Consider the following 70,738-nt stretch of genomic DNA (forward strand, 5'->3'; position numbering starts at 1 on the left):
TTTACACCAACTCACCCTTTATTTTTTTACTTTACACAATCACCTCATCGTTTCACTTCACCGCTGGCTCCCCGAATAAAGTAGAAGTTTGTGGAATATAAAAATATCCATTTGCCGCGTCTCATGAATTCAACTTGTTCTGCAAATCTACTAATTTAATGTCGTTTTATGAATAAATTAATTTGTTTCTGTTTATAGCTCATCAAAAATAGGTAAAATTCTTCATTCGTCTACATTGATTCCTCGTCCATGTGTTTTGTTTGTACCATTTGTGCATGTGCTTACTTGTTTGAATTGCACTCTTATGTTTTCTGCATTTAGGACGTATCGTCTTCCGATCCTTTCTGGGATCCACTTCCATATGATGACAAGTTATCATTTGCAAGGTCATCGGACTCGAGTTACTATATCCAACAATCTTATTCCGGGCACATACTTAAGGAATCATCAAGTAATGATGAGAACCCTGCAAGCTGTTTATGATTAAAGAAAAGCCAGCATATTATGAACATCGATCTTGAGGCTCCTGCATGCGAAGAGTAGGATTTGACAATGTCGGTTAGTTGTCGATGGAGTGGTCAGTGGAGAATGTCCGGATGATGACTGAGGGCACGGTGATATCTGGCATCTACTTGCTTTGTTATTTAAGAATTCAATGATCACTATATTATCTCTTGTTTTTTTTGTGCTGAACTATGTTTCTAAGAGATGGTATCTTACTTTAGCTTGACAAGATAAATATATACGGGGGTGGTGCATAGATGTACTTTGGAGTTTGGACAAATGCTGTAAAACATATATACTCTTAAACAGGTGTTTAGAGGAATAATAATTTTACGACATCCTTTTCCCTTATTTGATACTACCTGCTTATTCATTCATCTATTATTATGAACATTCCATGATTGTTCTCTAAGAGAAGATGTTTCCATAAGTTTGGTGCGCCCCGTAAAGGGTTAATTATCAAGTTGGTCACTGAAGTGGGCTTAATATATCAAGTTGGTCACTGAACTCAAAACGGTATCAAGATGGTCACTAAAGTGGCCATAAATATCAAACAAGTATCTGGAAATATAAGTTCAAGCAGTAAAAATATTATTTATAAAATTTTACACATTATTTTTGAATGTTACGAAAACCAAGTAAAAGGTTATGCTTTCTAATATTTATGATAATATATTTAGATTCATAAATATGTAAAACTTTATAAATAATATTTTTATTGCTTGAAGTCATAACCTTTTACTTGGTTTTTGTAACATTCAAAAATAATGTGTAAAACTTTATAAATAATATTTTTATTGCTTGAACTCATATTTCCAGATACTTGTTTGATATTTATGGTGACTTCAGTGACCATCTTGATACCGTTTTGAGTTCAATGACCAACTTGATACATTAAGCCCACTTCAGTGACCAATTTGATAATTAACCCAGCCCCGTAAATCCGTCATAGCACTTGTACTATAAGGATATTCATGAAACAAGTATAATGAGAAAATACTAAATAGTAGCTGTAGTTAAATTTAGTATAATAAAATTTTACTATTAAAGGTGACTATAGGCAAGTATCGGTTATAATTAATTTTTATATCATAAAATTTTTCTATTATAGGAAATTTAGAAATGAAAAAAATTAGATGAACATCCCAAAAAGGAAGCATAAAGAAATGAAATGCTTTGGACAGCGGGAATATTGTGTTTGGAACAGTAGAACTATTCATGCGACGAAATTATTTAGTTACTCCAAAATTTTTGAATTTTCTACATTCATTGGATAAAAAGATAAATTTTTTAGAAATTTTGAAGGAAAAAAAAAAGGAATAAACTAGAGGCACATGCCTTCCGTGAAGATATACAACAAATAAGAGAGAGTATAGTTAGGAAGAAACTGAATTGTCTTGTAATGGTAAACTAATAGCATCACATGTTGATCAAATGGCATTCCATGGCCATACTAGTAAACAATGAGAGCAACTCTTTCGCTGCCCTCAGACAAAATTTAAACAAGATTGTTGAGGATTTTACTTTAAAGTAAATACATTATTGGGAAGAGAATTTAGAAAAGTATGCCGCTGCACCCCAAACTCTAGTTCGCTGCCTCGACCAATTTCTGCAATTAGAAAACAAAACGTGAAGACCAGGCGAAGAAAGTTTCTCTATGGTAATGGTACAGCGATCCGCCCGCCCCCACACAGCAACTTTTAGGAAGCTAGCATATTATATCAACCATAGTAAAAAAGATTATCCTAGCTTCTACTCATTAATGTCCATCAACCTCAAAGTATGTCGAACAATTAAAAGTGACAGCAAATATAAAAGAAACATCAAAAGAAAGACTGCTTCTGCTCATTTAGGTAGATAGACATGCAGATTCTCGCAAGTCAAGAGTAAAAAAACAGAAGAAGCTTCCGACAACTTCTATTAATAAAGGTCAATTACTTCTACGCTGAAGAGGAAAAAGGGGCTGAGGGTGACCTCATGTAGATATTCTGAGTTTATAACAATTTTAGAACAAAATCTGAATGGCATTTCTGTAATAATTAATAATAAAATAGACCTGCAGTTGTACACTAATTTCTTTTAAACTCAGGTCACCCTCGGGGCCAGCACATAGTTACCCGGTTCGCGGTACGGTCTATGGATCTGCGAACTGGTTCGCTCGTACCGGAACACGGGTCGAAGTCGACCCGGATCGGCCGGGATCGCGTTCCAGTTCGTCATTTCCGGCGAACCGCAGATGCTTACTTCGACGACCGTAAAATGAGGAAGAAAGATAGAAAATCGATTTGGGCTGTATTGTTTTGATGATCTGTGATGTGTATATGTTTGTGTATATTTGTTTGCTTAAACTCATGAAGAAGATGAAGTGTGAAGAAGATGAGAGACGTGCATGTGAAACTGTGCAAGTGTGTATGTGTGCAGCTGTACAAGTGAATAAGTGATAGACTGCTGTATCTTTTTCTCTACTTTATTCATTTTTCATTTTCTTTTATTTTTTGATACTAGTCACGTGACGTTCAAAATTCAAAAGATGTGCAAAGCTCAACATCTGTTCACATTTAATTTTATCATTTTTTTCTAGTTTCAAAAACAAATATTGTAATTATTTCAATTTTAATATAATATAATATTGAAAATCCAAAAACTAAACTTTTATACTAATTAGTAATTAACATAAAAAGTAAAGCAAATTTACATATGTATAATTTTTTTCCTTTATTATATATATACATTAACGGATCCTTATATCGACCCGCGTACCCGATTCAGTACTCAGCGTACCCAATTCACTCAAACTAACGTTCCACGTACCCGAACTCGTACCGCGTACCGGATCGATCCACGATCCGTGCAACACTGGGCCAGCAAGCCCTATGCTCAATTAGTTCTTCCGAATTGTTACTTACTAATTGCCAACAACATATAAAGTTGCTCAGAAATCAACAACTTAAAAATTCAGGGGGCAAACAAGACAGTACCTCTTCCTTCTTGCCTCCAGAGAAAGCTTTGAACCCACCATAGATAAGCAGGCCCCATCCAGATAAAGAGACGATCACAAACTGCACAATTGAAAGAAGCAGTTGGCCTGTAAGTTCTGGATAAATGTGTAAACAAATAACCCATCCATGAATTACAACAGAAGAGCTTCTCAAACTAGATTTCTCATATGTGCCTATGCTATCCAGCTACAAATTTCTATGCCCGTCTATACAAATCTTATTCTGACAAGTCAATGTATAACACTGCATATTATTTCTTTGTTTGATCCACTATTACAGTCCACTAATAATCAAAAACTTCTCAACTTACTAGTGTTGCAACAGCGTCAGTGCACAGTAAAAAATTGAAGCTCTTTGGCTGTTACAGTGTTAGAATCTGGTGACAAGAAAGTGTTTTAAACACTTAAAAGACATAAACAGGACACAAGTGGTGATGACTTATATCTAAGGGCTAAGACACTAAGCCAGCAAAAAAATTAAAAGGGTTCAGACGATAACTTTGAAGTTGTAGTCCTCACTTGGATGGAAGAAATTAATAATACGCATTCAGTATCAAAGAGTATGCTCATTTAAGAGATCATTTTCTTTTCTTTCTGTGTAAGCAGAATATGAAATTATTTGTAGTCAAGTTTATACGTAATGATCACTTATCCTAAACTTAGAAATGCTCTGTTGTGTTTGGTTGGGTTGAATAAAAATGTAGGGAATGGAATGAAATTTGAACTACAATTTAGTTAAATGTTTAATAATTTCATTCCCTCCACTATTCCGTTCCTATCACCCTTAACTAGAGCTCAGGCCCTCCACTTTATGAAGGAATGCTCCATTCCTAATCATATCTATTTTCTACCCAAATCTCATCATATAAAATTTGCATTCACTCAATTTTTTTCAAGTCCTCCCTTCTACCCTCTATTATTTTCTTTTATTTTCACTCATTACATTACATTCCGTTCCATTCACCCCAACCAAACACAACTTTAACTTTCTACATACCCTCAAGGCTCTGATCCACAAAGTCTTATCAACTGTTCATAAAATTCCCTTTGACACAAATAAATTTTCTAATCACTAATTATAAGGTCAACAATCTTTACTGTGAAGTCCCTATATGTATTAAGGCTACCGATGTTAAGCCACAAGTGCACCTTAACTCCACATTAATGTGAAATTGTCCATTTTGTCCCAAATCCTGCACGGACTCTTCATCTTTTTACCCTTAAAAATTGCCTTAATATATCAACCTGGTCCTGCGATCGGCCTCCGTAATAGATTTATAACCAAATTCGTAACTAGGCAAGCTTATGCAACCTTTTACTTATTATAACCCTAATGTGATTTTGTTCACATGTAAACATGAATATCTGACACATTCAGAACTATACAACCATCCGAACATCAATTAGTTGGTATAATTCACTATTTAATTTTATTACTCGTATAAATTTGTCAGCCAACTAACTAACAAATTTAAATGCAAGAAGCCAGGCACTTGGCGTGTATGCTAACAAACTGGAACCCCCTAACAGTGTCCTATGCCAAACAATGCCTTGCTCAATTCCTTCAATCCAGCATATAAACATTAAGTCATTAACACATAATTGAGCCATAAATAAGTACAATAATTAACCAAAACAAAAAAGCATAAAAATGAATTAAAAAAAAAGACTGACATGCTCTTCCTTCCAAGTAGAAGGACTCATGGGGGCTTTCCAACAGTCAACCTTTGCAGGTCCATGGTGATCTGATCATACCAAAACAAATAAATACATACACTATATTAATATTCAAGAATATAAATAATAAATCCTGACTAATTACTCATCTAAAGAGATATAGAATTTTTTTTGAAATAAAATGCAAGAGAAAAGGGGGTGATTACCGGCGGCGCCAGAGAAGGCGCGGCGCTGAAGAAGGGAAGCAGCTGATCTAGAAGCTGAGAGTCGGGCTAGATTTAGAGCACCCAATGATGAAGCCATTTTGCCTTGGTATAGATACAGCAGCCCAGGAATTTCGTTAATGTCTATCAACGCAACTGGACCCGATTTGTAATTGAACCGTCTGAGATAAGCGCACGACGCCGTATAGTGATGATAATATTTTGTGAGAGTTTTTTTGTTCCCCGTTATTTTTTATTTGTTTTTTTTTTTGAAAAAGGAAAATAATTCTGAAAAATCATGCGGCATCTACAGATATAATCGAAATTGAACAAAGGCATAATCATATCGCCGTTGAATCATTTCTTCTTCGGTAGACAACCAAACGATTTTTTTGAGAGATATGTAGCGTCCGAAAGGGTTCTAATCGTCATAATTCATATTTCTTACAGTTTTGTCGCGGGTGATTTTAGAGATATTATATGAAATATCAACTCCTATTACAAGTATTATATTTATAAATTTTAGGGAAAAGAAAATATCAACTCACGAACGGCTCAGTGTTCGGAGTGAAAGTTCGGCTCGGTTCAATTCGACTTAATAATAAGTCAAGTTTTAACATAATATTATATATCGATTTATTAACAAGCCGAATATGATCACAATATAATTCAAATAAATAGTCCGCGAATAAATTTATTCATGAACTCACTCGCGAAAACTTGACTTTTGTTGAAGCTCCTAGCGTGTAGCAGCACTGCACCAACAAAATATTCGTTGCATTCTTCCCTAAAAAATTCTATCAAGGACTTTCTTATCGGTCAGAGGACTTTATCATCGCCGGCTAGCTTGCTGCTATTTCATATGCACTAGAGGTACGAGGCCCGAGTTCTTTCTTTCTCGCCTCCACCTTCTGTACCTCGATCAAGTTTTTAAAATCTGACCTGACCTCCTCACAACCAACAAGTATCTCACAGCCACGCCGGAGAGTCAGGTGTCAACTGTCAACACACCCTAGACAATCATCCGCTTCCAGCCTTCCACCATGTGTCATTTTTCGACAAGGGTTTTCACTACTATCACTGCAAATACTCCTTAACACTAGCTAGTTGTGCTCTCCTCATCATTCCTTAAACTTCTTCTCCATCATTATATTTTAAAAAACAAACAAACATTATAATCATCTTCGAAATTATTTTATTCTGTACAACACAACTTTGAACTATCAACATACAACAAAGTACGTGGACATAGTCCAAAAGTAATGAATGAATTTTAGCATGAGGGGTACGTATAGTGTGATTAATAGCAAGCAAGTTGGTGATTTATTCTTCCTTGTACCTTCAGAAGTCAGAACTCAGGAAAAAAGGTAATAAACAATGCAATCCTAGTTGAAACAGCTATTACATATCTATTGGAATCATAAATTTCAAATTAGGTTTTAAATTTCCAAACATACTTCAAACAAAAAAACAATGGAAAACCTACTTAAACTACTATTAATACAATAGCACATATTCTTCGAAGAGACACAAGAAATCAATGTCGTAGTGATGCAGATCCCAGATCAACAACTTCCTAATGTGTCAGTTGTGTAGAACTCCGGGGCACTGTATTTTCCAGTTCCAGAAAATTGGAAACAAAAACAGCATCACTTCTTTTTACTTAACTCTTGAATCAGCTTCGTTGACCAAATAGGGTAAAGAACAACTATAATGAGAACAATTGCGAGGATGACTGCATAACATGTCCACTTCCTTGAGTCTTTCTGATACTCTCGAGCTTCCACTAGGTTATCTGTCCCCCTTTTAACGAATGAACTCGCATGTGCAACATGTGACTCAATGTCATTCAGTTGTTGCCCTTGTGCCTCAACTAATGCTGCCATGTCCAAGAATATCTGGTGAAGTTCCATCAAATTCTTCTCAATATCCTTCACAGCATCGTGTCGTTCTTGAATTTCTGAAATAGTGTCCATTATTTGGCCACGCCCTTGTTCCTGAATTGCTTTTTGAAGGAAATTTTCACTTTCTCCGCTTGATATCAAGTCCTCTATCAGCTCATCATTAGCCTGCTCCCCTGTTATTGTGAAATATCTTCTCCCAACTGTTTCTTTGTACTCATCATTCATTCTTGTCCTCAGGCTTTGAAAGTCATCCATCAATGTCTTCAGTTTCTTCCCGAGTCCACCAACTACCGATGTCCGGGTCCTGTCAGCCGATGATCCAGGCCCACACCCGGGAAGCTTCCTGTTCTCTACATTGGACCTGTCAAGAGCTTCAAGCTTTCCCTTTATAACTTTAACACGTTTGAGAACATTCGAAACATCTGCATCCATTTTGGACCTAAGTTCTTTCATAGTCTTGGCATTATGAACTGTTTTGCTCTGCGCATTAGATTCTTGCAATCTTTTGTAGATTATTCCCACAGCGTTCATGTCTTCTTTCACTTTCTCAACATCCTCAAAGAATTTATCGAGATCGCCATTATCCCTCCCAGTCCCAGCCTCCATGTCATTCGCAAAGGCCGGCTCCTTTTTAAACGAACTGGAAAATAAATCATTCATCTTGCCTAGCCTAACCTGTCAAATTGTAAATTTGTTTTTTTTTTTTAATAAAATCTCTCGTAACACCTTCCTTCTTCGCTCCCCTGGCCGAAAATAACAATGCCGCTGTCAGAAGCTTAAGGTTGTCATCAGAAAATAACGTTTTGGAGGAAGAAGGAAGGTTAAATTTGAAGCCTGCTTAAAAAAATTAACCTCGTTTGATTTGTTGCCAGTAAGCTAGGTTGCGAAAGTAAGAAAATAATTATTAGAGGCTTGTGATTTGTATATCATTATGGCCAAACAAACCAACATCCGGACCATCGTTAAAGCAGGAGAAATTTATGGAATATATAGTTGTGCACCAGTACGTATAAAATGGCCTATATATGCTGAATATAGAAGATGCAGTGTGAAGATCAAGTCGTGCAGCAGCTAAGCCTTTAGGGATGGAACAAATAGGTTAAAAAGGAAAAAAAACGCCGTTGCCGGGGATCGAACCCGGGTCATCCGCGTGACAGGCGGATATACTTACCACTATACTACAACGACCTGTTGTTGTGTGTGAAATCAATATTTTTATATAATAATTAATTCAGAAAAAAAAACACATTCTCCATATCATACACCAGCAAGTCTCTTCAAAGTTGGAACACTAAAACACCACGCGAAATAACGAAATGAATGTAGATTTCTTTTCCTAATTAAACCAAATCATTGCATTGTACAAATCTTCAACAGAGTGAGAGCAGATAATATCTCTAGATTGAACTTCATAAACAGCGAAAACAAATGAAAATACACCCAAGTTACCATGATCAATGCTTATAATAGTTGCACTGTTCATATTTAAGGCTATGGTTCTTTTATAGTTGGCCAAAGCATATGTATCTGGTAAACTGTGATACCAGTATTACACAGTAACACAAGTCCAAAAACAGGCAGAGAACATTGGAGGACTCTATACAACATTGAGAAGCCCATCATATGTAAAATATATATAGGAAAACGGAAAATATTGACACTTAATCTCGGGTTCTTTTCGTATCAGACTTCATCTGATACCAAATGGATATTCAAGATGCCATTGAAGAAGAATCACCAACTTCCTCCACAAAACTAGATCATGGCAAATTCAATTCCAGATGCCTCTAAGCCTGGTGAAAGAATGTTTACAATATGTACAGTACACAATACCACCTTTCTAATGACGGCGCAGAACATTCTTTCTCCCCCACTGTTTCTAACTATTTCCTCATGTTTACTCTTTTGTGATCCACCTTTGGCCTCGAACCTGATACCCCCCAAACGTTTGATCACTGCTACTCTCCCCACCACTTTCAGCACTTGTATAGCCTGCTTTACGACGGTGTTTCTTTTTCTTAAATCCTCCACTATCACTAAAGCTTCCATTAAGAAGGGGGTCATCGATTCCACGAATGACTTTCCGAGCTGGAGGTGACAAATTGATACAACTATCATCTCTTGTTTTCTTGTTCTTGTCATGCCTCTTTATATTTTCCGATATGTTATGTAACTTCTTATTGAATTTGTTGATTCCCTTTTCCATGGGCTCCACAGCTTGGTTTACTGTGAACTTAAGATCATTCACAATCTACATTAAAACATATGAGACAGAATCATTATCAGCAATAAGAATGACTGCAAAGAAATATAAGAAAAGCGACAGGAAAAAAAATGAAAAGTCATGAAGCACATATAAGATAAGATGATGGAGCCTTGTACAGGTGGAAAGACAGATGAGAAAATTATGAGTAGTCAATAGCTTTAATAAGTAGGTATTTGTTGTACGTATTGCTTAATGAAAAAAAAAGTGGCTCATTCTCTGCCCACTAAGATTCTCAGCTAGAGTCTCTCAGATTACTTCTGGTGGAATTTCATTTCAGCTATAAAACAGGCGAAGTGTAATGAATTGCATCTTGCATTCATCCATTATCGGGTTTTTGCTAAGTTTTTCAATTTTTGAAATCGATATCATATGGACAACAATGTAACTTTACCCAAAAATTGTTTTAGCAAAACTAGATCCCCGGAAAAATAGAGCAAAAAAGTAATATCACATACCGATTCCATTGCTACTTTTGTAATAGTTTCATAATTTCAGCAAGCAAATAGTCTGAGTTATCAGAACAAGGCACAATTTTACCTAGTTTAGTATTTACTAAGTAGGCAGCTTAAAATATAGACAAGCTAAAATACAGGATCCCTTACATATTCACCACCACCGAGGAAGACATCCCTAACACTTTCTCTGATGGTCATTCCACTTTTGACACCCATGTCAGGTTGGGGAAGTCGTAATTTTGTGGGCCTCTCACTGTCCCTCACTTCATCAGGGTCTAGAGGACAGTCAACGGATGCATAATCTCCAAGGACTGAAACACTTCCCTGAAAGAGGTCTCCCATTAACTCGTATGGCTTTGCAGGAAACACATATAGGTGAACGACAGATGCAATGCCCATCTGCTCTGGACGAAGAGAGAGAACTGTTAACCTTGATTATTTTACAACGATGACCACATAATCTTTATGCTGCATATTTATTAGAAGGGCACAGAAGAGTAATGAAACTTTTAAACATAATATGGCCAAATGAAAACTGCATCCTCTGCTTGACACAAACTAGTCAGCAATGTTGCAGAAGCATTATATGCCTTAAAAAGGGAGAGGGGGATTGGGGGGGTACAGGATGCATAATATCCGGTCGTCTTTCCAGAATAAATTATAATTTAGATCACATGTCTTTTTTTAATTCATTGTACATGAGAATCCTTACTTTACACAGGTTTTCATGATTTAGGCTATATATACATATATAATTATATAAGTAGGCTGTATAGTGCATAAGTTTTATTTAGAACATTGCATACCTTGTTTTAATCATAAACAAGCCAAGGTCATTATCATCATTCATCACCCTAATCTGCCAGTATTTTGAAGTAGCAACATTTATATAGAAAGCACTACATTTCCTATCACAGTTAACAGTGAACCAAGGCAGTTGAGACATCTATATTATCCTTGTGTTAATAATTACTCCAAAAATTTGCCCTCCATCATGCAGGAGCCTATGTATACTATTCACTACCAGTCTACCAAGCAACAATTTGTTAGGATCCCTGCATGACTTTCAAATATTACATATCCATATTTTCCACAGGCAATTACATTTACTATCAACTTTGCATTTCGGCTAATTGTAGTGACAAACAAGTGCATGCAGTAACTAACTATTATTGAGTGTGATGGGATAACCTAATGGTAGCCAATTCTCTGTCATCCCAGGTCCTGGTTTCAAATTTCATTCATCCCAAGATTTATCAAGGAATAGGTACTACTTATCAGCTATAATCTATACGCAAAAAAAGAGACTACTATCAAATAACTGGAATAATGTAATGTTTCACTGATAATGACATGGATAATAACATATCTTTAATGCGATAAGTGAAATTCGCATGAACGAGAGTATACGTTGAAACAAATTAATTACCTCAATACAAATGATGAAGTCTTGAACACTTGTTTTAAACTGCAGCTGCTGAGCTATTGGACTTTTAAATAAACCCAGTGTAGAAAGAAGCGAGATAGCCACACCTTGCCACCATGTCAAAAACACAATTGACTTGAATGTCAGAAACTTTGCCAGTGGTTTGATGTGTGCCAATTCGTCCTTTGTAATACCATAAAATTGAACTAAACAATACAAAGCCCATGACTGACTGAAATTTAAAACCAGAGCCGTGTAAGGATACCTGCAAAATGGTAAATGGTATATGAGAAAGCAATTAAGAGAAACATAAAACCCTCTAAGATGGACTCCTCAATTTAACTCCTATACCCGTGTCAACATGACACAATATAACTGTGGGTATGGATCTGAGTCTGATCCATGATACTCAAACAAGACTCTTAACCTTACAACAGTCCGGTTCCAATCTAGAACTCTTCGGACTACTTGCTTTTATATTATCATATCAATTTGATGTGATGGATTGCATATGTTTCATAATGTTCATTTAATCTAATGATAAATAGACACAATATCAAACGTACAAAACAACTAAGAACATATATATTCTAGAAATATCACGAGCTAACCTACCCTGTCCACGTCCCTGCACCCATGTCCAATATTAGAACCGTATTCAAAAGTATTACTATTTACATATTTGCAATTCCAAATCTTGGATCCAAACCCTTGTTTGTTTCACCAACCCAAGTCTGGGTGAAGTAACTGCGCCTTGAAAGGGACTAAAATATACAAAAAGCATGAGAGTACCTATTTTGTGTCAACTGGAGTGCATTTAGCTCTAAAATATCACAAAAAAATACCAGGACTGATAGCCAGGCCCGGCGCATAGTACAGGCCATTTAGGCAACCGCCTAAGGCCCCCAGTTTTGAGAGGCCCCCAGTTTTATACTAGTATATATATATGTATAAGTATAAGTATGAATTTTTTTTATTAGTTTCGTAAAATAAATATTTCAAAAATAAGATAAGAATTAATATTCAAATTTTGTAGAAAAATTAAAAAGGTCTGTGTAATCAACTTTTTCAAAAAAATAATTGAAATACTAATATTAGTATTATTAATCATGTTTTATTTTTTGTGCTAACTTAATAAATACTTGACTTGAATCTATAACCTAATAAATATGTAAATGATTATTTTATGTGGATGTAAGTATGTAACCTCATTTTTGTGAATATAAATTTATGTTGTCAAAAAAAAACATTATAGATTTTATAGTTAATTAGTTTTCCCTTCAGTTTATTTAATATTGAAATTTAGATTTAATAACACAATTACTTTCATTATTAGAACTTATCAAAATATTTAATCAAATTATCTCCAAAATTTAATATTTTTTAAATTTATACATCTTATTTATTAATTCCAAATATATTTAATATTTTACGTCAAAACCTGATGTAGAAATAAAATTAATAAAATATTATACACATTCTAGTTGAATAATATATTAGAATTAGGCTAGTGAAACCTGATGTAGAAATACTATTTTGTAGCAAGTAAATTTTGTGTTATTGTTTCATTTTAATTTTGTAGTAGTGTGTTTAGGGTGATTTTATGTTTGTAAACTTTAAATTTTGTAGGATTTTGTATTTATATAATTAATATAATATTAGATTATTTTTTTAAATTAGGCCTCATTTTTTAGATTCGCCTAGAGCCCCAAAGTTTCTTGAGCCGGCCCTGCTGATAGCCATGTGCTACTTTAAGATGCATACTCATGTAAGCCCCACTTCAGACTTGCAGCAGTAATTTAGAAGGAATGCTTTAAAAGAACTCACCAACAACACAATACCTTCTGAGGTAAGCATAAAATGTGTGTTTTCCTAAAGTATATATATAACAGATGAACACAAATCAAAAGTACTCTAGTCTCTAGGTGGCAATTCAAAAACCTTACCCACAATTCAGCTTGAAGTCACCTTCACAATATAGATCAAAAGCTTCAAGAACTACAGCTGAAATAGCAGTGAGAGCCTTTATAATCATCTGCACAGAATTTATGGTATCACGACAAACAAATACATAATTCGATAAACCAGGTCAGAGAATATAAACAAGAAATCTGTCTAAATGAGGGAGCACATACATATTGAACAATTCCAAACTTGATGACTTGGTAAACCCATTTGCCCAATTTCCATGGCTTCAGAAACAAATTCATAGGAAAAACATGCTTCAAAATTCCCTTTTCTGAGCCGTGTTCTAACAAGGGGGCTTTCAAACTTGCACGTCCTTCCCTCTCCATGAACTCAATCGTTCTCTCCTCCCCACCTACTCAATTACAAAAAACAATATAAAACAACCATAAATCATTGATCAGAGAGAAAAGTGCCGATGAATTAGCTTGAGTGCATGTTCAGGTGATAACATTATACCCATTGTCCTACACGAAATGCTTCTTAGACATTGCCATCTTAATTCTCACAAAAAAAAATAAAAAAAATCTGATCAAGTGCTATATATTAAATTCATCAGTCACACTGGCACACATATATCACCATAGCAACCTTAAGAACATAAGTACATAACAGTAGTGAAACTGACAAAAACTTTAAAATTTATACGACGAGGAAGAGATCACCAGAAGTCATACCCAAACAAGCAACAAGATATCTCCCAAAACAATACATAGCAAATGATTCGTAGCAATCCCGCAGTATCCCAATGTCAACACTAATTGATGGCTTCACCAACGAAATAAACTGTGCAAACAAACAATAAAAAAGTCACAAACTCTTCATATAGAAAACAACTAAAGTGTGTGCAATTCACAGTATAACATATATCCTATTAACAAACAAACTCACTGATTCAACTGCATAGCATGGCACCATTAATATAACACAAATCAAAAACTTCTGCTCCTGTTATTCAATTTAAACCAAAAATAAAATAAAAATTAGCCATCAGAAGCTTTAAAAAAAATCAAAAATATTCTATATTCTCACACACACACACACACAATCAGTACATACCTCAGGGTTTTTGTAAGTAGAGAGGTGTTCCAATATAAGGTAAAAGGAGAGTGTGAGAGTGAGAAGCACAAAGGCACCAGCAATAGTACTTGCCCATGTAGGTGGTGAGTATGATGAAGTCAACAGATCAATATAATACCCAATAATCTTCTGCATCAGCTTCTTTTCTATTAGGGTTTGCTTCAAATTCGCTGAATCATAACATCAACCTTTCAATTGCAGATACAAATTGACCCAAGACTCTAACTTTAATTCAAAAGATTGAAACTTTCAGCTTCTTATCGGATTTGATGGAAGCATTGACCTGGTTAGTTTGGTGGTAGAGAAAGATCAAATTGTGTTGTGGATATTTTAGATCATCAGTTGGAAAGGGAATTTGAGAAACCCCCACTAAAGATTGTATCTTTGTTTGTTAATCAAGAAGGAAGAGGAGAAAATAAATTTGTCTATTTGAAAAAAAACACATGTACATATTGAGCTCTTGGTAGATACATCATACATGGCTAGTCTTCAACGTACGACACTATATATGTCAGTATCACTGAAACCATTCCACGAACCAAAGTAGCATCTATACGTAATATTCGAAAATTCATACACTAATATTTTTATGTGTAAAAGGAAAAATACAGGCTAAATGCAAATATGTCTTCTTTTTTCTCCTTTTCTTATGATATAGTTCGCTGATTGCTTGAAATTTAAAATTTAATATTTATTCTGTCAAAATTGAATTTTAATTGAAAATACTCACATGTAAACTTGTGAATTTGTATTTGAAAAAAAATAAAGGGAATTTGATTTCCAGGTTCTCAGACATAAATTTATAATTTTGTCGCGAAAGATAAGAGAAATAGCGAGTTTGCTAAAAGGATATCTCTGTTGTATTTCTGAGAGTAAATATGAGTATAGGCGTGTAGCTAATAATTAAAATGAATTATAACAATTCAAATTTATTTTTTTTGAAACGCATAATCATTCAAATTCTTAGTTGTAGAAATTGAAAGTCTGGATTGATCGGTTAACCTATCAGTTCACGATTTATTTGAAATTTATGAAAATTTTGAGAAATCAAAAACTTTTTAGTCAAATTATAAAATAATTTATAAATATTAATATATAATTTCAAATTATATACTGTAGTTATTATTCTTGACAAAAGCATGATACAGTAAATATTAATATGAGGTTAAGAATGATACATGTGTTTCTATTAAAAGTTAAAACACATTTGACATGAAAAATGGGCTTCACCGTTGGGTATCCTCTGAGGACTAAATGGGCCATGTTGCTCACGGACCGAACAATCAGTCTCCCGCCCAGCCTGCATACTAACATCACAATTCACAATCAGCTTAATTCTAGGGTTTCAAACACACCCCCTTTCTCCCAATTCCCGTGTTATATAAGCATAAACCCTCCAACCCTTTCTCTTGCTCTTGCAAGCATACACAAATCACAATTCACTGCCTTTTTTTGTGTCAAATCCATGGCCATGTCTCCTAGATTACTGCCTTATTATTTATAATGTTCATGTTTGCGAACTCATATTTTTAGGCTATGATTTTATATTATCCGCGCTTCTGAGAGTAATCATTGAAGTATAAAGGATAAATATGGTTGAATTTCTTGATATGAGCCTCTTCTTTTATATTTTGTATGTTAGTTACATCGTTTTGTTTCTATGATGTTTGCAGTGATGATTAATTATACAGCTTTATTGCCAGTTCTGCTTCAGAAAATTCTTGATTGATAAGCTGAAATGGTCTGAGCCTAGTTACTACTATCATTCTTTATTTTTTTGGTAAAATTCACTTCTGATCTGCAAATGCAATAATTCTGATGCCAAGTTGGTGTGCGCTTTATTGTTTCTACGTTCTATCTATTGCCTGTGATGTTTCAATCCACTAGCACGAGGTGTGGTGTATCCAGGACCCTGTTTACAGGGAGAACCACCTGGTGAAGCTACATTTCAAATGATATTATCGGATTTTACTGAGGCGTGTTTTATAATTTGTCGTAATTTGTTTGCTTTAATTGAATCTGTGTGTTAGTTTATGAAATGCATCATTGAGTTTTAACTATACACTTCTCCTTTATAATTTAACAGGTGGGTTAAGTGTCTGAAAAACTCAAAAAGTCTGTGTTGTCTTATCTTCTTCTTCCTTTGATTATCCCACAGGACTGGAGATAAATAACAACACAACATCTAGTTAACTTTTTGCTCTTAAAGTATTTTTTTTTTAGCACTTTGGACTTTGGAGGTTTGCACATGTTATTTGTAATTTGAGATTGTCACTGCAGTAAGTCAATATAGATAATTCTTTTTTTTACTTTAGGTTCATGTATTTTGCAGTCTAGGTTCATGTATTCTACATGTAACTTAGTGATGATTTTGACTACTTTAATTTTGTATAATGATTTTTTTTTATTGTTTTTACATGTGTTAAGTGGGCTGTATGTTATTTTTATATTTATATAGAAGTAATTTTATCAATGTTCTGCTCTCTTGTATGATAATGTTCTGTATAGCAATACAAAAGATTTTCTGATGCATTTTTAATATGTCTGCATATTGAAATTATAATTATTGAATTTGGTGCATATTTGTAAGGTCCAACAAGAGCTAGTTTAATCTTCATCTTCTTGACAAAAGAGGTAAAAACTGTTTTTTTAAAAAAATTGAAGATTAGGTGATCCAATCTCTATGGTGAGAAATTGAAATGTGAACATATACATGGTCTAATATTTAAAAGCATCAAAGATAATAAAATTTTGAGACATTGATTGTGCAAATACAATCAAACACATCAACCATCCACCACCACCGACACAATCACACATGTATATTTAATCGAATTTGTTTTACCGATTGAGAGAGTGAGGGGAGAGAGGCGTAAAAAAAGAGAGCCCAATTCATTTCACTGTGAGAGAGAGAGAGAGGAGAGGAAGTGAAGAGGAGAGTGGTGTAGTTCTGTATATTTGCAAACTAGAAATAAATTTTCAGAAATAAAGAAATAACTTTTTAGAAATAAATGTAAATCTTCCGGTTTTCTTAAGGTGATAATATTATTGTAATTAATCTGTTAAAAAGCTGTATGTTTGGTGAATTCCCAAAAATTATGGGAGATGTTCTTGTAATTATCAAACTCTCAACTCTTAACCAAAGAAACTCTACAACTATCTCAATATCTTTACTCTTTTCATCCGCAATAACGTTGCTGGTTTGCAGCCACTCCCTTGAAGAGGCCTTGTGATTCAGTTACATGTTCCGTCGATTTCCATCAATAATACTATCATTTTCAAAGTTGGACGGGCTGTTAGAGACATTGGCAGGATTTGACAAAATTCAAAAAAAAAACAAAAAAAAAACCACACTACTGTCCTTTGAAAAATCTCTCCTATTTCCCAACACGAATCAACTATATAATATATACCGCATCATAGAAAAATGAACATGGTTAGGTATCAGTCACTTTACATCATGAATACTCATTGAGTCATTGGTGCATCCACATTAATTTTTTATTGTAATCTGACATTTGAAAACTAAAAATAAACTTTGATGACTTGCAGCCTGCAACTAACCAGCAGAGAGCAAGGTAGAGTCTGTAAAACTTTGTGAAATGTCCAAATCTAACGCAGCAGGAACCAACCCAGTGACCGTTCTTGAGCACTGTCGGATTTCACCGCCACATGATCTCGCCATCACCGAAAATTTTTTGCCCCTCACTTTTTTCGACATGTTATGGCTTAACTGGCCTGCCCCTGGCCGCGTTTACTTCTATGATTTTCCCTGTTCTACAACTGAGTTTAAACAAACAATTGTTCCAAATCTCAAGAAGTCGCTAGCCTCAACTCTAAAACACTATTATCCCTTCTGCGGTAACCTGATGACCCCCACAACTCTTGCTGACAGCACCACCCCTGTGATCAGGTACTCAAAAGGCGACTCTGTTTCACTGACCGTAGCAGAGTTTACTGGCAATACTTCCGAAGGATTTGAGTATTTATCTGGCAAGCATGCTCGAGAGGTTGATAAGCTGTTCACACTTGTTCCTGATCTTCCCCGAGGGAGTTCTGATACAGATGTAACCGACAGCATTCATATATCTCCTGTTTTATCTCTTCAAGTCACGTTGTTTCCGGACAGTGGATATAGTGTGGGATTCAGAATCTCCCATGTGGTCGCGGATGGAAAAACTTTGTCCAATTTTTTCAGAACATGGGCTTCAATTAATGTCAAGCAACTCATCGGTGAAGATAATTGTGATAATCTAGATACTCTCCCATTTTATGATAGGAGTGTGATCAAAGACAGCAAGGGAATAGCTTCAATTTGGTTGAGGGACTGTTTACGTATGAGGAACCAGAAAGATTATAAAAAAGCTTTCGCTCCTGCAGCTCAAAAGAACGAATTGGTTGAAGCTACCCTTGTTCTAAAGCGAGAGCAGATCCAAGGGCTTAAAATTTTGGTCCCGGCTCAATTGCAGCGTGTATCAACTTTCGTGGTGGTGTGTGCCTATGTATGGACTTGCATGGCAAAGACGAGGGCCGCACTAGGACAGGCGACGAATGATGAAAACCAAGCGGAGGAGGAGCATCTTATTTTTGCCATGGATGCGAGGGATCGTCTAGATCCACCGATACCTTCAAATTATTTTGGAAATACTATTCTGCCTTGCTGGGCTACACTGAAAACCAGCCAATTGGTGGGAGAAAAAGGATTTGCGGATGCAGTTGAAGAAATAAGAAATGCTCTTTATGAAAGAATAAAGGGACCTTTGAAAGGGTTGGAGATGTATTTTGATCGTAATGAAGCGACGAAAGGGCAGACAAAGTTCGGGGTTGCTGGATCACCAAAGCTGGACTATTATGGTGCAGATTTTGGATGGGGAAAGCCTAAAAAGTATGAGATTGTTTCTGAGAAATTTGGACTCATTGGATCCAAGGATTTTGAGGGAGGTCTGGAACTTGGATTTTGCTTTTCGAAAATTGAGATGGATACTTTCACTGCAAACTTTACCCAGGGATTAAGTGACTGATTTAGTCTACTCCAGCTCGTAAAATCTTAGCATTTATCATTCAAATAAAGTTCCATAAGTCCGTTCATCTCGTTTGCTTTCTGGAATTTTCCGGTGTTTTCCGATATTTTTCATCTTCTCAATCCTGTTATGAATATTGTTTTATTTAAACTGAAGTGATGGTCGTGCCTTTTATTTTCATATAATTCAGTTCGATCGTGTGTTTATAATTTTTTTTCTGTTAAGCCGGTGTGAGTGTTTGGTCATACTGGCGGTAAAGGAAAATGCTATTGTAACTATTTTGCAAGTTTTTTAATAATTCTATATTTTAAGTTATAATATGAAATTCAATGTTTTTGAAGAGATTCCATAATGTTAACTTACTGAAAAACAGTATTTTATATAGAAAATAGCAAGAAAAAAAAAAGAGTGGGTGAGAAAAGCCCAAAACAGAATGTGCTATGTTCATGAAGGAGCAAAGGTAGGTAAACAACAGGGTTGGATTTATTTTCAATATGAGTCTTGTCTCGACTCATCCATTTGGGCTTTTGGGACTAAAGAAGAAGTATTTAATTTTCAGTTTTAGTTTGAGACTCTTAGATGTGTTGAATTTATGCGGTGAAAGTTAACACTCAACACATAACTAACAAGGTGCATGGTACAGAAATGATTGATGACCAAAAAGATAAATTTGCAAAAAATCTACGAAAATATGTAGTATTATTGAAGACCATCTTATGACCGGGGTAAATTATGGATCTAAATAATAATATAAAATTTATTATAATAGTCTTATAATTTAATTATATTATTATTTTACTGATTACTTTTTTTTATTTTTATTATTTAAATATAAAATCTTATATATATTTTAATGATTGATCCTATTTTAAATTTGATTTTTCTAAATAAAATAAAATCCTCCCTCTGTCTCAGCAGGCTCAGCACGTGTTTGAATAGTTAAATACGGAAAGGAACGCGAGAACTGCCACTCTGCCAGTCCTTTTGCATCTATACATCTGAAAAATAGGATCATTCTTGGTCCAAATGTCTAAAAAATAGGATCATTTTTCTTGGCAACAAACGGTATTATCATGTAGTTACATATCGGAGTTCTTTACTCGCCCCGTGTGTACAGACACATAAATTTATTTACCAAAATCATCCACTTTTTAACTACTACATACTTTAATATTAGTTTAATTTTACAAACTAGTGTTCTGTTTTTTCTTGACATCATTAACTATAGTTTTCAAATGTCGTTGTAGATCAGAAATCGAAAGGTTGATACTTTATATCTTCATTACCATCTGACAGTCCACACATATCAAAATTCAAGTTTTATGTGCTGTGAATAGCCTGGAAAATAAGTCCTGGTGAGATCTGCATCACAGTAAAATTGCAGAAATGGCTGGCGCATCAGGCCTGGTGAGTGTTCTCGAGCACGGCTATATCCCACCACCTCTTGATCACTCAGATACCGAAAAACTTTTACATCTCACTTTTTTCGATATGTTTTGGCTCAACTGGCCTCCCCTCAGCCGTGTTTACTTCTATGATTTACCCTGTTCTAAAGCTGAGTTTACGCAAACAATTGTTCCGCAACTTAAGAAATCACTAGCCATGACCCTTAAACACTATTATTACTTTAGCGGTAATCTAATAGTCCCTACAAGCCTTTCCAGCCATATCGCCCCTGCAATTAGGTACCTAAAGGGGGACTCTGTTTATGTAGTTATAGCGGAGTTTAAGGGTGATGCTTCCAAAGGATTCAAACATGTATGTGGTAATCATGTTCGACTTATCTATGATTTGCTTCGTCTTGTTCCTGAACTCCCACCTGGCTATACTCATGGAATTGAAAATGACAGGTATGTCGCGTCTCCAGTTCTCTCTGTTCAGGTAACGTTGTTTCCCGGCCAAGGATTCAGCGTTGGATTCAGAAACTCCCATGTTATCGCTGATGGAAAATCCATGTCAGATTTTATCAGGACATGGGCTTGCATTAATGCTAAGCAACTCAGGGGCGAAGACGATTATGATAAAATAAATACTCTCCCGTTTTATGACAGGAGTGTGATCAAAGACCCCAAGGGCATAGCTTCAATTTTCTTGAGGGAATCTTTACCGGTGGCAAACTCTCATGTTTCTTCTCCTAGGGCGCATCACTGCAGAGATCTGGTTCAAGCCACATTGTTGATTAATCGAGTCCAGATCCAAGGGCTCAAACACTTGGTGACAGATCAATATCCCCAGGTATCGAGTTTCGTGGTAACGTGTGCATATGTATGGACTTGCATGGCAAAGACACGCATGGCTCTACAACAATTTACATATGATAAAGAGGAAGTTAAGGAACATTTCGTTTTCATGATGGACACCAGGGAACGTTTGGATCCGCCAGTACCTTCAAACTACTTTGGAAATGCTGTCGTGAATTGTAGATGTAGCCTAAATACTAGCCTATTGGTGGTTGAGCACGAAGGCTTCAGGAACGCGGTTAAAGAAATAAGAAGGGTTCTCGATGAAAAGTTGAACAATGAGGAGGGAGTGGTGAAAGGGTTTGAGAAGGTTTTTGATGTAATTAAAGCTAGCATAATGCAACACAAATTTGGGGTTTCAGGATCACCAAAATTCGACTATTATAGTACAGATTTTGGGTGGGGAAAACCGATTAAATATGAAGCTGTTTCAGAGAAATTCGGACTAGTTGGATCAAGAGATTCAGATGGAGGTCTGGAAATTGGAGTATGCTTTCCAAAACCCGAGATGGAGGTTTTCACTGCTATTTTCACCCAAGGATTAATCAGCTAAAACAGTACTCCAGTTTCTTCAAATCTTTGTCATTAGAGTTCCATAAAAAATGTCTAATTTTGAATTCAGCTTTGCGTATGAAATTATACTCTAATTACATACCAGAGTTTTTGTTCCCGGATTCATGTCCATACTAATATTAAAAGCATGTTTATAATCCAATTTAATTACATATATAACAAGGGCCTTCAATGATGAAGCGGACAAATTATTAGCAGAGAGGGGCCCCAAAAAATAACTCTATTTGAGAGACGGTTGGAAAAATATTTGTTTTTGTGAAGCATGAAGGTCCACAACAAGGGCAGGTTGCTCAGAATGTGGATCTACAACTAAATATACAGCAGGGTGAGGGTAAAGCGAATGGTTTCCAAGTCTTACAGCTAGAGTACTGAAGCAATGAAGGCGATATCCAGCACGGGGCATGGTGAAGTTTATACCCTTAATTCCTAAAAAGATTATATGGCTCCGTCACATTCTTAACCGGCTATTTTTAACCACCTTCAAAAATAAACTGATAAAGAAGGTCAATCTCTTTCATTTTGAATGCAAGAGGGCACTCTAATAAACTCTGCTGACAAACGTTAAATATTTTAAAGAAAAATCATATGTACGGTTCGTCATTGCATATGACAAACCAAACGAGAATAAAAATCTTAGCATTGTTTGTCATTTGTAAAAGGCATATAGAGCTATGAGCCTATGACATTTCTTAAATGGCGAATAAAAGTATAAATTCTTTGAAACCTGCCCAGAAAGTTGCAGAACGACTATGGGAAATGTCTCAGAATATGTACATAGTGTAGAGATAAAAGTAAAACTGTATATTGAAAATGAAAACTTGTCTTCTTTTACAAGCTAGGACCACTTATATACTCACTCAACCTATATACACAGATTCTATATCTATACTTGTAACAAACTAACAGCTGTCAAGGCTATGCTCCACTACTTGCATTTGCCAGCTCAGCTCCTGAATTATCCACTTTAGCATCACATGGTGTAACATCCCCCTCAAGTTGGGAGGAGTAAATAAGTTGGAAACTCCCAACTTGGACAACAGATAGGTTAGTTGCCGAGACGACAAAGCCTTAGTAAGAAAATCAGCAGGTTGCTCAGCAGAACTAATACGAAACGTTTCAATAAAGCCTTGCTGAAGCTTTTGACGCACAAAATGGCAGTCTATTTCAATGTGCTTAGTCCGTTCGTGGAACACTAGATTAGAAGCAATGTATAAAGCTGATTTGTTGTCACAATGGAGAGAAATTGGTTCAGTAATCTCTCGCCCAAGAGAGCTAAGAACTGACTTGATCCAAACCAGTTCACAAGTGGTATCACCCAAAGCACGATACTCAGCCTCACTAGATGACTTGGATACAGTGATTTGTTTCTTGCATTTCCATGAAACCAAAGCACTGCCAAGCATAATACAATAACCAGTCAATGAACACCTAGTATCCACACAACCTCCCCAATCTGCATCACAGTAAGCGCGCGGAACCAACTCATTTGAGGCAGGGAAGAGAATGCCCTGACCCGGAGATTGTTTCAGATACCGCACCACACGAAAAGCAGCATCTAAATGATCTTGTAGAGGTCTAGCAATAAACTGTGCTAAAGTATGTACAGCATAACTCAAGTCTGGTCGAGTGATAGTTAAGTATATAAGACGACCAACTAAACGTCGAAACACTTTAATATCAGCAGGGGCTAAAGGAGCAGACTCAGATTTCTGCAAATTATGGTTCTGTTCAATCGGAATCACAGAAGGTTTAGCAGCCTCAAGCCCAGTATCCTTAAGAATATCCAAGCAGTACTTTCGCTGATGTAAGTAAATTTCAGAATCAGACCTTGCAATCTCCAACCCAAGAAAATAATGCATGTGCCCCAGATCTTTGATGTTAAACTTGGTTTTAAGTAAGGCCTGAACTTGAGCAATAAGATCAGGTGATGACCCAGTGATCATGAGGTCATCCACATATATTAGCACTGCTACAAATTGACCCTCTTTATGCACTGTAAACAGGCTATGATCAACTGCACATTGGTTTAAACCAAAACCAGCAAGAGCATTGGCAAGCTTTAAGTACCATGTACGAGGGGACTGTTTAAGTCCATATATGGACTTGATGAGTTTACAAACCCACGGAATATCAGCAGTGGCTGGAAAGCTCTTACCAGTGAACTGCGATAACCCTGGAGGAAGGCGCATGTACACATCTTCTTGGAGGTCACCATGCAAAAACGCATTGGTGACATCCATTTGATGTAGAGGCCAGTTATAAGCAGCAGCAAACGCCAACAAGATGCGAACGGTTGACATTTTCACCACGGGAGCAAATGTTTCAAAATAGTCAAGTCCTTCCGTTTGAGTGAACCCTTTGGCTACAAGACGAGCCTTGTACCTCTCTACTTCACCACTGGGTTTATACTTAGTTTTATAAAGCCACTTGCAATCAACTATATTAGTGTCCACAGGCATAGGGACGATCTCCCAAGTATTGTTAGATTCAAGAGCTAAAATTTCCTCTCCCATCGCTTGGCACCACACAGGGTTCTGAACTGCCTGAGCATATGTATATGGAGTAGATACTTTGTCTGTAGCATTCAAAAATGCAGCATATCGAGGACGAAACACATGATATGACAAGTAATTCTGCAGAGGATAAGTGGCAGAATTAGCATTCTTAGAAGCAAGAAATGACGGGAGCCCCGTGTACTCACCATACCGAACAGGTAGAGAGCTTTGTCGACTTGGTCGAGCAATAGGAATTATCTCAGTATTGCTCTGAGAAGTAGTAGGTACCTCTTCTGTACCTGAAGACCTGGAAATCACAACCGTAGGCTCCACAGGATCAGTAGAATATCCTCCAGTATCAGTCGGTGTAATAACCACAGGAGGTGGAGAATTAATCTTAGAGAACGGAAATGCGTCTTCAACAAAATGAACATCCCGGGACACAAATGTTTTCCTGGTTTGCAAGTCCATAAGACGATAGCCTTTCGTACCAAACTGATATCCAAGAAATACACATGCCACAGCTTTAGGGGCTAACTTGTCCTTAGGACCCGCAACCTGAGTCATATAACACAGGCAGCCGAACACCTTGAGATCATCATAACTAGGAGGCTTCTGAAATAACACCTCATAAGGAGACTTATAGTTTAACAGCTTGGACGGAGTTCGATTGATTAAATGAGTTGCAGTCAATATGCAATCGCCCCAAAATGAATCAGGTAAATGAGCTTGAATTTTGAGAGCTCGTGCTACATTCAAAAGGTGCTGATGTTTACGTTCAGCCACCCCATTCTGTTGGGGTGTGTATGGACATGACATTTGTTGAAGAATGCCTAAGTTCAGCAGGTACATATGCAAATCCTTGTTGATAAATTCCGTTCCATTGTCAGATCGAATTGTCTGAACTGTGACATGGAATCGAGTTTGAACATAAGCAACAAACTGTTTGATCAGTAAAGACACTTGGGTTTTATCAACAACAAGAAAGACCCATGTGCTCTTTGACAAATCTTCTACTATAGTCAAAAACATAGTGCATTTACCATGAGTACATGTTCGATACGGCCCCCAAAGATCACAGTGGATTAAACTAAACAAAGAGTTACTTGTAGAAGTACTAGTAGGAAATACAAAGCGCTTTTGTTTAGCTTGGTGACAAATACTACAGTCTTTGAACAGAGTAGTATCACATTTAGGAACAATATCTAAATGCTGTAAAACTGGAGTAGAGGGATGGCCTAATCTTGAGTGCCATAACTTGCATTGGTCCATACTGGATTGTACTGACATAGTAATATATGGAGTGACTGTAGAAGTACTATTCTGTGAGAACCTTGAGGACAGCTTGTATAAACCCCCAGTCAAATCACCAATCTCTATCATCTTCTTCTGTGGAAGGACCTGCATAAGGCATTTGTTCATAGAGAAACTGACATGACAGTTAGAATTTGCTGTCAACTTAGGAATAGAGATAAGGTTGCACCGGAAGTTTGGTACACACAAAACTTTTTGGAGCAAGATGTCATTGGTCAACTGTACAGAACCACAATGAGTGATAGCTGTGTTTGTACCATCAGGTAAATACAAGCTTGCTTGCATTGGTATAGGATTAATCAACTTGTGCAACTGACATGTAATGTGGTCAGTCGCACCTGAGTCTAGAATCCACTCAACAGACGAAGCATTATCCAATGCTTGTAAAGTATGCACAGAAGAAACAGAACAGAATGCATTACCTTGCATTAAAGTAGAAGTAGTGCCAGCCAAAGGTGTGGTAGACACATGATGACTCTGCCAGGCAGGAATAGACTTGAGGCTGGCCTGAATCATAGATGCAATCTGCTGGCATTGAGTGTCAGTGAAGCCTGAAGCAGCAGTACCAGAACCATCAGCAGCAGGAGCAATTTGTGAGGAAACTTGAGCAGCCTGTTTACCAGAAGCACCTGAATTACTGGTTCTGGAACTCACAGTAGATGAATTGCCTGCATTAGGCCTTGGCTTAGGCTTAGGCTGGCCAAATAAGCGATGCCACTCCGGATAGCCATGAAGACAAAAACATTTCTCCTTAGAGTGACCACTCATATGACAATAGTCACAAACTAAGGCCTCATTAGTAGCATCTGACTTTCGAGTGACAGATGAATTGTTCCTGTTCTTTGTGTTACCAGTTCTGACATTCATAGCAACATTTTCACCAATAACAACTGAGTTACGACAATCTCTCTGAACCTCCTCTTGTAACAGCAAGGAATAAGCATGACTCAAACTCGGCAAAGGCTTCATCATTAGCAACTGACCACGCACAGCAGTAAAATGATCCCCTAGTCCCATTAGAAACTGACTTAATTTGTGAATTTGTTCATACTGAGTCAATCTGCCATCAACATCACACTGACATGTAGAATTCACACAAAGACATCGAGGAATCGGAGACACATCATCAAGTTCATCAATAAGAGAGCGAAACTTCGTGAAATACGAAGTAATTGACAGAGAGCCTTGAGTTAGAGACATCAACTCCTTTTTCAATTGAAAAACTCGTGGCAAATTGCTCTGTGCAAACCTTACAGCCAGATCTTCCCAGATTAACTGAGCGACCTTCAAATACACAACACTTCCTCGAATTTCAGGTGAAATCGAGTTTAGAAGCCACGACACAACCATATCATTGCATCGTTTCCATAAGGCATACACCTCAGTATTAGGTGTAGGTTTAGCTATTGATCCATCTATAAACCCTAACTTGAGCTTAGCAGATAACGCAAGTGTAATCGCTTGACTCCATTGCGAATAATTGTATTCCGTAAGGAGTTCAGAGACAATCATCATACCTGGATTATCAGCATTCTGTAAATAGAACGGATGATTCACATCAATCACTGTGGATGTATTCGTCATGTTCGTCTGGAGAAGATTAGCTTGAGCTACAGCTGCGTAAGATCTCGCAGATCGCTTGTTCATGTGAGAATAGTAACGAAAAGCCCTAATCGATCGAGATTAGGCTCTGATACCATCTCAGAATATGTACATAGTGTAGAGATAAAAGTAAAACTGTATATTGAAAATGAAAACTTGTCTTCTTTTACAAGCTAGGACCACTTATATACTCACTCAACCTATATACACAGATTCTATATCTATACTTGTAACAAACTAACAGCTGTCAAGGCTATGCTCCACTACTTGCATTTGCCAGCTCAGCTCCTGAATTATCCACTTTAGCATCACATGGTGTAACAAAATGACTATTTTCTCGAACGTTACAACAAGGTACAATTGTTATAATTTCTCCTGTACAAACCATCATATGCTCTTCAATTCTTACGAGTTTAAACAAACAAAATCTAGCAAATTATTTTATCATAATCATCTATAGACCTTATTTTCTATTATATTATTAAAACAAACCTTAGCTCAACGCACAGGGTCATACTAGTTACATGTATTCCTCATTGTTTTTTTTTCAAATAGGTGCCCGAGCTAGGCCAGATTTAACTTGACAATAAAGCATATATTTCTGTGTTCTTTAATGCAGTTTTCCTATACAATTACTAATACTGTTGCTGGTTTTACTAGTTTGATGGATGAAGGCGACATTTTAGGTCCTTGCTAATATATGATTTTGGTTTAGTTTCCTTTTAAAAAGCATTTTCCCCAACTTATTTTTACTTATATGCCAGCGGATACCTCATTTTAATCCAAGCTTCTATAGATGTTCTGGTGTACTTTTCTCAAATCAGCTGATGGTTCAGGCCCGGATATTGGTTGTTGATTAAGTTATTTGGCTGGGCTGGGTTCATAAACAAAATAAAATTAATTGGTAAGTACAGTTTTTGCCTAAAAACCTATCATTCTGTCATACTCTGTCCTGCATTTTTTGACCTTCTATACAACTTGCATATTATTTTTGAATCTTGACAGTCCGAACTTAAGAAGCCTTTCGGCAAATATGCTCTTCAGCACTTAACCGGCTTGTCTAGACAAATAGAAGCAGGGCAACTTAAAATTTGAGTTCTTTCTTAACATCTGATTGTTGGATATAAATAGAATTAAAATTTAAACGCTGGAATTAATAAAACAAGTCAAGGTGAGATCTGCATCACAGTAATACAGTATTGGATAAATGACTGACGCATTAGGCCTCGATATGGTGACAGCTCTAGAGTACTGTCGTGTTTCACCTGAAAACTTTTTTCGTTTAACTGGCCTACCCTTGCAAATGCCCACTTCTATGATTCCACCTGTCCTTACACTGATTTTATGATAACAATTCTGTGCGTCTGAAAAATTATTAGCCTAATCAACCCACCCTAAATTTGTTCCCGTGGCAAGTGATTACACATTTGCGTTTAGGCACTTAAACGGAGGCTTGTGTTGGGTTCCGTCCCGAATTCCTAAATAAGTTAAGAATCCTAATTGGAGAAGGTATCTTATTTATGATAATTGAGGTAATCCGATTCTTGGTAGAATATTAATTGTGGAAGGATTTCTATCCAAGATAGGAAAAGATGGTAATTATCATAAATAGGAATTTGAAGTAAATTAGGATTAGAATATTTGTCGTGCCTATAAATATAGTTATTTGTAGAAGTTTTATTGTATTGCAAAAGTTAGAGAGTTGTGTGAGAGATACACAAGAGAGAACTTTTGTGATCAAGTTGAGAGGTTTGTATACAAGAGTGTTGAGTGAGGGAGCGACTCCAATCTTGTAATACATTCATATTTAGTGGATTGGTGTTTTACCCTCCCTTGAGGGGTTTCCACGTTAATTGTTGTGTTCTTTACTTTCGTGCTTGTTATTGTGTTTGATTAACGTCAATCTATAGTGGATGCGATCCAACAAGTGGTATCAGTGCCGATGGTTAAGAAGTTGATCTCGAGGTTGCGGGTTGTGTGATGTGGGGAGGCTCTCCAGAACTACGATTGGAGGTCTTGGACGGCTTGTTTCGAAAGTCTTTCTGACAAAGGTGGTCGGACGGCGTGTCCCGCAAGATGAGGAACTGATGAGTCGCGGCGGTGTAAGAGTCACAAGATTGGTGGTTCTTGGATTGAGGGGAGATTGTTGAGTAGGTTCAACCCAAGTCCCACATCGGAAAGATAAAGAAGATTTATCTTGAATATAAGCAGCCAAAGAACTCCATTAGTATGAGGCCTTTTGGGAGGAGTCCGAAAACAAATCCGTGCGGGCTTGGCCACGGCCCAGAACGGACAATATCATACTAATGCGGAGTTAATGGGTGTTGCGCGGCCCAACAGCTTGTTATGAGTAATTATAGTGAGTTTATTCCTACTGTTTCCGATAGACTTAATCATCAATAAATGATAATCATACCCCGAGCTGTTGATAAAGTCTTCGCTCTCTCGTTCCTCAACTCACTTCTATTGACTTTGCTTTGCAGAGGGAGGAGTGCCAAATAAAGCTATCAAGTTTTACACTCACTCGGAAAAAAAGAGAAGAAAACTTATATTCACGTCAAATACATGCACATTGATCATATCTTTTTATAATTACACTTATTTGAACATATCGACAACTTTGAGTAAAATCATTTAGACAAAGAGAAAATATCATTAAAAGGAGGAAATAAATAAAAATTATTATTCTAATTATTTGACAATATTAACAATTTTAATTGACATCTCTTATGAGAATTGCTCTCATGACCTGGGCAAAGTTTCCTGCTGGCAAGTCTTGGCCCAAGTGTGATATGAAGTGGGTGCTAGTACATTGTGCTATTGTTGTACTCCCTCCGTCCCCTTCGATTGTTTACATTGTAGGGGGACACGGAGACCAAGATAATATATAAAAAAATGAATAAAATTGGATGAAAAGTGGGTAAAGTGGTGGGATCTATCGATATTTAATAATAGATTTGAGATAGTGGAGGAAAATAGTGGGTATAATAGTAGTTTTTATTGTTAAATATGAGATAGTAGGGGAAGATGATGGGTGTAATGATGGGAAAACTTATTATTTATAGTAACGTAAAAAAAAATGAGAGAGACATCTCAAAATAATAACTATAAAGAAATGAGAGGGACAGAGGGAGTAATTGATAAGAGGAACTTCTGCTAATGACATGACGTACATTTGTACTATTATTGTTGATAATTCTGTAGACCTGTGGGATTCCGTAGTTATTGCTCCACAAGTACTAGCTTTGCGTCCTGCCATCTTCGTTGGATTTTGTGATCAACATTCTACAGGCTCTTGCAAATTTGCAATAGTATTCTTGGGGATCCATAAACTCGATTTCCTTTTAGACTTTATACCAATTTCCCTTTTTGTTTTGTAAATTATTTTTATTTTATTTATCTTAGAATGTAAAAATAGTTTAGTGACGATGATTATCCATACTGCACCAATTATGTGCTCTTTATAATAAAAAAGGCTCAATAATAATTGATACCAAACTGCAGATAAATTAGCATTTGATTTTATCTTTTCATTCCCGACCTTTGTCATCAAACTTATCATCCTCGATTGAACTTTCCACAAACATGAGCAAATTATATATGACAGATCAAGATTATGATAAGCACTAATTATTGTACCAAAGGCCACTACCGTCTTGGTTATGATTCTGATTTCGTGAGTTATAGACTTATGGTAGTAATAAATTGGCATCACATACATTCAAAGAAATAATTACTCAACGAAATAAAGCTGTGAAATCTCATGAACAATCAACATCCTTGCACGAACATGCAGAAAGCAAAGGAAATAACAAAAAAACCAGGCCCAGACTGCACCAAATAAGCATTGCATTAGATAAAAAAAAAATAAGCAACAGCATCCACATGCAAACAACTCTTATCATAACAATCACGGCTTGTGATGTACGGACGTACCATACCGTATTGAGTTGTTCAAGCTGTCATTATTTAATCAACCATTTCAATTTCTTCGAACTTACACTACTAATTACTTGATTAATTACTTAACCCTTGATAACATCCTGAATGAGATTGCCGAGAGAAACTTTAGCCGAACCTCCATTCTTGAGTGCCTTGTGGCATGCCTCTTTCATCTCCGCCACCTTCTTCCTCACCTCACCGTCCGACATCAAATTCTTTATACCCTTCTCTATCTGTTCCGCCCGAACCACCTTATCATTCGCCTTGTCTTCTAGTTTGGGATTATTTATTATAGGTGTGATCTCCACGGATAAGCCTAAATCATGGACCAACTGAAATGCATTCAGCTTCTGTTCAGCATATAATGGCCAGGTTCCTATTGGAACTCCACACCACAAGCTCTCCAGTATCGAATTCCACCCACAGTGCGACACGAACCCCCCGACAGCTCGATGTGACAGCACCGCAAGCTGGGGGACCCACCCTACCACCTTCCCTGTCTCCTTTGTACGGTCCAAGAACCCCTTGGGCAGAACATCCTCATAGTTAGTGTAGTCTGCCGGGAAGTCCACCGTGACCCCCGGAGCCGGCGGACGACGTAGGACCCACAAGAACCGGGACCCGCTTCGCTCGAGCCCATCAGCGATCTCGTGCACTTGCTCCCCTTGGGTGCTCCCCATGCTTCCGAAGCAGAGAAAAACAACAGACGTTGGTGGCTGCTTGTCCAGCCACTTGGTAATGTCTTCGGACCCATATTGCATAATCTTGTTAATAATCGGCCCCACCGGATAAACATTAGGCTTGCTGCCGTAACACGTGGAGCCCTGGTCCGAGAGCGAGCTCATGGCAAAGGACTCTAGGTCATTGAAGGTGTTCACTATGATCCCTTTAGCCTTTTTGTATCCACGTGCGTAGTGCAAGAACCTCGTGTTCCATGTCTGCGTGTCCATCAAAGTAACAGGGAGCACGCTTGTCGGAACCGGTTTCGCAATGCAGGGTGCCGAGAGCTCACTCTTCTTCAAGTAATTACTCGTAATGTCTTCCTTGAGGACTTCGTCTTGTAGGGTTTGGAAAAGAAGAGTGAGCCCTAAAAAGGCCGCGCCTGAAGTAAAGAAAGCATAGGTGGGCGCACCAAACTCGTCAGCCAGGTCCACAATCGAGCTCGTGCACTGCGTGTCCACCACGAAGCCGCCTAAGCGGGGAGAGGTGGACGCGTCCGTGACGAATCTCTGAGTGACGAAGTTTCTTACATTAGGCTTATGGTGGGAGATGAGATGAGTCATGAAAGCGCCGCGGCTGACGGCGCTCCATTCGGGCTTTGGTTTGACAGGAGGGAGGTGGAGAAAGTGGAGGCGCTTGGTGGAGGTGAGAGGGAGGGAATCAATGAAGGAGTTCACCTCGAAATCAATAGCAGGGAGTTTGACGAGGAGGAAAGTGATGGAAATGCGGTCATCACAATGGATCATGAGCTTGGCTAGCTCCACGGCCTGTGTGATATGGCCAATGTATGGAGCTATAAAGAATACTAGCTCTGTATTGCCCTCCATATGTGATAACTTATCAAGAAGGAAGAAGGAAGGCTTATGTTTAAAATGGGTGCATCACCTAAAGAAAGTGGAGCACCATTTATAGCCGCAGCAAGAGCGATGATATATGATCATGGTTAAAATCTGTGCACAGATTTTTTCTATGTATTTTTTATTTTTAATTTTATGTGTGTGAATTAACCGCAGCTGTCCTGTTCATGAGGAATACAAAGACAATTGATAATCATATAAACTGCTGCATGAATAATGAGTAACTACACATGAATACATGATTAATTAAGAAATAATTAGTAGATGGCCTGATTCAAAATTTGAAATCACGCGTAAATACAAGATGAAGATGATCATGATAAAACCTGTCCATACATTTTTTTTATATTAAATTAAATAATTAATTTTATAGGCGTGAATTAACTCCGGCTGTGCTGTTTATTCTCTCAAAGAATAAAAAACAATTGATAGTCATCGAAACTGCTGATGAGTAATGAGTACCTCCACATGAATACAAGGTTATTTAGAAGTAATCCCGATTCAAAATTAAAATCATGTAAATTAATGTAAAATTTAAACTTATGCATGATAAAAGGTTAAGAATTGTTATAATAGGCGGTTAGATTAAAAATTTGAAATCATAAACGAGTACAAAGTTTACTTCCTTTTATCTTTTGAAATAAGGACATGAGTACAATAAAATTTAAAATCTAATTACCTTGAAAATTTTAAATTATGCACAGATAATAGATTAAAATGGTATTATTCTATATTATTTCACCAAAATCAAGACATTAAAATTTTGGTCCCGTATTTGAGGTTATAGAACTCCTAATTTATAACATGTTTTAATCATCAATTTATTTTAATAAAAATATTAAAATTATGGTTGATATGTTCGGTCGGTTTTGCGGTCTCATGGATTTTTTTATATAGTTAAGACATATTGAAATATTCTTCGAAACTTAACTTTTCGGTCCAACTTTTAATTACCTTTTATCAGACTTAATTATTAAAAATTTATACTACATTTAAAATATAAGATGATTTAACATATCCAATAAAATATATTAACCAAACATATTTATTAATTATTAATAGATTTTTATTAATTAAAAAATTTAGAAAATTTTCCAAGTATACTAATTTTTGGATCTTATTTGCAGATATACTACCATCTCTAAAATCTTGCAAATATACTACTCCCTAGCTATGTCCTTCTCATTTGTTTACTGTCGTTTTACACTGCTCGATACGCATTTTCATTAAGACGCATATAAAATATAGTTTCATAACTTATTTTTAAAAATTTTCTATTTTGTATAAAAATTTAAATACTAAATTTTTATTAAAAAAAATGTTCAAAATAAAATATCAAAATTATACTTTATAAGATAAATTTATTTTCTTAATCTGCAGCATTTCGTAAATTTGTGTGCAACTAGGGCACAACTGTTATCAGCAATACATATAGCCATTCGGGTCATTTTATGGCAATTGAGTTGGTAATTGTACGGGTCATCTCATTTTAAAAAAATGGAAGAAGCAAGGTTTGTGATAGTTTTAGTTGATTTTGTGGTTGATTTAGGATTATTTCTGTGATATTAGTATTGGCTCGTAGGTATATTTATTTTTCTGCTTTTGTAATCCGTTGCAATTTATTATACACATAAATATAATTTTCAAAAGATTTTTTCAAAGTTATATTTCGAGTTGCATATATGGTTGCTTGCAAATGCAACCACCATATTTTTGCAAATATTTTTTGAAACATATTATTTTTACAATTTGTTTTAAAAAATGGCAGTGTATTTGTAAAAGTTCTTTTAAACTTGGTTATTCATGAAAAAAGCTCAAAAATATATAGTATTCTAACATAATTTTATCTTTATAATAAAGTAAAATCTTGAAATATATATAATAAAATAATAAGTATTATAAATCATGATACGAATTATAAATTAATAAATTAAAGTGAATAGTGAGACCCAAAATATAAAGTCTTATATGTATACATAATTTTGATGTAATAAATGGTTAAATTCAAGACTCCAAATATATACACCATACCCTTTTTCAATCCATAACCACCTAACCCATTCTCTATTGGAGTTTGAAAAGAACAGTTGCTGATCAGTTCATCATTATCACATAGAATTAAATCATTTGATAATCATCTACTTGGCTCAAATATGACGAGCCTTTTAAACACAACTGCATTCTTAATGAACAAACTCCTTTGATAACAAAATATGTTCGATAAATTAAACAATAAAACTCAGATCTATTAATGAAAACTTGAACTTGGTGGATAAAAACTCGCTCCATCAACTTATTTACAATCCTTAGTACTAATAATACTTGACTCAAATTGATTCCACCCTACTTACATACCTATTTACAGTGTGCAGAATACTGGACAAAGTTTAAACTTTGATAATTTGAAACAAACTAATACGTACATAACCTATCGCCATACTGACATAATTACTGAGTGATAAAATCCGTAGAGGCTACAAACCGTACATATCATATACTGCTACTGCATTACTACAATAGCTTATACACCATGACAACGATGCTCCCATCCTTTCTTGCTGCCTTTTCAAAGGCATTGCACACGCAAACTCGTTCATTGAGTCATTTTTTTTATGTTGTTAATAAGAAGAGATGCCGTGCAGGTCTTGCTGCTGCTTACGGCGTTTAGGTAATCGAAAGTTAGGTTTCTTCCATATTCAGCGCACTGCTCATCTTTTATTACGCATATGCCATTTAAGTACGCACAAAGTCATTTAACAATATTTTAAATAGTTTCTACACAAACGGTCACTACAAAAAAGCGCACATAACCGACCAATAAAACCGACCGACGACGGTGGTCGGAATAAAGGAGACATAACCGACCGACGTTCCGACCAACACAACTCTGGTTGGAAAAGATGGGGTCATTTACGACCGCTTTTACCGACCGGATTAAATCGGTCGGTTATAAGTGGCGTGGGCCCCGTTCTCTTGCTTTTCTCAGCTGACATGGACGCCGCGTCAGCGAGACGAAATAACCGACCGCGTCGTGTCGGTCGGGTTTAGACCAAAATTTGTGTAGATCCAGTGATCAGATTTAGACCAGAAGCTCAAGTGCTGGCCAAAAAACTCTTCCCGACTGACTCATAACCGACCAAACGCAAGAAAAACGACCGACTCATAACCGACCAACCCACTTCGCGACCAAAACATAACCGACTAAGAAATGGTCGATTTTGAGATTTTTATTTCCGACCGCGTTATACCCGACCATTGGTTGGTCGGTTTTGTCTCGTTCCACGTGTATGCCAAGTCACAAGTGGGGCCATGTTTGCGGAAATGCAAACACATTACCGACCGACTTTGGCGGTCGGAACTCGATCGGTAATGAGTCTCATTTCGGACCGACTTGTTATTTCCGACCAGGTTTTAAAGGACCAAACTTGTCGGTCGGTAGTCGTTCGGAAATGACTTCAAAACCGACCGAAACCATTTATTTCTTATTTTCTTGTAGTGGGTGCTACTCGCGTAACTAGAAATCTGATATGGAAAATCAAATAGAAATAGCAACATACCGATATATTTGAGATGTACATATCTTTCTCTGATCAAATAAGATGAATCAATAATCTTCCTTAACATTAATGATTTTCGGTCTTCTTTCTCCAAATACTTATTAACTCCATATAAGAGTGCATATTATATATGTGGTACTATCCTGTATATATATGTTATTGCTTAGAAAAAGATATTCTTAAAAAGAACAACACTTTATAATCAAGTATACTTCCTCCATCACACTATACAAGTTTCTTTCGAAAAAATGTAGTAGATTCATATTCAACAGAAGAGTAATTTTGGAATAATGTCAATATATTTGCATTGTAAATTAAAATTAGACAAGTGTTATGAGAATTTTTTTTCTTCAAAAGAGATTTGTATTGTGGTACGGAGGGAGTATAATCTAATCCAAAACTTGAATAATAGCTATATTAATTATGATAATAAACTTATAATAAATTACGCCACAGGTAATTAATTTTATGTGATTTAAGTTGTGATTAATATGATTATTAAATATTATAATTTTGTATCAATATAATTTGTAATGTTTGTAATTGTGTTTTATGAATTAGAGTCGAGTTTATAATATACACTGAGTTATTCGCGAACAAAATCAATTTTAATCAAAATTAGCTTTAATTTAGCGCAACTCATTTGGGAATAAAACACATTTGTCATTGTGGCCTAATTGGTTCACCTTAAATAATTTTTCATTCAATAATTGACATAGATTTAGTCATTTTCATAAGAACTCAAATTATTTATAAATAAAATCACGTTTGTCATAATCGGTTCATCTTAAGAATTTTTATTTTGACTTTGATATCCCTTGTCAAATCTGTTTGTCCACTAATATTCACAAGACAATTTTTTCATATGTAAAATTTGTTTTTAGATTCTTTCATATGTAAAATTTGTTTGTCCACTAATATTCACAAGACAATTTTTTCAATTTTTATGATACAAGACATCCATCCAACAAGATGAATAAACAAATAATCAAACTCCATTTGGCTCTGGTCTCCTAAGAGTGTAGTGTGCACCCCTTCATTCCTCGGTCACATAAAGAAGAAGAAAAAGTGTCCAATAATCGACTGTTATGACCGTAATGATTCAGATATGCACTTCTACTCCGAGCCATTCAAATAAGTACTCCATCCGTCTTCGTCAAAAAAAAAAAAAAAGTACTCCCTCCGTCCCATCCATTTCTTATCAAATGAGTTGGGCACGGAGTTTAAAGAATATGTATAAAGTAGTAGAAAAGAGGAAGAAAAGTGGATAAAGTGGTGGACTCATTGATTTTTAATGTATAAAAAAAAGACAGTGGACTAAAAATAGTGTGAGAAGGAAAGAAAAGGGGAGAAGTGGTGGAACTTATTGACTATTTTTGGTAAGTTTTGAAATATAAAGGATTGGATGAGACACCCAAAAAACAAGGTGTAAAGAAATGGGTGGGACGGAGGGAGTACATGGTTCCAGATTAGAAACGTACGTAAACGGTGACTCGTACGGTTAAAAATGGGGCGGGTTCGGGGCGGGGACTTCATTTCCCAGCCCTGCCCCATATATATTTTCCATGCCCCATCCCCGCCTCATTCCCCGCGGGGATTTATTTTTGATCCCCATCCCCGCCCCACCGGGGATTTAATATAATTTCGCCCCGCCCCGCCCCGCCCCGCTGCTATAATATTACACTTGAAATAATTACTTTAAAATTTAGTAATTTTTTCTTCAGAATTTAAAAAAAATATATGAGACATGTATATTTAAAGTAAAAAACTAAATATAATAGAAATCAAAGAGACATGTTATATCTTGTAAAATTATAGTTTTGTGTATTATAAAATAATAATATTAATAATAAATATATTATATTATATATAATAAATATATTATATTAAATATAATTATTTATTTATATTAAATATATGCGGGGCGGGGCGGGGAATCCCCGCGGGGATTCAACAAATACCATACTTGCCCCATATTTTGACGGGGCAAAAAATCATTCTCCGTCACTACCCCATTCCCCATATTAACGGGGCGGATCTGCCCCATTTGGGACGGGTTGGGGCGGGTTCCTCATTTTCCCCACCCCATTTTTAACCCTAGTGACTCGCTTGTACTCACCGAAAAAGTACAAATTATTCGATGTGATTATATTTTCTGAGATTCGGCCGACTTATAAATTGGATTGATTTGTGTGCACATAAACGTCTATATCATAACCAGCTGTGCTCCCAGTCAGACCTATTACATGTTTGGACAGTTTACTAAATAAAAAAAATTAGAGGAAAAAAGTTGATCATGTTGATGAGTAAACTACGATTTATAAACTATTAAAGTCTTTAAATAATATAATTTATAAGTTATACTCCCTCCGTCCCTCCTATTTTTTTACACTATCCTTTTTGGGATGTCCCATCCATTTCTTTACATTTCAAAACTTACCTAAAATAGTCAATGGGTACCACCACTTCTTCATTTTTTTTCCTTTTCACACTACTTTTACTACACTATCTTCTTTTTATACATTAAAAATCAATGGGTCCCACCACTTCACCCACTTTTCTTTCTTTTTTCCACTACTTTATACATATTTCTTAATCTCCGTGCCCAACCCAAACGATAAGAAATGGGAGGGACGGAGGAAGTATAAGTATTTAAATAATTTTATTTAAAATATTTGATAATTTAATAAAGGTGATACTTGATAGGAAAAAGATAGATTTTATAAAAAATAAATTAAAGCAAGTTTTCTCTCTTCTGAGCATAAAAACCCACTTTTTACATATAGAAATGACGACGTGTTTGTCTGTTGCTAAACGGGCACATAATATCCGACCATAGGGCTGTAATTCGAGCCGAGCCGGGTGAGTTTCGAGCCGAGCCTAATTCGAGCCAACTTTAATCGAGCCGAGCCAAGCCGGCTCGATTAACTAATCGAGCCTAAATCTTTGCCCGAACTCGACTCGGTTAATTTCACGAGTCGAGTCGAGCCGGCTCGTTTAGCTAAACGAGCCGGTTTTAACGAGCCGAGCGAGCCAGCTCGTATAATTTTACACTTAATCGAGCCCAAACCTCTACCCGAACTCGGCTCGTTTAATTTCACGAGTCGAGTCGAGCCGGCTCGTTTAATTAAATGAGCCGAAACCTTTACCCGAACTCGGCTTGTTTAACGAGTCGAGTCGAGCCGAGCCGAGCCCACTTAAACGAGTTCGAGTCGGGCGAGCTCGCGAGCCGCCCGACTCGAATTACAGCTCTATCCAACCAGAACGAATTTTTAAAATTTTTGAAAGATTATACTAAAAATTCTAGGAAACTAATTACTTGCATAATATTATGATTTACTATCTATACAAGGCTTGCTATAGGTCCAGCTCTATATCTTTATATAATAAATATATCTATATATATATATATAATGTATATAAAGTAATTAAATTCTGAATACTGATTTTAAGTTTTTAACTAGCAATTTCGAAATCTCATGACTACCCTTTATCAGGCATGCAAATAATGATTTTAAAATTTTAGAGAAATGTATAACTTAACCCATTCATTATTTCTTCCAAGCTAGGTAAATAACAAAATATCCAAATATTTGTGCCCTGCCAAATTAAAATTCTATAGATTTACGTAAGTAACTAAAAAAAATTGAGGCTGAATCCAAAGGTTTGTGTAACTGTCAAATGAGATGACAGTGGGTGACTATTACTCCCTCCGGTCCCCTCAGCAGTATACTCCCTCCGTCCCCCTGAATTGTATACATTGGGGGACGGGGACGCGACACGGACTTTAATGCTCCTGTAAAGTGTAGTTGTGTAATTTATTTTTAAAATTTTCTTTTTCTAAATTAAAGTTTGGATGTTATATTTTTATTTAGAAAAAAAAATCTCAAAAATAAGTTACGGAACTATATTTTATAAGAGCATTGAAATGCGTGTCGAACAGTTGAAAAGAAACGTATACAATTAAATGGGACAGAGGGAGTATATTGGTAGACGCGGATGCGGCATAGATTTTAATGCTCCTATATAAAGTGTAGTTGTGTAATTTATTTTTAATTTTTTTTTTCTGAATTAAAGTCTGGATGTTATATTTTTATTCAGAAAAAAAAATCTCAAAAATAAGTTGCGGAACTATGTTTTATAAGAGCATTGAAATACGTGTCGACCAGTTGAAAAGAAACGTATACAATTAAATGGGATAGAAGGAGTAACAAATTTCGCAAATTATATCATCCGCATTGAAAAAATCTTGTGGCGCCCGTGTTGATTCGAGTTAAGCTAACCGTACTGCACTGAAGTACCCTGCACATGGCTAAAGAAAAAATCTTCTGAATCTTTGTCACGGAACGGTTATGATTGTGTCACCCAATGATACTTCCAAATTATAGCCATGTGGTGATTTCGAACTATTATTTTCAGCTGTTAAATCGTTGCTGCCATAGTGCTTGATTAAAAGAAAGCACGGCCCTCGGGACTCAAACGGTCTGGTCTGTCTTCGTCTTCGTTTTGGAGAAAAGAATAACTTGCTTGTTTTATTTCTTTGTCGTGGCTCTCGGAAATTACATTGCTACTACGTGTCCAAACAAGAAAGGGTGGTCATCCTCAAAGTAGTTGCAATCCTTTTCACGAGTTTTCGGTATGCACCGCGAGAAATAAGAATCATTTAGATATTCATATTATGATTAATACCACATGCATATTATATATGTGGTCGCTTTTGAATTATAAGAGTTTTCATCTTTTACCTAACTGTACACACCACACACACGTACATATATAAGTCCGGATGTTTCCTGGAACATGGGTTTTTTGTCCAGGGAAGATAAAATTGTGTACACCTTGGCCTCTCCCAAAGCGCGTTAAAATACTTGTTTGTTTATTGTTTTTATATTTAATTAAGCATAATGGGCTAGAGCTGTTCACGAACTGAGCTGTTCGCGAACAAGTTCGAGTTCGACTCGATAAAAACTCGGTTCGTTAAGAACTCGAACTCGAGCTCGAACACATAAATGTGTTCGTTAGAAAACGAGTCGAGCCGAGCTTTTAGTGTGTTCGGATTGAACTCGGCTCGAACTCGTTCGGCTCGACCTTGACTTGTTAAAACTCGAAGAAATACAATATTTTCGAGATAATTTCGTAATATATACATGTTATTGAACTCCGAATTCAACATATAATATATCAAATCGATCAGGAGAAAATTAACTATAATATAGCACCATCAAAACACACTAAAAAAATTATTTGGCTTGCTATTTTGAGAGTCAAGTAGCGGTTTGACCTTATTTTTTGTGAACAAGCTCGTGTTCGGCTCGTTAACACAATTTTTTGTTCGATAAGAAAGTTCGGCTCGGCTTGATCAAAACTCGGCTCGGCTCTGTTCGTGAAAACCCTAGTAATAACTATAACTATGATATTTTGTTATTTAATCTGGCATGCCCAAAATATTATCCCGACACATTTCAATTATTTTGACTTTTACGGACATTTTAGTTCTTAATATAACAAGGTAAAGTATAAATATATAAATTATTTTTTATATGCAATGGATCCAGTAAAGAATTTCAAAACATGTATGCTGAGCAGTGTTGTAAAAAGTGGGAATCGGACTTAATCGGTGAAGTCACAGAACAATAATTAATCAGAGATTAATGGAATTAATCGGGAATTATTCGGATTGATCGGTGATTAATTGGAGATTTAATCAGTTCGGCGAGTCACGGAACAGAGATTAATCGGTGATTAATCGTGATTAATTACCAACTCTTAGAACAGAGATGCTGAAATGATGCATTCTATACAAGATCGAGATGGTAAATTGCCGATAAAGAAACATAAGGAAAAAGAAAAGGAGCAGGAGGGTCAGATCAGGAAAAATAATATGAATAAGATCACCTATGAAATCTGTAACTTATCAACCTCGTACGTACCCAGCTGATAAGTGAAGTGGGAACCCAGTGCTACTATTTCTCAACTAATCAGGAACAGGGAACCTCAGCCAGGCCGGCTTAATAATTTGAAAGTCCTGTGTAATACTCTTTTTGTCCGTTTAGATTGTTTACATAATTGAGAACAGATTTGTCCATCTTCTTTACCTATCTGAGGAATATGCCCAATTAATTTTCATGCTCCTCTTGGCCCCATTGTTTTGCTGAAAGATCATTCCCATTTTTTATTAATCTGGGGACGTAGAAACATGGATATTACTGAAACCTCTACAAGTCATTTTTGAGCTTATATCTCTCATATTTTTCACTGCTTCCATTTAGTCTGAAGACATCCCACTGAAAAAATATACTAATTTATCAGGAAGCATTTGCATAATCAATAGCAACGCCTTCAATTCAGTTTCCAAGGGTGGAGTAGCAATGACTAGACGAGAGAAAATACCTACCGTTCTTCCCAATTTATTTTTGATACATTATAACTCCAACACCTAACGTGCATCTTTGTTCGTACGTGGTGAACATTGAAAGAGCCATTGCACATGGTAGGTCACAAGTATTTTGATGGGAGCTAACTGAGAATGCTCATAACGGGTGAACTGTCAAAACTGACTTCGGCATTTTAGACGATGTTATTAGGTAAATCGTAAATTGGTTAACAAAAATATTATATATATAACAATTATTAGCTATACCTATATCATACGTGATGTAAAGGTAATTTTGCTATGATGTTATTATCCAAATCTCAAAAATAATATTTTACTAGTTGATAGCCCGTGCCAAGCACGGGTTTAAATAAAATTTTAAAATTTGTTATTTATTGGAAGAATAATGTCTTTTTTAGTTAGATTATCATATTTTTATTATACTTATTTAAATTATTGTTTTTAAATGATATTTAAATTATTGTTATTTAATATAAGACTTTCAATATATTAAAATTTGATCCTACTTTAAATTTATTTCATAACAATATGAGTCTCTGTTCTATGGAATTCACAAAATAAGAGTATTGGCGTCCAAAATTATTTAAAAATAATCTACTCGTTTCAATTTTAATTTTTTTTAGTCTACAATATATTTGTAAACATCACTATGTTTACAAATATATTTATTTTAGTAAAATCACTATGTTGTTTGATGATTTTTAAATTGTGAAAATAATATTCAAGATCAACACATATAAGTTCGTTTACAGCGTCTTTAATCTCGAATAAAATTCAAATTTTTAAGTCGTAATTGTTATATTCAATTATTAGGCAAACGTTATATATAATTATATTTGGAGTTTTTGTAGATTTAACAGCTGTAGTAGTTGTTTGATAAACTGATATTATAGTTTGACAAAATTAATTAACTTTCCAAAAGTAATTTGATATCAAATAATTTGACGTATGTCTAGAGTTTTGGTTCTTTTATTATATGTTGCAATATGGATAATGACTTCATTTTTTTTGAGTTTTTATTTGTCAAGTCAGTGTTACCATCGCCTTATTCGTCTTTATCGCAATCTTCTGGAAAACACTGAATGATAATAATTATTATTATTAAAAAAAATATGACCAGGTTTATTGGTACTTTGGTATCAATATTGAATCTTGTTTATTTTAATTCTGAAATATGATAGAAATTTTATAAATTTGTTTCGTAAATTAAATTGTATGAGTTTTAAAAATTAAAACGAATATTTGACGTATGTCTAGAGTTTCGGTTCTTTTATTATATGTTGAAATATGGACAATGACTTCATTTTTTTTTAGTTTCCATTTGTCAAGTCAATGTTGCCACCGCCTTATTCCATTATTCGTCTTTATCGTACTTTTCTGAAAAACACTAAATGATAATAATGATAATTATTAAAAAATATATGATCAAGTTTTTTGATACTTTGGTATCAATATTGAATCTTGTTTATTTTAATTCTGGAATATGATAGAAGTTTTATAAATTTATTTCGTAAATTAAATTGTATGAGTTTTAAAAATTAAAACGAATAATTTCGTTGACATTATTATTCTATTGATAGAATATTATATTAATATCAATATGAACTCGTTATTTATTTGAACTCTGAAGCATGATAAAAGATTTATAGAGTTGTTCCATATATTAAATTATTTGAGTTTTAAAAAACTAAAGCAAATAATTTTGTTGGTAATATATATTTATTAGTGAGATAATTGTTATAATACAAAATCCTGTCAAATATAGAAGTTCTTTGATAATAGTAATAATTGTTAAATAAAAAATAAAATGATGATAGCCAAATTTTGATATGAATTTTATAGAACTGTTTCATAAGTTAAATTGTTTGCGATTTAACTGTGCGGATAGGATAAATGTTATATTACAAAATCCTAAACACCATGGAAGTCTTTTTATAGTATGATAATAATCTTAACCAATTTTGAAATTATTAATAATAAAATCTGAATAAATATAGAATTCTTTTCATAATTGTATAATAATAATTATAAAAACCTAAAAATGTATAATAATAAGTATAAAATCCTAACAATATGAAAATCTTTTCATAATTCTATAATGGTTATTGTTATTAAATAAAAAATTTATATAACATTCTCCTAATCAATATTGAAGTTCTTAATAATAAAATTCTAATCAATACAGAAATCTTTCACTATCCTAATGAATATTGAGGTCTTTAATAATAAAATTTTATTCAATATTGAAGTCTTTTGATAATAATATAATAATGACTATAAAATTCTAATCAATATGAAAGTGACCGAATTTTGGTACTTTAGTACCGATGTTCCACCGAAACGTGGTTTCGCTTATTAATTAGAATTCTTTTCATAATTGTATAATAATAATTATAAAAATCTAAAAATGTATAATAATAAGTATAAAATATTAACAATATGAAAATCTTTTCATAATTCTATAATGGTTATTGTTATTAAATAAAAAATTTATATAACATTCTCCTAATCAATATTGAAGTTCTTAATAATAAAATTCTAATCAATACAGAAATTTTTCACTTTCCTAATGAATATTGAGGTCTTTAATAATAAAATTTTATTCAATATTGAAGTCTTTTGATAATAATATAATAATGACTATAAAATTCTAATCAATATGAAAGTGACCGAATTTTGGTACTTTAGTACCGATGTTCCACCGAAACGTGGTTTCGCTTATTAATAAAGGGTATTGATTATCATAATTGTTGGAGGCATATGAGCTCGACCTGCAGTAAGTGTAAAATATTAATACACCTGTGTTCGCGTTCCCGAAGGCACCCCTCCCCGATATAACCCATTCAAAGTGGGATCTTACATTTTAGGCAAGTAATATTTAAAAAGAAATGAAATGGACATTTATAGATAATGAGAATGGATCAACAAATATAAAATATCAAGAGAGTTTAGCTAAAAAAATCATTACTAATACATTCTGGTTGGAGAAGAAAATTATTATATATACCGATTAATTATATGAAATGCTAACTAGAATTTAGCTAACTGGTTTGGTTTGTATGGGTTGGATATGCTCCTATAGCAACTCCAAGAACATCTCCCTTACCTATATAGAATGAGTTTACGTGGACAAAATTAAGGGTTTAAAAAGTAAAAATTGCATTTTCTCCTTGAGCGAAGGGTACGAAATAAATCATATTTCTTTTTCGATCAAATATAGGGGCCGTTTGGTTGGGCTTAAAATAAGTGCTTCTTACTTAAAATAAAAAAGTGGAGTAGAAGTTAGAAGCAAGTTAAGACTTAAAAGTGATTAAAGTGTTTGGGAAATAAGTAGAAACCCTGAAACAAAAGCTAGCATTCCTAGCTTTGTATAAGTACTTCTTAACTTTTTACACAAACGGTACGAAATAAGTGCTTCTAACTTATAAACCCAGAAGCTGGCTTAAAAGTTGTTCCCAAACAGCCACATACTATGTGAAATCTTCGGTATTTTTCTCTTCCTATATCCCGTAGGTACATATGCTTTGAGCTTTAAGAGAATGATTTGAAGTTCTTGTAGAGATATTTCAATTCTTCTGTATTTCAGCAGTAGCCTATTGTTCCAGGGAGTTAAGTTCCAAAATATGGAAGAAACAAGTGTTTCCACAACTCTGTCACCCAGTGATCGATAATTTTTGCTCAATCCAACAATCCTTTCCTTACCTAATATTTTCAGGTGAGAGAAAGCAAAACCCATTCTTAACGGGATAGAAAAGTAAACCTTATTTCTTCCACCTCATCTCCTTCTCTTATGTTCTTTCATTCACTACACCATAGATTGGTTATTGCAACTCTAAAAACTCATTGCTATATGGCACAAATCCATTGCAATAAGTTATATGGCAACGAATATGCAAAAATTAGGCGTTATGTTTGGTCTGGTTGCCATAGGGCCTTATGGCAACTAATTTGGGGTCATATTGCAACACAGTTTTGTAGTTGCAAAATCAGCTTATGGCAACAGATTTAATAATACAACAACGCATATAATAGCATTGCAATACCTAGGATTGCAACAACTTTTATTAACCAATTTGAATAATATAGCAACCATTTATCTTTTACTGTAACGCTAATTTAAAAAAAAATTGGCATGACCTTCACATTTCATTAAAAACCACCAAATTTAATTGGTATATCAAAATACAATCCAACATTCACCAATCCAAAAAGTCAACAAGCAGTACTATAGTCCTATTACTATTGTTCAAACATGAGCAAATAACCAAGTCTAAAAGTTCAAGCAAAATAAGGCTAAAGTTTGCACATGAGCACTTCTACAGATTTTGTCTTCTCCAAAAGATATTAATCTAGAGTAATGTATTTGTGCAATTGTTGTAATGGCATCTCCCTTGGAGGCTCGAACCATTCTGGTCTTGCGACCAAGAAATTGCATCTCCTTAGAAGGCTCCTGAAGTCCTGATTAATCTTTCTTTTTCGCAAAGCAGAAATTGAAGCTGGAGTATCTTTAGGAGTTGCACATACTGCAATTTTAATAGCACTAGGATCAGTCTAATTGCAAGCTATAGGTAAAAAAATTTGATGAGAGAAAATATAAAATATATGTATTAGTGAGAACCTGCAAGAGACGGTTTAATATAACAGGTCCTGCAAACTGTGAGAGATCATTTCCAATCTACAAGTTGAACACAAAAGGGTTAAAAACCTAAAACCATATATTTATCATTCTTAGTTTGATATAAATATCAAAAGCCACATTTTCTGGTGTGATCATTCACGACTTTATCTTGTTTACCAAACATTAGCTTCATCTGGATCATCCAAGTTTAGTATACTATCAAAAATCACTTGAAAGTTCAGTTTTTAGGAATCTCTTCCCAATATATGTGCCTTAAAGTTAACTCAAAGGAGTCGTCAATCAGCCAAGTAATCAAATTCAATAATCCTGGAGCCTACATTATACCAAGGAAACCCGTTTTTGACAAAAGATATGACATAATTTAATCTATGGCACTTGAATTATCTTGAGTACTAAGTTGTCGTAAAGGGATATAGGAGACTTTATGATGCAAGTAAATGAAAGTACCTGGTAATGTGTGGTATGCTTTTAGAAGTTTAGGTCGGAGATAGTGAGAGCAGATGAATTTCGATTAAATGGATTTGAAGTTCTAAATTGACACTAAACAACTTAGCCTTACTTTGAAAAATCCACCCAACCAAAACCTGCAGAGAACAATTAAATATAATTCAGTACAAAATAGAAATCTATATGTCAGAACAGAGGTACATGTCACAAACCACAAGTGGTATTATTCAGTTTATACCTTCTTCCAAGACTACTATTTAAAGCACATAATAGCCATGGTTTCTCCTTTTGAGATTCTTCCATCCAGCATTGCAAAAACCTAAAACAATTTGAGAGTTAAAACTTGTACATTTCAACTAGTTCTTATTTATTACTAATTTACTTATCAGTATGGGACCCAAAAGAAAGGAAAGTAGTATTAGAAGGCCAAGATCATATGTACTTTGTCCTTAATGTTTCAGTCTGATCCCATGTATCTAACTTCCAAACATCCTTTTCAGTAATAGGTCTTTTGTATCCTTGCTGCATAAGAGGAGTAATCCACCCAAAAAAATATCCCTACCACAAGGATTAGGCACCATACTGTTAGTTTCAATGCAACGAATTTGTCATTAGATATATTACTAATAGGCTCAAACATATTAACAGGGAATGCACAGACATGTAAAAACAGGGCACTTAAATAGTTAAATTAATAAATCTCTACCCTCATTCTTTTCCAGGATTAATTACAAACACAAAAGAAAGGAGATACACATAAACACAAATTAACATAAAAAAATAAGAAATTAGTACATATATATAAACCCTAATTAACGCATATATGTAAAAACGAAAACCCAAATAAACCCTAACCAAAAAAAAGTCCATAAAACTCAGTTGAGTGAAAACATATACATAAAAGCAAGAAAGAAGACAAATTAAGCAAGATTGAAAGAAAAACAAGCAAGAATCGAACACATTTCAGCAAGCAAGAATCGAACAGATCGGGAAAACAGGATTTGGGGGAAAACACATACCCGTTCGCACAGCTTGTTAACAATCTCCACACAGCTTCAATCTTCTCTCCACAAAGCTAATCTCCTCTCCACACAACTAATCTCCTAACACAGCTTTAGTTACTCAGCTGTGCGTGTTCTTTTAGTTTGTCTAAAGCCGAATTTGAGTGTTTAAGTTCTATTTTGTTTGTTATTTTATTATTTTGTTTGTGTTTTTTTTAATTTGATAGCGGGGAAAGGAATTGTAAAAAAGCCCGCTTCTTTTTTCTTTCTTTTATCAGCAAGCCCGCTTAATTTTGGGCCCAAAATCGGTAATCTATTGCAATGTTTATATACAGCATTGCAATAGAATGCACTTTAAACTCTCACCAATTTTTTTCACTTCTGTTGCAATGTTTTTAAACTCTACTGCAATGTCATTAAAAACCCTTGCAAATTAGACGAACTCATTCCTCAATTGCAATGTTTTTCGATAAAATTTGAAAAATCTGGTTGCAATAGCCAATCTATGGTGTAGTGATTTTTCATTTTTCCTCCTTTTGTTATTTTCTCCATCATAGTAGAAGTTCTAATAAAATATAATTTTTTCAAATATATAAATGATTATAGGAAAAACCGTTGAAGTAAAACAACTTTTTAATTATCTATATTTTAGATAACCATTAATTTATTATATTTTAGGAGTTCAAAATAGATAACACCATTGAGATTTCTCTTATTTACTATTTTGAGCCCTTCCATCCAAACAAAATCTTTTGATGATATTAACTAAGAACATATCCAATAGTCTCCTAATTAACTACTTAATATAGTATAAAATATTAATCTTTTAGTCAATTATTACATTAAGAATTTGAACTCTAATAATATTCTTTATACCCACTCATAACATTATATTTTATTTTTATTTGAAGTTCACTATGACAAAAATTCAAATTCAAATGAGAGAGAAAATATTTTTTTATAAAAATAAGTTAAGAGTCGAGGTGTGACTCTTAAGTCTTAAAAGAGAGAAAAGATATTTAGCAAATAAAAAAAAAGAGAGAGAAAAGAAAAAAGACTCTAATGATTTAAAAACTTTAAGAACTACCAACATTTTCTTGAACTCTATTTTTTCTCATATTTTTTAATGTTGATAGTCTACGTAGGAGTGTATTAGAAATGTTCTAAGGAGTTAAAAAATCAACTCGATTCTAACCGGTCACAGAGACCATAAAACAGCCAAAACTCATTACTATTTTTTTTTTTGGACAGAGGCCAAAACTCATTACTTGATTCTGATTTCTGAACCATCTTTTAAGGGAGAAATCTCCGATAAATGTTATTTCAAATAAAACAATCCTCCTTGTTTCCAAACTTAACCTTTGAAGTTATTAACTTAAGCCGGAAGCAATCTCGTTCTTCCAAGGCCCTCATTTTCACGCTTCAAATAATATTCTTCATTTGAATTTTTTAACTTTGTCACAAAATTGTTCGGGGTAACTCTACTAGATCTACTTGTATTGTTCTGCAGTGATACAAACTCAACTTATTTCTTAGCGAGTTTTAGGTAAACACACAATATTTGATAAGATAAACGAGTGAATTTTTTTTATTTTTTTTGTCAGGATGAACGAGTGAATTTGAATTGTTAAATAAAAATCTGAAATCAGAACCTGATCAGTAAAATTTGAAAGCATGTTTGTAATTTGCAGGTCCTGCAGAGCTAGCTTTTATAATCACTACTGTCCAAGTGTCCATGCAGTGGCCGCACTATCATTATTCATTCATGCGTAATTTTTAGGGAAGAAAAGAACAGAGGCTGCTGGCCCATGCATTTGTAAAAGATAAAAATATATAAGAATGGTAGTTACAGAATTAGGTTGTGTTCACTTCATGGAATGGAATGAAGGGAGAATGGAATGAAAAATTATATAGAAGTTTTAGGGAGAAAGAAGAAAGTATGAGATAATGATGACAAAATATGAATGTAGTTAATTTTTTTGTGAGAAAGATTGGAATAAACATGATGTTGAAATGGAATGAGCATTCCTTCCAAAACATGTGGGTTACAATTATAATCAAAATAGTAAGGTTGGAATGATTGAAGGAATGAAAATTATATACATTTTTTTTGATCAACACCATTTTAGAGTACAAACTTCATTCCATTCTTCCTCCATTTCATTCACTCCAAGTGAACACAACCTTACAGTTTTTAAAGCCCACATAGTTTAACATGTATTCCCTTCTTTCTTTTTTGTCACTAATTTGGCACGTATTCTCTTCTTTCTTCTGTCGTCAGTATTTTAGCATGAACATAAATAAACATTTAAGTGTGCGAATTACCAGGTCATTATCTTAGACGAAGATTCTCCATGTTCAAAGGCGAAGTTGGTTTAAACCAAAATCTTTTAGTTGATATTTTATCAAAATAAATGATCGACATCCCACTATTTTCTCTAATCTATTTTAAAATATAAATTTTTATTTTCTTAATAATTTGGGCATGCCAACAATAAGAGAATGGCAAGAAAACCCAACATTCAAAGAGCCCGATTAGAAGAAGTAAAGGGTACATCAGAAATCTAAAGATCTAAAGCAAACTCAAGTATATATACTACTCTAACGAATTGAAAATCAACGTCACATTAATTAGGAGAATGTAATCTGTATGAAGTCGCATTGTAACCCTAACCAGGTATCAGAATTCAAGTGATATATAAAATGTTGGAGGTGAGCGTCAAGCATTACAAGTTAGACACGCAGGTAGAGCTGTAATTCGAGTCGGGCGGCTCGCGAGCTCGCCCGGCTCGAACTCGTTTAAGTAGGCTCGACTCGGCTCGTTTAGTTAAACGAGCCGAGCTCGTTTTGTGGTGGTGTATCATTTGTGCCTATGCATGGGCTTGCATGGCAAAGAAATGTTGAAGTTGAGGTGGATGAGCATTTTGTTTTTGCTATGGACGTTCGGGCACGTCTAGATCCACCAATTGCTTCAAATAATCAAATTATTTTAGAATGGTGGCTTTGCCTTGTTGGTCTACCCTAAAATCCATCCAATTAGTAGGAGAAGAAGGCTTTTGGATTGCAGTTAAGAACATAAGAGAGGTCATTGATGAAAAATAAAGAACAAGGAGGGAGTGTTAAAAGAGTTAGATATGATTTTTGATAAGATTGAGCGACAAGAGGCCAGCTAACATTTAAGGTTGCTGGATCACCAAAGCTTTACTATTATATTACCGATTTTGGTTGGGGCAATCAAAAATGTATGAAGTTATTTTGAGAGAAGTTTGCGCTTGCTGGATCAAGGGATTCCGGGGGTGATCTGGAATTTGGATTTTGCTTCTCAAAAGATGGAATGAATGCTTTCAACTATCTTCACCGAAGGGTTTGATCAAGTAACAGAGGATACTTGACTCTCAAAACAATTCAACATTTTATTTCTGTAATAAGGTTCATGGTGCCTAGCCTTGTACTAATATATAGCATATGCATGTATTCCATCTGTTTTTACAAGAACTGAACTCTGTTTTCACTTTTCACCCCAGCCTTAGCTTTCAAATTATATGCTATTGATTCAGAAAGATGGACAAGCAAGGTTTTAAATTTATTAGTAACTCATCTTTCATCAACATCACATGTAGTTGATATCTACAGAGTCAGAGTTTGAGAAGAAATTCTCAGATCAGATGGTGAGTAGAAATTCTCAGATCAGATGGCGGGGCCGCGGGAAGCAGGAGTAATATGGTGGAAGACCTGAGTGCACAGTTTGGAAAAAACAGGGGGAGAGTTGTTATAACTAGCCAGCGGTTTTGAGCAATACAGCGTCCTTGTGATCTATTAAATATTTATTTATGAAAGTTTTGGTTCATAATTAATAAGTCCGGTTAACGGGGATCGAAATTCTTATTTTGTGTAGTGTTTGGATTAAAAAATTATTTGTTAAGAATTAGAACCTCATTTCTGTTATAGGCGTAAATTATACCATAACTATATTTGAGATTCTATATAATTTTCACTCATATTAACCTTAATTCTCGTCCACCTCATTCTCAATTCCGATTCTCATTACACTAATCGGTTGCCGACCATGGTGATTCGAATCTGTCTAGAAAACAAAACTTAGCGCGTACTAATATAAACTAAAGCCTGGGCCTGTTATGTCAATATACCAAACTTGTGGATTATGGCCTAATGTTTCTGGATAAAACCACAGGCTTGTGCAAACAGAATGAGGCATGTGCGTGAAGTCCAAGAGAAACATAACAGCACACGTGACACGTATATATACGCACCAGCACAGGCACTAGTAGCCAAGTGTGTGTTAAGTTTACTATAGAACTGACATAGAGTTCATCAATTGGTTTTTATATTTACTAGTTGATAGCCCGTGCCAAGCACGGGTTTAAATAAAATTTTAAAATTTGTTATTTATTGGAAGAATAATGTCTTTTTTAGTTAGATTATCATATTTTTATTATACTTATTTAAATTATTGTTTTTAAATGATATTTAAATTATTGTTATTTAATATAAGACTTTCAATATATTAAAATTTGATCCTACTTTAAATTTATTTCATAACAATATGAGTCTCTGTTCTATGGAATTCACAAAATAAGAGTATTGGCGTCCAAAATTATTTAAAAATAATCTACTCGTTTCAATTTTAATTTTTTTTTAGTCTACAATATATTTGTAAACATCACTATGTTTACAAATATATTTATTTTAGTAAAATCACTATGTTGTTTGATGATTTTTAAATTGTGAAAATAATATTCAAGATCAACACATATAAGTTCGTTTACAGCGTCTTTAATCTCGAATAAAATTCAAATTTTTAAGTCGTAATTGTTATATTCAATTATTAGGCAAACGTTATATATAATTATATTTGGAGTTTTTGTAGATTTAACAGCTGTAGTAGTTGTTTGATAAACTGATATTATAGTTTGACAAAATTAATTAACTTTCCAAAAGTAATTTGATATCAAATAATTTGACGTATGTCTAGAGTTTTGGTTCTTTTATTATATGTTGCAATATGGATAATGACTTCATTTTTTTTTGAGTTTTTATTTGTCAAGTCAGTGTTACCATCGCCTTATTCGTCTTTATCGCAATCTTCTGGAAAACACTGAATGATAATAATTATTATTATTAAAAAAAATATGACCAGGTTTATTGGTACTTTGGTATCAATATTGAATCTTGTTTATTTTAATTCTGAAATATGATAGAAATTTTATAAATTTGTTTCGTAAATTAAATTGTATGAGTTTTAAAAATTAAAACGAATATTTGACGTATGTCTAGAGTTTCGGTTCTTTTATTATATGTTGAAATATGGACAATGACTTCATTTTTTTTTAGTTTCCATTTGTCAAGTCAATGTTGCCACCGCCTTATTCCATTATTCGTCTTTATCGTACTTTTCTGAAAAACACTAAATGATAATAATGATAATTATTAAAAAATATATGATCAAGTTTTTTGATACTTTGGTATCAATATTGAATCTTGTTTATTTTAATTCTGGAATATGATAGAAGTTTTATAAATTTATTTCGTAAATTAAATTGTATGAGTTTTAAAAATTAAAACGAATAATTTCGTTGACATTATTATTCTATTGATAGAATATTATATTAATATCAATATGAACTCGTTATTTATTTGAACTCTGAAGCATGATAAAAGATTTATAGAGTTGTTCCATATATTAAATTATTTGAGTTTTAAAAAACTAAAGCAAATAATTTTGTTGGTAATATATATTTATTAGTGAGATAATTGTTATAATACAAAATCCTGTCAAATATAGAAGTTCTTTGATAATAGTAATAATTGTTAAATAAAAAATAAAATGATGATAGCCAAATTTTGATATGAATTTTATAGAACTGTTTCATAAGTTAAATTGTTTGCGATTTAACTGTGCGGATAGGATAAATGTTATATTACAAAATCCTAAACACCATGGAAGTCTTTTTATAGTATGATAATAATCTTAACCAATTTTGAAATTATTAATAATAAAATCTGAATAAATATAGAATTCTTTTCATAATTGTATAATAATAATTATAAAAACCTAAAAATGTATAATAATAAGTATAAAATCCTAACAATATGAAAATCTTTTCATAATTCTATAATGGTTATTGTTATTAAATAAAAAATTTATATAACATTCTCCTAATCAATATTGAAGTTCTTAATAATAAAATTCTAATCAATACAGAAATCTTTCACTATCCTAATGAATATTGAGGTCTTTAATAATAAAATTTTATTCAATATTGAAGTCTTTTGATAATAATATAATAATGACTATAAAATTCTAATCAATATGAAAGTGACCGAATTTTGGTACTTTAGTACCGATGTTCCACCGAAACGTGGTTTCGCTTATTAATTAGAATTCTTTTCATAATTGTATAATAATAATTATAAAAATCTAAAAATGTATAATAATAAGTATAAAATATTAACAATATGAAAATCTTTTCATAATTCTATAATGGTTATTGTTATTAAATAAAAAATTTATATAACATTCTCCTAATCAATATTGAAGTTCTTAATAATAAAATTCTAATCAATACAGAAATTTTTCACTTTCCTAATGAATATTGAGGTCTTTAATAATAAAATTTTATTCAATATTGAAGTCTTTTGATAATAATATAATAATGACTATAAAATTCTAATCAATATGAAAGTGACCGAATTTTGGTACTTTAGTACCGATGTTCCACCGAAACGTGGTTTCGCTTATTAATAAAGGGTATTGATATCTTTTCAATTTGTGACAGTGAACAGAATACAGATACATACCAAAGATTTTGGCTGATCAAGCAGGATCTTTTGAGCTCAGCTGAGACTCATACTTCACCAGCAAAGCTTAAGAGCCATGATGTTTGCCGGATCGAAACGAGTGAAATCGAGATCAGAATCTACTGGAGAGTCTAAGACAGAGAGATGGGTTTCTAGTCAAAGAGAACCAGTGAAGAAAGACGGGGTTGATGAGAAGGAGCGGAGAAAAAGGGAACTAGAGAAAGTTGAAAACGCTATTTATCTTATGTGTTGGGGACCGAATTAATGGGTAGCCTCTAGTTGCTAGTTGAATCTGGCGACTGGCATCATTAGTTTTGTAAATCATAATCAAATTTCAAACCAGTTGTGTTTGTTAGTTCTCAATTCTCATTTGTTACTAATAGTCGGATAATGTCAGTATAGCGTAAGTTTTGGAATGGCTTCTTTCTATAAAAAAAAGTATTTTCATCTAATCGAAGAGCATGCAAAGATATATATCCTCGAAAATTTAGATAAAAACCCTTCAATATCGAAAAGAAAACACCCGAAAGAATATAATAATACCCGTGAACGAAGAAAACCGGGCAATATCTGTATAGCGTAAGCTTTAATCGTAACTTAGATGGGTTTTTTCGTAAAGTTTGTAGGCTTATTTCTATTGTAACTAAATTTATTAATTAAAATTCGAAAAATGGTATGGAAATCATATTATATAACAACTGCAAAAACAGCGGTATGGTCTTTCAGTTACCAAATTTGTAGGATATAATTTATGAAAAGGCAATAATAATTTCCGGTTGTCAGATTTTATAAGGTCTTATTTAATTTCATCGTAGCCTCTTGACCAAGAAATAATGACATCTTATCACACAATTGTCCTTTCTATATTGTACAGGTCACGGCCCTGGTAAAGAGTATGAGCTTGAGGCACATGAGCAGGACCATTTTAAGAACCCTCCAAGGGCCAAAAGAACAAAACCCTAGGGGGTTAATTAAGCACACTCATGGGAAAAGCTTATCGGATTCCGACAAAGCAAGTGTTGGAAGGGTTACCTCTGGCATTAAAGAACCGGTGAAGCAGGTCTGCGATGACGAAAAAAGTAAGATGAGGGAAGCTGCTAGGGCCGAGACTGTTATGCAACTCATATGTTGGGGGCCTCACTAATTTATCTATGATGCGAGTATTTCTTTGTTCTTATGCACGATATCCTATTTTTCTTTGTCTTGATCTCAAATAAATTAAAGAGGGCACAAATAAACTATCGGTTTGATGGTATCTCCTTCTCTTAGGTTGAGAGTTCGAACTTTATCTTTTGACTATGTGTATTTAATTATAAAAAAGGTGTCACATTCATATTTGATGTCTCTTTTAATATCGTCTAAGCGAAAATTTTGTGCAGAAAAAACTCTGAACGAAGAAGCATAGTCATTCCAGTGATGTTTTCTTAAGAATATCCGTTTTAACACAATAGTTTACACGAAATGCATTCAATATCTGCTAAAACTAAAAATGTTTAAGTTACAAACACAGGTGCTAAACAGAATCTGACTTTTTCAAGTGTGCTATTTTCTTTTCGTAATCCTTTGTTTTTGCCTGATAGTAATCATGTTTCCAAATTATTTTACTTGCCAAGTTTATGTCCAGAATATTGTTCAATCTTTAAACTTACAGAATATTAAACTATAAAAAAGGTTGGATAGGGTGAAGATTTGTAGCATACACTGCTCTCTCTCCCCCCCTCTCACTCAATCCCCTCCCCTCCCTCTCTCTCCCCTCTCTCACCTCCTTCTCTTCCCCCTTTCATATGTAATTTAATTCGTGCAGTTGTCGTATTTTTTTTGCCGACTCATTCGTCGTCACTGTCGCCGAGTTCTATCTCCGGTCTATCACCGCTTTATCGCTCGAACGAGTCAGGTCATTGATCGTTCAGTTGCCGTACTTTATTCTCATTCAGGGTTTTTCTATGCTTCCTTTCCAACGACCATGATACACACGTCCTTTGATCGTACGGCTATGGCTCATTTACGTATAAAGATTTCGACATTCAAATAAATGGTGTACTCTCTCCGATTCTTAACTTAAATGTTTATATGATTATTTTCTTAATATTTTCAATATTGTGTGTTTTTAAAAGTGTTGATGTAAATATACAGATTTTCTCATTAATATTATTTTCGGGGGTGTATTCGATTGAGATTTTAATTGATTGTTTTTAGTCTATGGATTTTAATGGATTGTATGGGATTTTGATTTTGTGCGGATTCTTGATAAAATGTCGCAGAGTTGATGGGATTTAGGTACAATACTTCAAAATCCTATTGATTTTGATGGGATTTCAAAAAACTTAAAATACACTGAAAAATGCCACAAAATCCATCATTTTATGAAATGAAAAAAAATCCATCAGCATTTGAATACCATCAGATTTTAATGGATTTTAAACAATCTCAATTGAATACCATCGGATTTTAAAGCATAATTTAAAATCCCAATTGAATACCACCAGATTTTGTAGCATAATTTAAAATCCCAATTGAATACCTCAAAATTTTAATGGATTTCAAACAATCCCAATCGAATACCCTCGGATTTCATGAATGCAAAAAAATGCTTTAAAATCTCAATCCAATACACCCCTCTTTATGTTCGATAAATAATTATTGTAGGTGTTGTTTTATGTCTTAATTTTGTCTTTTAGATTTATCAAGAAGATGAGAAAGTTGGTGAGGTGTAGTCAAACTTATTTGTTTATTATGTTCATAATATGTTGTGTCACAAGTTTTACTTGCAATTGTGTTCCTGAGGTCGGAAGGATTAAAGTTTGTACATCGTTATTGCGAAGTGACAATCACGAGATTATATTAGTACAATGTCGGTGATGATGAGATGTTACTATCAATTAGTGTGATTTTGAATAGAAATATTCTTGAATGATTTTCTTGCATGATTTAAGGTTTTTTTGTTTAATTGGTAAGTTTCTTGTCAACTTTAATGGATTGGCTTTAATACTAGTAAATGATGACTTAAATTTATATTTATTTTAGGGAAGTTGACTCGCTTGATAGTTGCACATTTTGAATGTTATTTTGTTTCTCGAGTAATTGCTTTTAAATATGCTCTAAATGTTTTAATCATGTTTAATGCTGATTAATGAATTTTATTTGTACCATGATTGATGGCGTATATATTTGGCCTTGTATAAGGCAATTTGGTGCCATTTTGTTGGCTTGTTTATTATATGTAATTTGTTTCCTAAAATTTTAGATATTATCTTGAAGATGTTTTATGTTGTATTACTTATATTATTAATTATATATTTTTAGTAATTATTTAGCTTGTTTTATATCTAGCCAAAGGGTCTCCCTTTGGTTAGATATACTTTTTTCTATTTTCTTTTATTTATCTTCTTTTTTTGATAAATAATTTTTGGTTTATCTTCTTTTGAGAACTATATTGATTTTAATAATTAAATTTATTATTATTATTATTATTATTATTATTATTATTATTTTCTTGTTATTAATTGGATTGTATTTGTTTCAGGTAGCGTGGTCTTATAAGTTGGGACGTTTTTCTTTTCGGACATTAAGTGTTATTGTCTAAACTTCCGGAGATATTTTCATGTCTTTCGATTATATAATAAGCTTTTTGAACGAAGAAAACTCCTCGGAGTATTCGTGTATCTCATTACGGGCAAGTGCATTTCTGTCAAAAAAAAAAGGGTTGGATAGGGTTTTTAAGACACCCCATGGCCAAGTATACTCTGACTGTCTTAGGACTTTCATTGAATCGGATCGGTATGATACACATCCTGATTTATTTAATTTTATCGAATTCAGATCTGGATTGAATTATAACCATATTATTGTAGAACATGATTCATATCCTGATCGGTAGTATCACAAATTTTCAGATCGAAATTCCAGTCCAGTTACATTTAAATTAAAAAGAGTCTTTACCTATAGAATATCTATTAAAATCATTCATAATAATAGCACGAAGAGTATGGATGAGAGACAGGACACCACTCAAAATTTAACTTTTCTTATTTTGAAAGTAATAGCACTCGACCTGGTTAATTGGTACACCGTACACGACTCGAAGCTTAATTCTGAGTATTACTTTGAAAATGAATAAAAAAAACATTAGAATGGTCAGAAGTCAACTAAATTTGTCTGCTGAAAAATCTTGACCTTAGTTGGGTAAACAATTCCGGCTATGTTTATGATACACAAGACTCGAACTTCTCCAGACAAAATATTAACCATATCCGGTCACAATACCATATGGCTTTGTCTCGCTTAATAATAACTTATAAGTTAAACAATATAAGCAAAACAGATAGTTAATTCAAACCGTTTATCTAACCATTCAAGTCTCAGAATTTCTCAAAATAGAACTCAAAAGGAAAAGTAAAATTTCACTGAATGAACAAGCATTTTCAGGAAGATCTTGTGCAGATCCAACAAAAATGATCTCCCGTCATCCTGTAACTGGACATGCGTAACAACTAACAAGTACCCCGTAATAATGTTGTCAAGAGAGGCGTGAAAATTCAATGGGAAAACAAAAATGATTGAACAATTCCAACACCAGATATGTTCGAAAGAATTTAGCCGGCCAAATTATGCAAGCCCCGGTCGAAAACTGTTGAGAACACGTCCATCTCATTTTTAGGCATGACGACTCCAACTTCTATGTCCATTTTTGAATCTTTACATTTTGACAAAGATAATGGCTCATCCACGAATTCGAATTTCATGGGTTTACCCCATCCGAAATCCACATTGTTGTAATAATCCAATTTCGGGGAGCCAGCAATCCCGGTGTTCCATTCCCCTCTCATTATCCCCGCAAATTCATCCATCCATTTATCCGTACCATGTAAGGGACCTTCCTTAAGCTTCACAGCAATCGCATTTCCCAACGCCTCGGCCGCGGCAGCTAGGCCTTCGTCTCCTACCATTACCCTGCCTGTTTTCACTCCAACACATGGAACTAAGCAATTGCCAAAGTACGAAGCAGGCAGGGGCGGATCTAATCGAGTCCGACAGTCCATAACGAACCCGAAGTTCTGTGGCTCGTCTAGATTGTGGTCCTCTTTCGAAGCAGTGGCTCGGGCTTTCGCGAAACACGTCCACAGATAAGCACACGCGACTGTGAAAGATGAGACGTATGTGAGGCCTGGCCGGTTCGCTAAAACCGTCTTCTTGAGGGCTTGGAGATCGGATTCAGTTAAAATAAACGTTGCTCTCACCCGGGGGTTTGAAGGATCTTCAACCATACGATCCTTTTGTAGCTGGATCTGTTCCATTAGCAAGGCGGCTGTTTTCGCAAGCATAGCGCCTAGATTGTGCGGGTCTTGGATAGAACTCCTGTCGTAACTCGGGATCTGGTAATCCCCTGTCGCCACGAGATCACTAATATCAAGTTCAAGTCCACCATCAGAGTTATCAAGTCGTCTTGCAATCGAAGCCCATCCTCGTATAAAACTGAACACGGAGCTTCCATCCGCAACTACATGGGAGTTTGTGATTCCAATACATATGGCTCGGTTAGGAAACACCGTAACTTGAATAGCAAACAAAGCAGAAGCAGAGGTATCAGCAGAAGTAGTTGACGAGAGCGGAGGAACAAGAGACTTCAATATATCTGCATCTCGTACATGGTTCCCCGATAAATAATTAACATCACCACTGCCCTCAGCAAATGTGACGGAGACCGAGTCTCCGTCCGAATACCGAATTAGGCACTCAGCGTCGGACTTAGTATCGGAGGGTGTAAACAATTTTCCAGCCAAGGGAGTGAAGTGCTTGAGGGCAAGAGCCAACGAGGTTTTGAGATTTGGAATAGTTTTTTGAATGAAATGGTCTGTGGAGTGAGGGAAATGATAGAAGATGACGCGGCCGAGGGGGTGGAAAGGGAGCCATAGCAAGTCGTAGAAAGGGAGGTGCAGAGAAAATACGGGGACAGCGTCCGGGGCTGGAGTGACTTCGCACTGTTCAAGAATGCTCACTGAGGCTGCTACATCCTCCATTTTTCTAATGTAAGAAGGTTTTGAAAGATGATGCGTTACCTTGATTATTTTATACTACTAAATACAATGTCTATTTCTTTCGGCTGGCTACTATTTGTCTTTTCAGGAAATTGGCACCATACGATGTTGCCATGGATTTCTTGTTTACGACTTTACGCACATTGTCATTTTCGTTTTTCTTTCTTTACCTTCTAGAAAATATATTACTTGTTTTCTTTCATTTAGTCAGTCTGAGATTTGAAAATTCGGATGCTTGGAAAGTCAATCATTTTGATAAACAATGATAGTATATTTGATTTGAACTTCTATTTCATATTTAAATTGATATTTTTTTAAATTCAATGGATAAGAAATCAAGTCAATAATAGAAATCAATATATAGTTTAAGTCTTAAACATATTTTATGTGATAACAAATAATGTATCCGAATTATACTCTACATAATTCGTAATTAAATTTTAACGTGTCGTATTCATTTCTATTTAAATATATACAATTATTTATCAAATCATCAAAAATAAAAAAGTTTATTAGAATATATAAAGGAGCAACCAAAATATATTTGTTATATATACAATTATTTATCAAATCATCAAAAATAAAAAAATTTATTAGAATATATAAAGGAGCAACCAAAATATATTTGTTTAACATTTAAGCTCGCGGCAGCGGGCACCATCCTAGTATTAATATATGTTATCCCCCACAGTTGTTCTTTACCGGGGGCTAGCCCATTCTTGAATTTTATTTAATGCCGGCCTATCAACTTGGGGGAATAGTAAGCAGTTACGTCATCCGTGAGAGTACTGGATACGGAAATACTCCCTCCGTCCCCCTGAGTAGTATACATTGGGGGACGGGAACGCGGCACGGACTTTAATGCTCTTGTAAAATGTAGTTGTGCAATCTATTTTTAAAATTTTTCTTTTCTAAAGTAAAGTTTGGATGTTATATTTTTATAAAGAAAAAGAAAATCTCAAAAAAAAGTTACTCAACTATATTTTATAAGAGCATTGAAATGCGTGTCGAGCAGTTAAAAAATAACGTATAGAATTAAATGGGATAAAGGGAGTAATCAATATCTGGGCCCGACCGCATTGCAATTGCTCTGGGTGAGTGGGCGGGGAGAGTAAAATCCTCACCAATCCTCTTTATAATTCATTCAGCAAAGAACGAAATGGACTTGCCTCGTATCAGTTTCATTCTATCAAAAGTTTTGATTATTCACTCTTTTCACTCTAAAAGTTATTTCAATCAATGATTCTGAGATTGGAGTTTCGAGAAAGATGTTGTGTTTTAAGAAATTATTTATCTGTAAATTTCAGATGTATTAAATTAGTTTATGAATCACGTGATCACGTCAAGCATATGTAAAAATAAATATTTAAATATGCTATTTTATTATAATTATAATAACTTTTTATTTATAACATTATCCTCTTTTTAAAATACTTATATACACAATCATTATTTTCACATAAAACTTTCTATATATTGAAATTTGGCCCTGATTTAATGAGAAATCACTGAAAATATATTTTTCAAATGAATAATTTGTAAATTTGCGGATTTTGAAGTTTCATTATACTTTTACAATTTTTCAGTTATGTTATTTCATTTTTACAACTTGTTTTGTATTTTATTTCTTCTTGTTATCTTCTTGAGTATATACCACTGGTCTCTCTTCTCTTTCGATACCCACCGCAATTCTCAAGATGTGATTTTTCCACAACTTCATAATTTATTATGATATTGAAGATCAAGAAAAAAGATAAAAAATAAGTAAAATTAGATGAAAGTGAGTAAAGTGGTGGGAAGAAAGTAGTGGTGTAATAGTATTTTATATTATAAAAAGTTGTCATTTTGGAAATATATAAAATAATAAAAATGATTAGACTTTTCAAATAAAACTGTATAGAAATTAGAGGAGTTTTGACATGATCCATCCGGTCACAGTTTGAGGTATCAATAGCTCCAAAAATCATCAATGATAAGTCTTCAAGACTTTATCAAATGCCTTAGCAATAATTCTGAGGACGAGTTAATGTCTTAGCATATGTGGAACTTGGATCTGTACTTTCCTGATTCTTACCTTAACTCATGGAGTAATCAAATTAATATTGGAGCCACTGATGTTGATCGGTTGGGGAGAGGGGCTAAAAAGTTTGGTGGAAAGATATAAAAGAGAAACATAGAAAGAAGTGTTTTTGGTTGCTTTTAGTTGATTTTTCGATTTGTTTTTAATTGGTTTTATGATGTTTTGGTGTTTTTGTGATATTAGTATTGGTTTTGAAGTGTCACTCATTTTTCTATATTTACAAAGAATTATGTGATTAAATGTAATTCTTAACGTTTTATTGGCTAAATTTTCGGGGCCATCTCTGCATGACCTTCGGTTAGTCGATAAACTTTTTTGAATGAAAGTTCTCCTTTCCTCTTAGTTCCGCTGATTTTTTTTTTCGAGTGTTTTTTTTTCAGACATCATAAATTTTTATCTAATTTTTTGTGGGGCTTTTTGACATGCTCTTTGGTTAGCAGTGTTCTAAAAATCCCCGATTCAACCGATTAATCCCCTGCAAGGTCGGCCACCGATTAGATTTTTGAAATCCGATTAATCCTTATATATATTTCTTAATCGAAGTATATATGATAAATTATTAAAATTAAAATACTATATTACTTTAAATATGAATAATTTTAGAGTTTATGAATATAGTAAATATATTAGTTACTAAATAGCTAATATAATAATAACTAAATATTAAATAATATTTTAATATTAAAATAAATCCGATTTTCACTCCGATTAATCCCCGATTTCCGATTAATCCCTGAATCGGTACCTCAACCAATTAGGTCTGATTTCCGATTTCTGTAACACTGTTGGTTAGATGAAAGTTTTTGTATGAAAAAAGCTCTTCCGATTATTTCGGTACAATTCACTGACGTGAAAGTATTATGACAAAAAAAAAAGTAATTTTTAATAGAATTTTTCAAATTTGCACTTATGGTTGCATATATGATTGTTAGCAGTTATAAATATAGTTGCAAATGCAACCTCCATATTTTTGAAATTTCTTTTCTTCTAGAAAATGGTGTTTACGAAGGCCTTTTAAAATTGCTTGCGGATTCGATAAAAATATCGACAAAAATAAACCTCTATCAGTATAGATCTAGTACCCTTGAGCATCCGTTGTATATAAATACATATAAGAAACTAATGAAACGATGACAAACCAGTGAAACGATGACAATCCTTATTTCAGAATAATTTTAGCGGATAAAGTGAAATAATACTTTATTTTGGTTTTCCATTTAAAAGAAAAGGAAATGAGTAAGTCAACACTGTGAAGAAACGATCAAGTGCAATTGTCACGACCTGGTATGATTGTGCCTGTAAGTTCAATAATCATGCCTTAGACTAACATGAAACAAGTACTAGAAACTCAACTTTCTGCAGATCAAACAAGTATCAACAGCCGCATCACTGCAAGTGAACATACCTAAGATGAAACAATCCTGTAAAAGCACAAGAAGTTGATATTTATTTAAAAAGAGACATGATTTAGCCACTTTTCCACCAAGATATTCAATTAGCTGCTCTGAGGGATGTTTTTTTTTTTTGAACGACATTGTTAGCCGTGCAAATTATGCAACCCCTGGGTGAACACAGTTGAGAAAAGGTCCATTTCAATCTTAGGTAGGATTATACTCACTTCAATGTCAGTTTTTGAATTGCTACACCTTGACAAGGATAATGGCTCTTCGACAAATTCAAACTTAAGAGCTTTACCCCATCCGAAATCAACATTGTTGTAGTAGTCCATCTTTGGGGAACCAGCAATGCCAATATACCATTCCCCTCTTATAATTCCAGCAAACTCTTCCATCCACTTATCTGCTCCGTGCATCGGACCATTCTTAACCTTTGCAGAGATTGCATTTCCTAACACTTCCGCAGCAGCAGCAAGGCCTTCATCCCCTATCATTACCCTGCCCGTCTGCACGCCAAGACACGCAACCAAGCAATTACCAAAGTAACTAGCAGGCAGGGGAGGATCCAATCGAGGACGAGAATCCATAGCAAAACTAAAGTTCTGCAGCTCATCAAGATCATGCGCGCTTTCCCAAACAGTGGCTCGTGTTTTTGCAAAACATGTCCAAAGATAAGCACAAACCGCTGTGAATGATGACACGTGTGTTAACGTTGGCCGTTTGGCTAAAACTTTGTTCTTCAAGGCCTGGATATTGGCTTCAGTTATCACAAATGTTGCTCTTACTTTTATCTTGGAAGAATCAGGAGCAGAATCCTCCTTTTGCTTCATCAATTGCTCCATCCGCCCAGCCCCTCCCGCCGCTCTCATTTTCTTAAACAAAGGACCTAGACCGTAGGGGTCTTTGATCAAACTTCTGTCGTAACATGGAATCTGGAAACACCCTGATGCTATCAAATCATTAGTATCAGGTTTGGCTTCGCAGATATTAAGCTGTTTAGCAATTGAAGCCCATGCCCGCACAAAGTTGAACATAGTGTTTCCATCTGCAACCACGTGGGAGTTTGTGATTCCAATACAGATGGCCTGGTTTGGAAATACAGTTACCTGAACAGCAATCAAAGGAGCTACAGAACAAGATTCCCCGGAAATTTCAGCACAAGTACCCGAGGGAAGTTGAGCAACAAGGGGATTCATTATATCCGCGAGACGTACATGGTTTCCAGAAAATTGATTAACAGCACCAGTGCACTCAGCAAATGTAACAGAAACAGAATCACCGTCCATGTAACGGATGCCAATGTCGATGTTGGAATCAGTATTGGACGGAATGATCAAATTTCCAGCCAACGGAGTGAAGTGTTTGAGGGCCAGAGACAACGAAGTTTTGAGATTTGGAACAACATTTTGGGTGAAGTGAGTGGTGGAATATGGAAAATCGTAGAAGATGACACGGCCAAGGGGATGGAAAGTGAGCCACATTATGTCGAAGAAACTGAGAGGCAGAGATGTCACAGTGATAGCCTCAGCCGACGGAGAGATTCCGCAGTGTTCAAGAATGTTGATTGCTGGTGATGGATTCTCCATTGCAATCAAAATCGAAATGCAATGTGAAAAATCTTTTGCTCAACAATTGTGCACCCTGTTTATTATATCGATGCTGTCTATTACTGAATGCTGGCAATACTTTGTCTTTACAGGAAACTAGTACCAGGGTTCTTTTCTTTGTCTCATACTAGTCTTCTTAATTATAGATAATAATGAAGCTTTGGTTTCTTCTTCTAACGCTTCTGTTTAACATTTTGTGTAGTTTACGCCGTATGTTTTTTTATTAATCCTTCTGTTTCTAGTTCTCAGCTTTGCAAAGATATTGACAGATAATCTAATTTGAATCGGCTCTTCTCTTCAAATTTAGTGAATCATTAAAATTTTAAAGGGCCAGGAAACTTGAAAAAAGAACTAGCTCTTACAATGCTTAAAACAAAGTTACTCCCTCCGTTTCAAAATAGATGTCCGCTTTATAAAAAAAAGTTTGTTTCAAAATACTTGTCAACTTCAACTTTCAATATAAATTTATATTTCCAAAATCAACTCTCCTTCACATATTTCAGATTTATATTTCCAATATCAATCATACACCACATATTAGGTTCAATTAATGACTTAATACACCTATTCTTTCTCAAAATCCACATTTCTTAAACTATGTGATTTTTTTAAAATGGACATGTAATTTGAAACGGAGGGAGTAGCATATTTCAACGGTCCTCCGCTATCACTTGATACTATCTCGGCCAGCAATTTGCGACCATGGTCATCATAAATTATAAATAAGAACTTATCCAAATTATTTTGTACATCATAAATTATAAATATCAGTAAATTTATCCAAATCAAAAAATTAAAAATTATTTTTCACATAAGAAAAAGTTTAGTTATAAAAACTTTTCAAACTAAACCAGCCTCCGTTGTAGCGAGGCCAAATATTCTTCATACAACTGGATTTGAACTCTGGCGAAAAAGCGAAAGTAAATGAACTCGGCGAAAGTTAATTGTTTGCCCGTCGGGAGAAAAATTGCATGACATGTGATCATGGTCGTAAAAATGGGGAGAATAACTAGTCCAAGATTTATGAAAAATTAATAAGAACTTTTTTAACTAGTTTGGAATTTTTTAACAAGTCCAATTCCATTTGAAATGATAAATTATTTTCTTGCCTCATACTCTTCATACTATTTCTGACCCCATAGTTCAACGCACCTCTTGGATCAAACTTTGCGAAAATTTAAACATATTGGAGTAAGGTTCAACATGAGCAGGTGTATAATCTTTAGCAATTCTCAGATTTTTCTTATTCATCAAATGTATAAAGTTCGAAATTATATATATACACGAAGATAACATTAAATTTCTCTAAATTTCTAATGCAATGCATAAAATAAAAAAGTGTTAGTTCCTCTTTTTTTTCTTTGCGAGGGCAACGAAGTTTTTGAGATGGCAAAAATGTGCGGGGCTAAGTACGTACTGGTTGAGAACCAGGACATTTCATGATCGCAAGTTCGCAACTGTCAGCTGACAACATTGTATAATCTTAAAATTGAAGCAAAACCTCAAACAACTTCTGCCTATCTTGACAAATGGAGTGGGACCTCAAACAACCCATGCCAATCGTCGACGTCCAACTGCAAATGGCCTCCTTCAATGCGTTGATAGAAACAGAGGAGCATAAATCAAAAACGTGTACTTTCTATGTTCTTTAGATGATCCTTTTGTGAAAAAAAATTATCTCAAAATAGTTGAACATCTCATTTTTCAATGGGGTTAATAGGCAAAAAGATCAGAACTCATGGCCAACTTGCAGTTGGGTCATTGAACTCAAAAAGTTTGCAAACGGATCACAGAACTAAATTTAAGTTGCAGTCAACTCACTAAACTAATAAAAACTTGCATTTAGGTCACTGTGCCGTTAAGAATGAGTTGACTTTAACGGAATCCGTTAAAGATAATAATAAAAAATATAAAAAATTTGAAAAAAATATAAAAATTCAATTTTCTCAAAAAATTCTGAAAACTTAAAAAAAATCTGAAAATTTTGAAGAAACTTTAAAAAATATGGAATGTTTTTAAAAAATATGAAAAATGTAAAAACTTCGAAAAAAATCTAAAAATTTTGAAAAAAATTCAAAAATTCAAAAAAATCTGAAAATTCAAAAAATATACCTAAATTTCTGAAGTTAAAAAAAAATTCAGACTTTTTCCAAATTTCCAGATTTTTTCGAAGTTTTAAATTTTCAAAATCGAGTTTTTAAAAAAGCGAATTTTTATATTTTTTCAATTTTTATTAACGGATTCCGTTAAAGTCAACTGATACTTAACGGCACAGTGACCTAAATGCAAATTTTTATTAGTTCAGTGAGTTGACTGCAAGTTAAATCCAGTTCTGTGATCCGTTTGCAAATTTTTTGAGTTCAGTGACCCAATTGCAACTTGATCATGAGTTCGGTGATTTTTTTGCCTATTAACCCTTTTTCAATGCATATTTATCAACAATCTTCCGTTCTCACCCTCTTTTTTTATCATTTCTAATGTACCACTAGCTAATATACAAAGAAGTCAACACAATAAATATGGACAAAGATGGAAAAACAATAACTATGTAATTCTTTTTAATATGTGTGAAATGAGCAAAAGGCTCATCTAAATTGGGATGGAGGGAGTATTAACGAAGATCAAGTGAAAAACAGTGTCCCCTTCTTCTCGAATGACGATCAATAATAGAGAAGTAGATTGTCGGCACCAAGGCCAAACAGGTTATATTCTTCAATGGGGAACACTAAAAAAACTAGGGAACGTAGATTTATTTTTAAAATTGTGCAATACATAATACATTGATACTAGTTTTATTCTTTCAAAGACGAAATACAGAGAGAATGGTCACAGACTTAGAGCCTCACCGGGGATAGTAAACAAAAGAAAAACAAGATGTGATTACATCGCCTGCTTTGCTGCAGACATGACCAACTTAAGAATCTTGATACGTAAAGTAACTGACTTGAAACTTAAACTCACAATGATGTGGTACATAAATCTGTTGCCTCATGTGCCTGCTTCCAAGCTCCAAATTCAAGCAAATGATTTGTCAACACTTAACAGTGTAGGTTTTGCAAACCCCGAGCGAATATAGTAGAAAAAACATCCATCTCATTTTTAGGCAGAACTATACCAATTTCAAGATCCGCATTTGAATCTTTGCACCTTGAAATCGATAACGGCTCTTCAACAAACTCAAACTTTAGGGGTTTACCCCATCCGAAATCAATATTGTTGTAGTAGTCCAATTTTGGGGATCCTGCAATGCCGATGATCCATTCCCCCTTCATTGTTCCAGCTAAGGCATCCGGTAACTTATCTAACCCGTGCAAGGGACCTTTCTCAAGCTTCACAGACACAGAGTTTCCCAATACTTCCGCAGCAGCAGCAAGGCCTTCATCTCCTACCAAAACCCTGCCTGTTTGTGCTCCAAGGCATGGCGCTAAGCAATTACCAAAGTAAGAAGCGGGTAGGGGCGGATCCAATCTAGCGCGACAATCCATAGAAAAAGAAAAGTGCTGACACTCATCAAGATTGT

General features: G+C 34.5%; 9 protein-coding genes, 1 long non-coding RNA gene and 5 other non-coding genes across 16 annotated transcripts in view; 6 read left to right on the plus strand and 9 right to left on the minus strand.

Annotated features, from left to right (window-relative positions):
* Positions 1 to 1,880: 1,880 nt before the first annotated feature.
* LOC108225166 (uncharacterized) lies at positions 1,881 to 5,576 on the minus strand. The gene is made up of 4 exons (XM_017399983.2): positions 5,386 to 5,576; positions 5,177 to 5,247; positions 3,483 to 3,563; positions 1,881 to 2,113 (listed from the first exon to the last, which is right to left on the minus strand). Exons 1-4 carry the CDS (start codon positions 5,480 to 5,482, stop codon positions 2,090 to 2,092), a joined length of 273 nt encoding a protein of 90 aa, XP_017255472.1. The 5' UTR covers positions 5,483 to 5,576; the 3' UTR covers positions 1,881 to 2,089.
* A 1,455-nt stretch (positions 5,577 to 7,031) lies between these two features.
* On the minus strand, positions 7,032 to 8,251 carry LOC108226205 (syntaxin-125). Its single transcript, XM_017401150.2, has one exon. It carries the CDS (start codon positions 7,944 to 7,946, stop codon positions 7,032 to 7,034), a length of 915 nt encoding a protein of 304 aa, XP_017256639.1. The 5' UTR covers positions 7,947 to 8,251.
* Positions 8,252 to 8,402: 151 nt separating this feature from the next.
* On the minus strand, positions 8,403 to 8,474 carry TRNAD-GUC (transfer RNA aspartic acid (anticodon GUC)). The gene has a single exon. It is a non-coding gene; the product is annotated as a tRNA-Asp (tRNA).
* Positions 8,475 to 8,662: 188 nt separating this feature from the next.
* On the minus strand, positions 8,663 to 14,998 carry LOC108192890 (protein LAZ1). 2 transcript variants are annotated; one of them, XM_017359414.2, is made up of 8 exons: positions 14,458 to 14,998; positions 14,290 to 14,346; positions 14,076 to 14,184; positions 13,569 to 13,753; positions 13,380 to 13,468; positions 11,437 to 11,698; positions 10,155 to 10,406; positions 8,663 to 9,537 (listed from the first exon to the last, which is right to left on the minus strand). In XM_017359414.2, the coding sequence occupies exons 1-8, from the start codon at positions 14,611 to 14,613 to the stop codon at positions 9,184 to 9,186; spliced, it is 1,464 nt and encodes a 487-aa protein (XP_017214903.1). In that variant the 5' UTR covers positions 14,614 to 14,998; the 3' UTR covers positions 8,663 to 9,183. The 2 variants fall into 2 exon arrangements, 1 of the variants encoding a protein (XP_017214903.1); XR_010284601.1 differs by having other exon boundaries at positions 8,894 to 9,537; positions 10,155 to 10,411; positions 14,458 to 14,958.
* A 1,011-nt stretch (positions 14,999 to 16,009) lies between these two features.
* Positions 16,010 to 16,096, plus strand: LOC135147466 (small nucleolar RNA U36a). Its single transcript, XR_010285040.1, has one exon. It is a non-coding gene; the product is annotated as a small nucleolar RNA U36a (small nucleolar RNA).
* Positions 16,097 to 16,143: 47 nt separating this feature from the next.
* LOC135147446 (small nucleolar RNA Z223) lies at positions 16,144 to 16,232 on the plus strand. The gene has a single exon (XR_010285020.1). It is a non-coding gene; the product is annotated as a small nucleolar RNA Z223 (small nucleolar RNA).
* A 109-nt stretch (positions 16,233 to 16,341) lies between these two features.
* On the plus strand, positions 16,342 to 16,456 carry LOC135147447 (small nucleolar RNA Z278). The gene has a single exon (XR_010285021.1). It is a non-coding gene; the product is annotated as a small nucleolar RNA Z278 (small nucleolar RNA).
* Positions 16,457 to 16,556: 100 nt separating this feature from the next.
* On the plus strand, positions 16,557 to 16,665 carry LOC135147458 (small nucleolar RNA snoR97). Its single transcript, XR_010285032.1, has one exon. It is a non-coding gene; the product is annotated as a small nucleolar RNA snoR97 (small nucleolar RNA).
* A 1,301-nt stretch (positions 16,666 to 17,966) lies between these two features.
* Positions 17,967 to 19,654, plus strand: LOC108224500 (phenolic glucoside malonyltransferase 1-like). The gene has a single exon (XM_017399143.2). The coding sequence runs from the start codon at positions 18,081 to 18,083 to the stop codon at positions 19,497 to 19,499; it is 1,419 nt and encodes a 472-aa protein (XP_017254632.1). The 5' UTR covers positions 17,967 to 18,080; the 3' UTR covers positions 19,500 to 19,654.
* Positions 19,655 to 20,736: 1,082 nt separating this feature from the next.
* On the plus strand, positions 20,737 to 22,396 carry LOC108226206 (phenolic glucoside malonyltransferase 1-like). The gene has a single exon (XM_017401152.2). The coding sequence runs from the start codon at positions 20,886 to 20,888 to the stop codon at positions 22,290 to 22,292; it is 1,407 nt and encodes a 468-aa protein (XP_017256641.1). The 5' UTR covers positions 20,737 to 20,885; the 3' UTR covers positions 22,293 to 22,396.
* A 9,159-nt stretch (positions 22,397 to 31,555) lies between these two features.
* Positions 31,556 to 33,288, minus strand: LOC108225238 (anthocyanidin 3-O-glucosyltransferase 2). Its single transcript, XM_017400066.2, has one exon. The coding sequence runs from the start codon at positions 33,210 to 33,212 to the stop codon at positions 31,749 to 31,751; it is 1,464 nt and encodes a 487-aa protein (XP_017255555.1). The 5' UTR covers positions 33,213 to 33,288; the 3' UTR covers positions 31,556 to 31,748.
* Positions 33,289 to 47,325: 14,037 nt separating this feature from the next.
* On the minus strand, positions 47,326 to 53,799 carry LOC108227058 (uncharacterized). Its single transcript, XR_010284927.1, has 6 exons — positions 49,299 to 53,799; positions 48,722 to 48,837; positions 48,518 to 48,598; positions 48,280 to 48,416; positions 47,812 to 47,868; positions 47,326 to 47,716 (listed from the first exon to the last, which is right to left on the minus strand). It is a non-coding gene; the product is annotated as an uncharacterized LOC108227058 (long non-coding RNA).
* Positions 53,800 to 60,424: 6,625 nt separating this feature from the next.
* Positions 60,425 to 62,186, minus strand: LOC108224489 (phenolic glucoside malonyltransferase 1). Its single transcript, XM_017399130.2, has one exon. The coding sequence runs from the start codon at positions 62,114 to 62,116 to the stop codon at positions 60,692 to 60,694; it is 1,425 nt and encodes a 474-aa protein (XP_017254619.1). The 5' UTR covers positions 62,117 to 62,186; the 3' UTR covers positions 60,425 to 60,691.
* Positions 62,187 to 65,552: 3,366 nt separating this feature from the next.
* On the minus strand, positions 65,553 to 67,302 carry LOC108226738 (malonyl-coenzyme A:anthocyanin 3-O-glucoside-6''-O-malonyltransferase). The gene has a single exon (XM_017401732.2). It carries the CDS (start codon positions 67,195 to 67,197, stop codon positions 65,752 to 65,754), a length of 1,446 nt encoding a protein of 481 aa, XP_017257221.1. The 5' UTR covers positions 67,198 to 67,302; the 3' UTR covers positions 65,553 to 65,751.
* A 2,685-nt stretch (positions 67,303 to 69,987) lies between these two features.
* The window catches only part of LOC108226207 (malonyl-coenzyme A:anthocyanin 3-O-glucoside-6''-O-malonyltransferase), a 1,799-nt gene continuing 1,048 nt past the window's right edge, over positions 69,988 to 70,738 (minus strand). The window contains exon 1 of the mRNA XM_017401153.2: positions 69,988 to 70,738. This exon is cut by the window's right edge and continues 1,048 nt beyond it. Within this exon, the coding sequence (XP_017256642.1) occupies positions 70,257 to 70,738 (482 nt within the window). The 3' untranslated portion in view covers positions 69,988 to 70,256.

This window comes from Daucus carota, chromosome 6, assembly GCF_001625215.2.
Source record: "Daucus carota subsp. sativus chromosome 6, DH1 v3.0, whole genome shotgun sequence".
In the NCBI taxonomy this organism is placed as follows: Eukaryota; Viridiplantae; Streptophyta; class Magnoliopsida; order Apiales; family Apiaceae; genus Daucus; species Daucus carota.

Excerpts from the sequence above, each read along its gene's own strand:
- LOC108226205 (XM_017401150.2), bottom strand. The coding sequence starts at position 7,946 with ATGAATGATTTATTTTCCAGTTCGTTTAAAAAGGAGCCGGCCTTTGCG.
- LOC108225166 (XM_017399983.2), bottom strand. The coding sequence starts at position 5,482 with ATGGCTTCATCATTGGGTGCTCTAAATCTAGCCCGACTCTCAGCTTCT. Across the intron at positions 5,248-5,385 it reads CGCCTTCTCTGGCGCCGCCG|ATCACCATGGACCTGCAAAG; the intron begins GTAATCACCCCC and ends TGGTATGATCAG. Across the intron at positions 2,114-3,482 it reads CTGGAGGCAAGAAGGAAGAG|AAATTGGTCGAGGCAGCGAA; the intron begins GTACTGTCTTGT and ends TTCTAATTGCAG.
- LOC108224489 (XM_017399130.2), bottom strand. The coding sequence starts at position 62,116 with ATGGAGGATGTAGCAGCCTCAGTGAGCATTCTTGAACAGTGCGAAGTC.
- LOC108226738 (XM_017401732.2), bottom strand. The coding sequence starts at position 67,197 with ATGGAGAATCCATCACCAGCAATCAACATTCTTGAACACTGCGGAATC.
- LOC108225238 (XM_017400066.2), bottom strand. The coding sequence starts at position 33,212 with ATGGAGGGCAATACAGAGCTAGTATTCTTTATAGCTCCATACATTGGC.
- LOC108224500 (XM_017399143.2), top strand. The coding sequence starts at position 18,081 with ATGTCCAAATCTAACGCAGCAGGAACCAACCCAGTGACCGTTCTTGAG.
- LOC108192890 (XM_017359414.2), bottom strand. The coding sequence starts at position 14,613 with ATGCAGAAGATTATTGGGTATTATATTGATCTGTTGACTTCATCATAC. Across the intron at positions 14,347-14,457 it reads CTACTTACAAAAACCCTGAG|GAGCAGAAGTTTTTGATTTG; the intron begins GTATGTACTGAT and ends ATTGAATAACAG. Across the intron at positions 13,469-13,568 it reads AGTTTGGAATTGTTCAATAT|ATGATTATAAAGGCTCTCAC; the intron begins GTATGTGCTCCC and ends AATTCTGTGCAG.
- LOC108226206 (XM_017401152.2), top strand. The coding sequence starts at position 20,886 with ATGGCTGGCGCATCAGGCCTGGTGAGTGTTCTCGAGCACGGCTATATC.